Source organism: Suncus etruscus, chromosome 1 (genome assembly GCF_024139225.1).
Source record: "Suncus etruscus isolate mSunEtr1 chromosome 1, mSunEtr1.pri.cur, whole genome shotgun sequence".
Classification (NCBI taxonomy): domain Eukaryota; kingdom Metazoa; phylum Chordata; class Mammalia; order Eulipotyphla; family Soricidae; genus Suncus; species Suncus etruscus.
The window spans coordinates 122,636,519-122,708,607 of NC_064848.1; the positions used below are offsets into that span (position 1 = coordinate 122,636,519).

The 72,089-nt window shown below is 33.1% G+C and overlaps 1 protein-coding gene and 1 non-coding gene across 2 annotated transcripts; both read right to left on the reverse strand.

The window, feature by feature from the left end:
- Window positions 1-7,480: 7,480 nt before the first annotated feature.
- PPP1R3A (protein phosphatase 1 regulatory subunit 3A) lies at window positions 7,481-50,626 on the reverse strand. The gene is given in 5 exon segments (XM_049783131.1): window positions 7,481-8,187; window positions 8,190-9,825; window positions 11,726-11,850; window positions 11,950-12,008; window positions 49,839-50,626. Coding segments are annotated over 5 exon segments (3,315 nt in total).
- A 17,550-nt stretch (window positions 50,627-68,176) lies between these two features.
- On the reverse strand, window positions 68,177-68,309 carry LOC126032451 (small nucleolar RNA SNORA51). The gene has a single exon (XR_007503870.1). It is a non-coding gene; the product is annotated as a small nucleolar RNA SNORA51 (small nucleolar RNA).
- Between the last annotated feature and the right edge of the window lie 3,780 nt (window positions 68,310-72,089).

A 72,089-nucleotide genomic window follows, 5' to 3' on the forward strand; every position in this document is an offset into this window, starting at 1 on the left:
TTGGATAAACTGTTCCTACAAGTTTAAGAAGGGTAGGATATATTGTGACACCTGATTTTAAGACTCATAATCTACAAAAATTGGAGTAATATAAACCTACAAAGGGAATGAACTCGCATATCTGTTACAACTGGGAATTAATGTTAGATATGTCCAATTCACAAATCTACAATTCCCACTTGCACTTTAAGAACTTAGTGGACATTTTCCATCAGCATGTCCTCTAACACATTGCCTTCATAAATATCATACTTCAACTTCAGTTATTGAGATACAATGAATTTCTCCTGAAATAGATATCCAAATGGATCCAATAAATTTTCTCATCCAGAAAATTGGACATGAAGTAAAGAAAATATATCTAACATCCTCTGTTTTAAGAATTCTACTTAAGAGACCACATATCTCAAAGGATTAATTGAAAGAGAGAATTCACTGAAAAAAATAGAAAAATCAAACAGGCACAGGAATAAAAAAGAAAAGCAGATGAGAAACCATTCGCACATCTGTACTCAGTGCTGCCTATTTACATTTTAATTTCAATTGCAGCCCTAAATAACTGTTTTATTTCACTATTATATACTCTCCTCTCCTTTTCTCTTTCCCTCTTCTTTTTTTTAATCTCTCTTCTCTTGCGTCTCCTCTCCTCTCTTCTCCCTCTCTCTTTTTTCTTATCATTTTCTTCTCTCTTCCTTTCTTCCAACTATGTTGAACAGTTTTGGTTATATTTTCACTTGGTTTGGGGCCACATCTCGTAATACTCAGGGGTTACTTTTTGCTCAACACTTAAGAATTACTCTGGGCAGTGCTTGGGGGACCATGTGGGATGCTGGGGAGAGAAGCCAAGTTGGTCACATGCAAGGCAACCACCCTCTCCACTGCACTATCATTCCTGCCCAGTTACAAACAGTGCCATATTTTAAATTAGTTTTCCATTGTTTGGCAATCTTGTCTAATTATTTTAGATTATTTTGTCTAATTCTATTGATAGAAGTGTGTCTATAGGTTACAGGTGACATTCATACTTAAAACTGTCACTTTCCATGAAGTGTTGTTTCAAGTGACAGATTTATGACTATATTTTCTTGTATTTTTAGGTTGAAATTACAGTTTTACATCCACTTATATTGTCTTTGAAAGTTTTAGAAGTATAATTAATAATTATACCAGATCATCAGACATAAGTACTTACTATACTAATCACATCAGGATGCATATTCATTATAATTATTATGAAAATAAAGCTAAATTATAAGACATTTGAATGGTTTATTTTTATTTTCATGATATCTAAATGATTTTAAAAACGTCACGTCTCTGAAATGTACTTACAAGACCAAACAGTTCAATGTGTGTTCCTAAACTTTACCTTCATTATTGAACTGGTCATAAGATCCTGAAATTCTTTATATCTTCATTTCCCTTGCTATATTCAAGTTTTATAAAATCTGGGAATTACACCTAGGTAATGGCCAAAAGGAAGTCAGTGACAATATTTAAATTGAGGTTATTTGAATAAATGAAAGATAATAATATTTAGGACTTTTCTCTTTAGGGATAATAATAAAATAAGTAGTTATCAGTACAATATAAAATATGTTATGTTACTTACTTACATATTAGTAACATATGTACTCAGAGGTCATTTCTGGCAGTGTTCAGAAATATTATGAACCAAGCTCACCACATGCAAAATGTGTGATTTAATACCTGTACTATTGTCCTGGTCCTTGAAAAAAAATTAAAATATCTTGTCTACTCAGTTCCTTTAAGAATTAAAAAAAGTTTATTTAAATGAAATGACAAATAGGTTATCCAACTATCATCATTTAGAGAGTTGATTAATGTGCAGAAAAATATAAGTATTAGAGTATAGGAATTAGATATTATATTTTTATAAATTTTATATGCAGAACTTATAAATTGTACATTAAAGGTTTTACATAGAGCTATTAATTTTATCATGGGAGGGTTTTTTATATATAAATATTTTTAATTTCTTATTAAAATATAAAACACTTTTTTTCAAAATTATATCATGTTTAAAAATGATGTTTTATTTAGAAAATACTTTATTCCACACAGAATCAAGTCAGCCAATACACAAATTTGATGAATTTCAAACAAAAACCTGTACTTAGTTTTCTTTATATCTTAAACTAATTGCTTGTAATCATAAGTTATTTCATGGTAGACAGAACATATACTGCTTTTCTTTAAACTCTGAAATTTCTCTCAAAATAGGCATATCATTATGATATTATAATCATTTAATAAAAAAGATAGAAAGTTTCCTCCAAGGGAATACAAACTATCATTTCTGATGTATTAGTATACTATATTCACTGTCATTAAATATCTATCCTATGTAGAATAATGTGTGCACATATGAATGTTTCTTAAATACTAATTGGGCAATGTTTTTTTTGTTTTTATTTTGTTTGCAGGAGGTGGTCAAACATACCCTTGAGAGTATGCGAAATGTGAATCTTGTAATTGTGCTATATCATAGCGGCAAATGTTCCCTTTTTAAAAATCCAAAAATTATGATTGCTAGCCATTCTATTTACTTATCTTGAAAGTTCACATGTTGAGAAAATGTGAAATTGAGATGTAAACTATTTTTTTTTTTGGGCCACACCCGGTGACGCTCAGGGGTTACTCCTGGCTATTGGCTCAGAAGTCGCTCCTGGCTTGGGGGACCATATGGGACGCTGGGGGATCGAACCGCAGTCCGTCCTAGGCTAGCGCAGGCAAGGCAGGCACCTTACCTCCAGCGCCACTGCCCGGCCCCGTAAACTATTTTTAAAGGAAATGATAATTTCTAGAATATCAAATTTCTTATACTTAATATCTTGTAATATTTAATGGTAATTAAGCTACTGAGTTAATTTATAAATGTTTTAATCTAATTATTTTCACATTAGTTGGTTAATTATGGCATCTTATTATCTTAATGCAAAATATGTATGATATTTACCATAAAATATAATAAAGAATATTTTTCAGATAATGTGAAGTAATCATACATAAGTATAGAACATCAAGTAAATTGTTTATTCTTTTAAAACTCATTCTGCAATAATGCTTGCTCACATTTCCGAAGCAGCTTAGCAATGAAATATCAATTCAATTGATTTTTTTATTTTATCATTGATATCTCATTTGAGGACATTTCAATTCCATATACAAATATTGACTGAAGATTGCTAAAATTAGACCTTGTGAAATAATAGAAATGTAAGGGGAATCATTGTTCCTGATCCAATCAATTAGATAGCATACATGGGAAAATTTTGCTAATTTTGTTAAAAAAATTTGTTAATTTATATTAAGTCATCTAACAAAAAATATAGGAAACTTTCTATATAACCTGAATTTAGGTTCCTATAGAACCTGAATTAGTCTAAGAAGAGAGAAGTATGTACGGATTTGGATAGGAAGATATGAGTAAGAATAACTGAAATTGTCTACTAAGAACAAGGACTTACTTGTATAAAGTCAAAGAGAAAAAGAGCATAGTATGTCTTAAATATAAAAGGACTTGTTTGCAGAGAATTTGAGGAAAAGAGCAGGGGAAACGAAGGCATCATGACTTAGGTGAAGTGAGTAGAAAGAAGGTGCAACAATTCCAACCAAAAACATATTAATAATTAAAAACTGTGGCAGTATCAGGACTTGGAACTATTTCACTCAAATAAAAAGTATTTATAATTTACTGCTGTTCTACACATTTTCTTTTTATGTTGGTTATAAAATATGTGGATATATTTAAAATGAAAGGTTTCTCTCTCTTTTTTGTTTTGTTTTGGGGCTACACCATGATTTATATTTCACTGCTGTTCTACACGTTCCTTCTTTGTTATGTTGATTATAAAATATGTGATATATTTAAAATGAAAAGTTTCACTCTCTTTTTTTGTTTTGTTTTGGGGCTACACCGGTAGTGCTCAGGATTTACTCTGGCAGACATGGGACCCTAGGGTGTCAGGAATTAAGCTGGGATCAGCCACTTGCAAGGCAACCACTACATACTGTATTATCACTTCAGCTCCAAATATTTTTTACTCTTAAATTTTAGCATTGATTTACACTTGAAAAATACATGTAATATCTATGTATTAACAAATAAATTATGCAAATTAGAAATATTTGTTTTTCTCCATTGAACTGCTCAGCCTATAAGACACTGAGAGGGCATGAACTGTGTTAGTTCTACTGTTGTGGAATCATAGTTGAATCTTTTCTTCAGTTCCTTGGAAACTGTCCAAGAGTCAAATAACAATTAAATATTTTTATTTTTAATTCACACCTATTTCTCTGGGGAAAATTTGAAAGTATGGTCAGACAGTTGGTAGGTGACCTTAGATTATAGTCTTCCAGAATACATCCTTCTAGTGATCCTACTAGAGGTTTTTTCCTTGACTTTCTTGACTTTTTTTTTATATGCAATGCTGAATTTTTAGCATCATTTAGTATTTAAGATTACTTTTTATATTATATGGTATGATAAATAATATTCACTGATTAAAATATAGTGCCATTAATTCTATTTAGGAAAAATATTTCATCTATTTATCCAACTATTTTAAATTTTCCATTTAATCAACATTTTGATATAAAATGACCGTTACAAGTTGCCTTTTTTCCTTTGAGCCACACCAAAAAGAGCTCAGGGGTTCTGAGCTCAGAAATCATATGGCTCTGGGGACCCTATGGGATGCCAGAGATTGAATCCAAGTTGGCTCCATGCAAGGCAAACGTCCTACCCATTGTGCTATTGCTCTGGCCCCGAGGTGACTTTCTAACTCAAACAACATAATAACAATTTGTATATGTGTGTGTGATACTTGAAATAATCACAATCACACCACTGTAGCTCAACAGCTGCATTGTTCTTATGTTCTTCTGTATTTTGTGCTGAATGTCATCTCACTCTAAAGATGCAAAATCTAGTGAGATAATAATGACTTACACAAAAGTGATATTTTTAAAAGGTTTATTCCCTATGCTTGCCTTACTTGACATTTTTAGAACTTTGTTTCTATTAATCTGAAGACCAGCAAGATAAAGGGGGATGATTATTATATTGCATTTTTACTTAGTATGAAAAGCCGGTACATAATGAATTTTTTTTGCTTATTTCCATGGCCACACTTTCTTTGGCATTTAACCAATACTTCATGAGGTATGGCAATGGTGCTCCACTTTTAATGATTACTTCACCCGTAAAGATTTAAAACTGAATTTCTATTAATCAGTCACTGCCAGTTCTTCTTGAGACATATTTGTTAACAACATAGATGTGACACAAACATGTTGCAAAACTCTGTTTAGTAGTTTAATAAGTTCTTAAATGTTATTTAAATTCTTAATATTTGGAAAGTCGGTTAAATCACCAATTATTTCTCCATTGCATGCAGAAAAATATATGTTGGGTATTTTAAATCCTTTGAAATTTTTATTGTCATATTACAAATATGCATGACTAGTTTTAGTCAGTTAATATAAAAAGTCAAATAAAAAGATAAAAGAAGTTACATTCTTTTAAGTATAAGGGGAATAATTATAGTTTGGGCACCTGTGTTCATAAAGCAATGTAGTATTCTTTACATCAATAAGAGAGAGCATGTTGACTAAAACTCTTAAGGGTATAATACAAAAATCAAGCTATTAAGAACTAAAGAAATGTTAACCTTAACTCCACTGCAATTTAGATTTGTCAACAAAATTATCAGGATAGCAATTTTAGAGATAATATTCTAGGTACTGCTTGCAGTACTCTGCTTGTACTTAATGAAAATGTAGATTCTCAAACAATCAAATATTTGCCCTAAGTTCTACTTTAGGATGTTTGTATTTGTTCAACTAAAAAGTTAAAGTCAAGTATCCAATCTCAATGGGACTTGAGACAAGCATGCAATTAGGAGATTTGGAAATACCTGTATATCTAATGAAAAATAAGGAAATAATTTACTACTATATAGAAAGTTAGTTTAAAATTCCATTATTTTTCTTTCAAGAATGTTTCTTAAATATGTGCTTTGGTGAATGTACATTTTGTTCACTGAATTTCATTTTTCAGAGAATATTTTTTTCTCTGAAGATCAATGCTACATACACAATAAAAGACATTTCTTTGAAAAAAACTGATAGCCAAAATGTCTTTCTTGAAACAGCTTTTCCTAACCAATTAAAATATATAAAATCTACCCATGTTTCCTCACTGAGGACTAGCTATACATCGTAGCCAAAAAAATGTTGTGCCATAGAACACAGCATATATTAAAATAGTTATTGAATAAATAGTTTAAATGGTTTCAAGAAATTGCATATGAATCTTTATATTATGCGTTGTAACTAAAGTATTAGTTTTTATTTTAATATTAAATATAGATAATACATGCCTAATTATACAGATAATATTCCTATTTACCTACTTAAAATTTCTAGCAACCTAGTCATCAGATAGCCAAGCTGGTGATAATGATTAACTGAGCATAGATTACAGTTTTATAATGAGAAAAAAACTTTACATTTGTTTAAAGACAAAATATACTACTAAATGGAATTGTTGATTTGGAAATTTTCTATCATCACTATCAATGCTTTGTGCTTTCTTTATAGGTACAAATTCATTGTAAAGCAATGCTTGTGAAACTTTTCATTTAAATTTTCAACCGTGAATGCTAGTTGATATTGAAATTGTACAGCTGTGTCACAGTCTATCTTTGTAAGGCAATACAGTTTTTAAAGATAGGCCACCATAAAAATTTTTGTAACTAAGACATCATCTCCCAATTGTTTTAGTCATTGACATAGTTGGTTTATTAAGACCCTTAATTTTTTAGGTATAAAGGAGATAAAGCTGTATGTACGTATAAAGTATTTCTCAAACAACATGTTTTAAGTATATGCATACAAATCCATAATGTATTATTTTTCAAAATATTAAAGAGAAGTTGAAATATTTATTATATAGATTTTACTTTATATCAATTTTAATTTGTACAGTGATAATGAAAATTACATGATCAATACTAAAAGACAAAAAATCAGTCCTCTGCCATTGTCCATGTCTTATCTATTTCTGTAAAGGGTATGGGGGGAATCCTCTCAGAGGGGAAAAATGAAGCTTTAGTGCAAAAGAAATGAATGCAAGAAATGGCACTTTAAGTAGTGAAGAGATGTGAAGCATTGCAACTTCATAGCCTGCTAAGGAGCAACAGCTGTACCTAATTTCAACTTGACGTGCTTCAGATCTCATATTCATATAGGTATTTAATGATCCAAACATAATGGTTCTATATAGAATAATTACTTATATGAAGGAGCAAACTTCATACGCATTCCTTTTTAAATGATCCTTCAAGAGAAAAACTGCACTGGCTCTTTGAACAATGAATAGTCTCTTTCACCAGTCCAAATGTTTGGGGCTAAATAGCTTATCGTTTATGAGAGAAAAGTAATAGTGCTGAGGTTACTTCTTTTTGACAGACTCTTTTTGTCTCCCTCCTTCCCACGATAGCCAGTACAATGAAAATAGGTAGAACGCCAATCCGATCATTAAGTCATAGTGGTAGATGGTTGCAAGAAAGATCAAAAACAAAAGAAAATAAGATATTTTAGAGTGCATGTATTTTGAAAGCAGTGATTCACGGCTTTCAGATTGACTTTCCTGGGCAAAGAGACTTGTAGAGACAGAGCTTTCAGATTCTTTGTCACTTGAAGAGCAGAGTGATTGTCCAGAATTTATTATTTCTTCATTTTCATGCTTTACGTTGTCCATGTTCTCTAAGGCTCCAGTGATTAAAATCTTTGGCCCTGGAGATTGTTCCATATTGCAGACTCCTTGTTGGCAAGTCTTGCCTATGCACCTCTCTCTTCTATTGCTTGATGTCTCTATTTCTGAAATTGTGAACACACCTTCAGATTTTGAACCAGGAGAATGATATTGCTCGATAACTTGCACTTTATTTGCCGGATTGCCGTTATATTCTACCTTTCTAGAACTAGATTGGAGAGTCATGGTTCTAATAATGTTCTCTGTCGCCATTGCCTGTTTATCAGATGGCAATGACATGTTGTTATGGTCGTAAGAATCATTAGGAGAATCTCTACTATTATCTGAGTAAATAGCAGAATGAAGAACAGCAACTCTATCTGTTTTCTTTGGTGATTCTTGGGCTGTTCATAATCTCTATTTTCTGGAAATAATATATTTCTGTCTGTTGGTAACATTCTCAGGTTTAAATCTGGTGTTAAGGTTGCTTTTTGATTATTTGTGCTGTCCTGTAAGGTTGCTTCCATGAATGTTTTATTTCCAATGCAACATTTCTTCCTGTCATACATCGTCCCAGGATGGCACCTGCATATGGTTTCTTCCTTCTCTACTTCATCATCATGTACATTACAAATACCTAAACATGATTCCTTTTTAAAATCATTGTCATAGATTACACGTACTGTATCTCCTTGACAAAGGGTATAATGTGAATCATCATTTCTCCCTTCATGCGGATCAAACACTGTTTCCTTTACCTCCATGAGCCTGTCACTTCGTGCTGTCTCTTGAGGTAGCTTAGCAATTATTGCTTTTTCTCTAGCAGACATGCTTTCTAGAGTAGTTTCTGATGTTGTCTTAATTATATAAGCTGTACCTGCTTCTGCTTCCTCAGTAACTCCATGATCAGCTAGAGGAGACAGTTCACAGATTGCTGTTTCTTGGCAGGTAAACAACTCTTCTGTAGGAGTAGCTTTCAAATCCCTTCTAGTACCTCTTTTTTCCCACATGTCTTCACAATCTGCTGGTTCTTTAAACTGTTCTGTTCTATTTGTCTTACTCATTTTTGTTTTTTCCTGACTTTCCAGGACATTCCAACTCTGAACATGCTGGGTATTCTCACTCTGATCATCAGGCTTAACCCAATTTGATTTTTTCTTTTCAACTTGGGAAAGACCATCATTTCTCAAAACATTTCCATTGCTTGGTGACCAAATTTGATCAGGTGTCTCTTCTAAAGTGCTGCCTTTTTGACTCAAAAGATCACACTGTGAACTTAACAGAGTTTCTTTCCAACTTAAATTTGTCCGTAATGAAGGAAACATATCTGTTGTGATTGCATGGACAGGAATTGTGGTATCTTTCCTTGAAAGAGGTGCTATGTCTTGGTTACTGGCACCAATCCCTTCTATACTTTTTTCAGAGTGACTGGTTATTCTATTTTGCTCTTGGAATTTTTCATTTGGCTTTTCATTAATGACCAAATAAGTTCTTTGTTCCTTCTCCTCCTTACTCTTGCCACAAGCTTTCTCAGAAGAACCATTTCCTATTGAGTCTCTCAAATGGAAATCTCTTCCTAAACATCCCCAGTCCTTGACTTCTGTTTTCTTAGCTTCTCCTTCATGCTTTTTGTTAAAGTTGACCGCCACTGGTTGGTTTGCGGGGAAAAAATGTCTTCCCATGCTACCATTCCCTTCTGCTAGATTAGCATTACCATCCACAATGTCTTCAGTGTTGGTATGTATTTTTGCGTGTTCATCACTACAAGTATCATCCATTAATTGTTTGATTTCTCCCAAATTTGAAGTAATTTTCTCTGAAGGTTGATGACTGCTCTCATTTTCTTTGTGGTTAAAATTTCTCTTTAGTGAATTTTCTTCCAATGAATTTGGTCTTTTAAACAAGTCAATGCATGTTTTCTCAGAGACTTCTTTCTTCTCTAGCTCCTCAGCTTTATTTGGAAAAGTGACTGAATTTGTTGAAAATGTACTCTTTTTATCTCTGGAAGCAGTTCTTCTGGTTCTTATTAAATGTTGATTTATCTTAAGAGATGAAAACAACAACAAATGAGCAAAAATTTTTAAATATATAAAGCAACTTAGATAAATTTCACTAACTTAGTTAATATTCTCTGGTAGATTCCCTAGATTTATTTCATTTGTAAATTTTGCACACATTCTGGAAACTGGATGTTTTGGGGGAAATCCTTGTAGGTTATGATTTAGGGATGAGTTTAATAAGAAAAGGGACCAAAAATTAATTATTCTCCTTCCCAGTCTCCAAATATCACATTGTATTATTCACTATTCTTGCTTGTCATTGCATTTTCTCCTCACTTAGCATATACACATTGATAGCTCCATGCTAATCAATTAGAGAGCAGCTTCCTGGGTGCCCCTTGCTGCATTTACACTTGCTGTAGGTGCCCCTATTACAGTTTCTCTTATTAATATGTTTTCTGCAAAGCCTCTGCAAACTATTAATAGCAAAACGTCACTCAAAGAAAAGTGAGGGAGTTAATGTCTCTGCAAATTCTGTTTTAATGACCCTCTGCCAACTGGTACTCAAATGTATTTGAGCTCTTCAAGTGATGCCAACTGTCAGGATTTAACAGTGAGATGCCTGTGTGTTTTTTTTCTCTTCATAACTGACATTTGCATGATCTCAATAATTATATGCAAATCTTACATTTTCCCCTTCTTCTCACATAAGGCTCATGTTACTTGTCAACTGCACAGCTGTCTTGTAAGCCAATGCCTGTGGGTTCCACAGATTTGGTTGTATTTCCATCTATTATAGAGCTTCATTGTTTTATGCATTAACATCAGCATGGAGCAAATTAGCATCTAAATTACAGCTCCCTGTTCATTTACTGGACATACAATCTCAGTAACTTCTAAACAAACTTTTATATTTGAGCCTGCTCATTGTAATGAGGTGTATTGGAGGAGTATGTGATTTTTCAAGACGCTTTCATTATATGCTATGGTTTGAAAAAAAATGGCAATGTTAACTTTCAGCTGGGGAGAATCCTCACAATGGGTGACAACTTTGTAGTTTCTTAAAGTTGGAGCATAGTAAATTGCATACTTTAGTGGTGCAACTTCCATATATCACTATAGAAAAGGTGGAATGTGTAGGGAGAAAATGAACTATATTTCTTTTCTGTTTCAGCACTGACACTTGAGGAGGAAAATGTCATTTTAATCTTAGATGATTATGAATCCGTGTATCCTAATAATATGTGCTCCAACCAAATACAGCAAAGAATAAATTGCATTATGTGACTCATTTACTCTTATTCTTTCCTTTGTAATAAAAATGCTATCGAAGCCATCCCCCCAAAATTCCAAATAGATTGAATGTTCACCAAGTGTGAAATCCATGATAACAAATTTAATACTAACTTGTACATTACTGAATTTGTTTCCTGTTCAAAAATTTTGGCACGGGTGATTTTCTCCTCATTTTGGTAGCTTTATACTCTCCAATGATATAGAACTTTGAGGTTTTCAGAAAAATGGAAGTAAGTTTTTAAAAAATGCCGCTTAATGTAAAAATCAGACTCGTGTTGGAAAAAACCTAAAAATCACCTAATGCAGCCCTCTCATTTTACAGTTTATGCAAAGTGTACACTTGTCACAAAGATTAGCAATGCACATCAGGATAGAGCCACTTCTGTAATTCCTACAAACTATTACTTGGAGCCTCTGGTAAAATGATAAGAAATGAATGCCATTAATTTACCACCGCAGCGATCAGAAGCAACACACTGAAATCAAAGTATCTTGTTGATCAAGCTACAGACCCAAGGACAGAATAGGTCGTGCTCTCACATTTGTAAATTATATTACTCGATGCCATTTAAAGTCAGGCATTGCAGCATCTTTGAAAGCATAAATGTATTCATCTACTCTAATACCGTGGCAACCAGACACTTACCATCAACTCTAATTCTTTTTCATTATCTTCTTCATGTTCCCTGTTTACATCTTTTACATTTTGATTACTGGCTTCCAAGTCTTCATTGTCTTCATGAGAACAAACAATTGCTGGGATAGAGGTATCTGAAAAGTCAATATAATTGTACCGCTGTGAGATTACTTTAATTGTAGGGGTTAGTGAAAAACAAAGATTTGGTTTAAAATTTTAATGAGAAATATTACCTGTAATATTTGAATTCTCCAAATTATTCTCTTCTGATGCTACTGATGATTCTTCTTTACTGTTAAATATAAAACAAAGCATTATGCATTTTCTGATACTTTATCTTCTAAATATTTTTATGCAGAGGGAAATTTAAGCCAGTAAGTCAAATAAATATTATATAATTTTGATCTTTTTACATTACTCTCATTATTCCAAAAAATAAATTTGATACTTTAAATTTTCTAATAGTAAACATTTGTAGTTTTTAAACTTATGTCGTCATATTTCTAAATAAAAGTGTGCTGATTACAGCTTTTATAACCAAAGTTAAATTACTATGAATATAGATTATTCCATTATTCATAAAGTTAATGTTTGTGGAATAATTGTTTTCAAATAAGTTTTAGAAACTGACAATTCATTTTGGTGAAAATTGCTTTCCAAAGTTTTAACTATTTTGAGGTCTGAGTTTTTTATTATAAAAATTCTTCTATTTTTACTATAATATTAACTATCTGACTACTAAAAGGGGGAAGGAAAAAATCTTAAGAAGAACTAAAAGGTAAATTTTTTTCAGTTCTTAAAACTTTTAATGTGCTATTGCACAGACCACTTTTAGAACCAAAACATCAAGATAACCTTCATAATCATACATACTGCACTCCCTTTTCTTTATATACTAAAAATTTAAAAATACAAATATTTTCTTAGAAATATTGAGTAACATTTGTGAGAACATGAACATTTATTTTTGTAGGTGAAATTAAGGAAGAAAAGTACTAGTGAAAGTGTTTTGTGTAAAGCTTTGTCATGTCAGTCATTCAAGGAACTATTTCTAGTATCTACATTGTCTTATTTTATTGTCACAATGACTGCTATCATAAAAGAAATATGGAGATCTGGCAATGGCTAATCAAAATTTTAATATAATATAGCTTTTCTTGTATGGTAACTTTTATCAAAACCCAAGAAAGATTCATTCTATTACAACTCATAAGAAAAAATGTAATTCTTTCATCCTAATTATGCAAGACAGTCATAAAAATTTTTATACATTTCTGATACTTTTACATTTACTAAAAGTAAATTGGGTCCAGGAGTGATTGCACAGTGGTAAGGTATTTGACCTGCATGTGGCCTGACCTGGGACAGGCCTGGATTTGATACCCAGGATCCCTTATGGTACTCTGAATGTGCCAGGAGCCATTTCTAAGTACAGAGGCAGGAGTAACCCCTGAACACCGCCAAAGCAAAGAAATAAAAATAAATTAAAAATAAAACTTTACAAAAGTTATTAAAATTATTTTTCACTTTCTAGTTGACCACAAGTGAAAATGTTTCTTGTAAGTAAAATTTTATTAGTATATATTTTACATGATTAATTCTCAATCTATAATTTATATACTTTAATAAGATCAATAAATGAATAGATTTTTGTTATGTATTCCAACTGCAAATTTAAGTTTCTTTTCTCTCAAGGTGCATAATGGTTTGTTGTTTTTGTTTGTTTGCTTGTTGTTTGTTTTGTTTTGGGGCCACACTGGTGACACTCAGGGATTACTCCTGGCTATGCGCTCAAAAATTGCTCCTGGCTTGTGGGACCATTTGAGACGCCGGGGATTGAACCTTGGCAGACGTGAACCAAGGCAGACTCCTTATCCCTTGCACCACCACTTCAACCCTGTTTTGTTTTTGTTTGTTTGTTTTAATTTTGTTTGTTTGTTTTAATTTTGTTTGTTTTGGGGCTAAACCCGGAAGCGTTCTGGAGTTACTCCTGGCTCTGTGCTCAGAAATCGCTCCTAGCATTCTCGAGGGACCATATGGGATGTAGGGATTGAACCGGGTCCAAGTCGTCTGCGTGCAATGCAAACACTTTGCCACTGTACTATTGCTCCGGCCCAGTCATAGCCATATAAAATCTTTAAATTTTTTTTATTTAACTTTTTTGAATCACATACAGTGACCTATGATCAATGGTCACTCTTGGTCAGAGATCACATGTAGTTTCCAACATAGAATTGGGTCAAGTTTCAAGGCAAATACCTTAATTCTTCTAATATTTGCCTGTCTCTTACCTAACAAAAACCTAACCAATAATTTAGGTAATTTGTTTAATTAACACTAATTTTTTTTAAATAGCTACATAAATAATAAAAAATAATGCAGGTTTTGGTCTTGGTGTTTTGGGTTTGCTTGTTTTAGTTTTGTGGTCATACCTTGCAGTGCTTAGTGAACACCTTCAGGAATAATTCCTGGAGGGTTTCAATGAACCATTGTGAGGTACCAGGAATTGAACCCAGGTTGGCTGCATGTAAAGCATGATCCCTACCCATTGTATTATGTATCCGTTCAGGAATATGCTTTTGCCTCATTTTGGAGGTCAATAACTATAAATTCTATATATTGATATGTTTTGTCTTATAAGAATGTAACATAATAAAATTTTGTATTCTGAAAAATCCTAAAAAAAAATAAAATAAAGTAGCTAGAAAGATAATTACAAAAGATAGGGCACTTGCTTTGCATGTGGCTGACCTGGGTTCAGTTCCCAGCATCCCATTGGTGCCGAGCACCAATGGGAATAATTCTTGAATGCAAAACCAGAAATATTATATAATCACCACCAGGTGTGACCACAAAATAAAAAAAAGAAAAAAAACCTAAACAACAGGTAATTTTTAAGATTATACAGAAACAATAAAATTATATAATAAAATAATAACTAGTAAAATTATGACCTAGTAAAATTGAATGAACTAGTAAAATTAAAACATATACTATATTCATGGATTGGAAGGAGATATAAAAATGATCATTATCTCCCAAATTGATGTATAGATTCTAATCAAAATTCCAAAGAATTTTTTCACAGATTTTTAAAATAAAATTTAAAAGAGAAAAATAAAGAAATATAAATATTTGAGACATTTTTGAGAAATAACAAGAAAAAGGAACTTGCTCTACACTCAAGAGTCTTTATGAAAATTGAGACTTTTGACATGTTGACTTATGAAAAACATTGAAATTTTAATAATAGATCCATACACATATAAAATCATGGAGATAAAACAGGTGACATTTTCATAATGCAATAAAATAAAGAACCCGAATGTAGCTCATTGGTAGGGTTATTGACTTCTTATTGACTTAAGGTAAGTATACCTTACCCTATTTCAATCCTAGCTTCAATGCTCAGCACCAAAAAAAAAAAAAGTTCCAGTAATTTCCCTTGAGATATTGTCAAGAGAACAGAAAACTAAAGATGCAAAAGAAGGGAGTGGGAAGATAAGAGACTTTGAGACCAGGGTGTAGGTTTGATTTGGCACTCCGGTTTTGGGCTAATAAATTATAAAACAACAATATAGAAACTATTCTTATCAACATTGCTTTAATATATTTAAATTTCACTCTTCTACAAAATAATTTGAGCAGTCATTATAGTTCAAGAAAATATAATAAGCAATGGGAAATAAAAATAAGTTATTTGTAGTCAAACCTTCAAATGTATTGGTGGATGCTAGGTCACACCTTATTACCTCAAACGAAGATCATTCCTGATTCCTTTGTATGGTTGTTTATAACTTGAATTTACTCCAAAACAGAGATTGTCTTGTAAACCTGGGTGGGACTGGCTCAGAATAGCCTCAGCTATCTTTCCTTACTGCCCACTTGAGGGGAGGGGGGTGTCTCTGTACTCAATAAAAACTGTTGTTCTGGCAGGCAGCTGGCTCTCCATATGAGGTAGAAGATGGCCAGACTACACATGTTTCACCCTTAGCCTGGTTTGGATTATTTCATGTGCGACCATTATTCAGACTCATTTACCTGGGTTTGGAGTTAAGGTGCTTGTGGTGAATTTACAGTTGAATATAAACTTGTCAACATAAAAATTTTGTAGACTTACATAATAGATATTTTAATGAAGAATTAACTATAATGAATATTCTTTTTTGTTTTTGTTTTTGGGCCACACCCATTGATGCTCAGGGGTTACTTCTGGTTAGGCGCTCAGAAATCGCTCCTGGCTTGGGGAACCACATGGGAACCACATGGGGAACCACTGGGGGATCTAATCACGGTCTGTCCTAGGCTAGCGCTTGCAAGGCAGATGCCTTATCTCTAGCGCCACGCTTGGCCCCATGAATATTCTTTTTTATTAAAGAAGAACAGAAATGCCCCAAGAGAGATATGGGTAGAGTGTTTGCCTTGCATGTGGCTGACCTAGGTTCAGTCCCTGGCACTTCCCATGGTCCTCAGAGCACATTCACGAGTAACCTCTGAGCACAGAACCAGGACTAAGCCCTGACCACAGTCAGGAGTGGTCCAAAAGCAAACAAATGAAGGCATTTTTGGAATGAAATAGGGAGTTGGTTTTTTTTTGTAACAAAGAAAGTAATAAAAATGTTCAGGGAATTGACGAATTTCCAAATTAGAGAAGAAAGATAAGATCATTTAAGTAGAGGAAACAAATGTCAAGGATTAAGGACAAGAAAATAAAACAAACCAAGAGATATCTCAAATAACTGGGAAACATATACCATATGCTTTGCATGCAAGATCCCTGGGTTCCACCCTGACCATATGCTCCCTGAAAACTTGGAAGATGCACTAAGCACTGCTCTCTGTCAGCATTAAATGAGAGATAAAATGAGAGAGAAAGAAAATTAAAGGAGATTGGAAGGGAAAGGAGAGGAAAAGAAAGGGAAGGATTAAAGAGTATATCACTTTGTTTATCAAAGTGGGTCTTTATGTACTGAGTGGGGTACACTTTGTTTATCAAAGTGGGTCTTTATGTACTGAGTGGGGTACACTAAACATGTCAGAGTTATGTTTATTAACCAATCTCAGGAAGAACATTTAAAGAACTGTCTTAAGAAAGCCTGAGTTTAATGAGCCACAGTAAAATGAGAATGTAGGCTTCATGAGACTCTTATAATTAAGGCACAAAATTATGAGGGTAAAAGATGATAATCGAAGAATCAAATAAGAATTATAGCACTGGGTGTAGAATCAGTATGTTTTATTAGTCTCCAGTACACAGGCTTTTTTTTCATGGAGGGGCACAACCAGTGATGCTCAGGGCTTACTCCTGGCTATGTGCTCAGAAATTGCTCGTGGCTTGGGGGACCAGATGGGACGCGGGGGTGTTGAACCACAGTCTGTCTTAGGTCAGCGAGTGCAAGGCAAATACCCTACCACTTATGCCACCACTCCAGCCCCAGTACATAGGTTTTTAAAAATGATTTTCTCTAAATTTGAATGTTGTGTGTTCATGAGTTTTAGCAATGCTGTATTAGCTCCTACAAGACCTAAACAATAAAGAAGTTAAAGACTCTAGCTTTTACAATCAAATGAGTAAAATTATCAATTTACTGGTACAATCTGGTTTCTGTTATCAGAAACTGAGGCTGGGGTATATATCTCAGTTGCCTATGTTAACACCAGTCTCAATGTTTTCTCCTTAATCTGTTACATGTTCTTGTACTTTCATTCAGTAATTTGGCAAATTATCTCCAGGTTCCTATTTTTTTATTTTAGTTTTTCAGTAGAAAAAAATAAAATGCTAACCAATTCATACTAAATTATCTTAGATTCATAACATTTTAATTATTACTTAGCATATCTATGAGTAATAGCCAACCTACTTTCTTCCATTTGTATATTCCAAACAGATGAAATAGCAAAGAACCATAAAAACAAGATATAAATGACCTTTAAGCTTCCAGTTGTTCCAGAAACTTGATACATCTTTTCTCCCTTCTAGTTTCTCCCTGCTATTTTGAGATTTTAAAAGTCTGAGACTTCTACCACTTTAGATAGAGATTTTTGAAGGAGAAAAAGAGGCTTAAAAATAGTAATATATTGGAATAAAATAGCAATGCTTTTTTTTTATAAAATAAAAGATAGAAAAACGAAACAAAAAAACAGGAATATTATCTTCATTGAATGATGAGTTTTAGATTTGCATAATCTTAGGGATATAAGTCTTTGACCAAATGGAAAATAAAAAATAACTTATTTTGGTTTGGTTTGATTTTTAGGGCTACACCCAATAATGTTCAGCTTCTACCCCTGGCTCTGTGCTAATGACTTACTCCTTGCTCCGTAACTCAGGACTCATTTCTTGCAGTGCTCAGGGAAACACATGAGTAGGAAATAAGACTCAACTACAAAAGGGAAGTAATTTAACTTCTATGTTCTCTTTCTGGCCCTCAAAAAGTGTGTATTGAATTTTAAATATTCTGAATTTTCACCTTTTCTTATATCTAGCACAATACAATTACAAAAAGGATTTAATATAATTGCAGAAGTCTTTAAATTTTGAAATAGTGGGCTGGAAGGATAGTCCAGGATGTATGGTGATTGCTTTGCATGTGTTAGACTTTGGTTCCAGCATCACTTATGGTCTCTGAGAACCTCCAGAGGTCACTCCTAATTACAGAACCAAGAATAATCTCAGTGCAATGTTGGTTTCTACCCCAAATCTACCCTTCCCCAGTAAATAAATGTCAAGGTTTTTATAATAAAATATAGAATAAAATTTAAGTAAATATATCTCTTCTTCAAAGAAATGGGACATATTGAGTTTTTATGTGATAACCTCAAAGATATTGTGTTCTACTACATAAAGGGAATAATTTTCAAATGATTTTGAAACATACATTTACTTGTAGTTTTAAATATATGGCAATCTAATTGATTCATCAGCCATTTAACAAAAATGTTAGTTTCAACAAATTTACAAATATTATACAAAATCGTAAAGCAAGTAGAGAGCTGTCCCCTAATAAGCTTACATGTTAGTGAGAAAAGCACATGATAAAATATGTATGTTTATAACATAGTGTATAAGTTGCTAGTTTATTAAATGTGTGCTCAGAAAAGTATAGAGTGGGGCAGAAAAGATTTCCAGAACCTGACCTCTAAATTGGCATATAAACAAATAATAATATTAGAGAAGAGCAGAATTACAACTCACTCCAAACCAGAGGAATCGAGTACAAATGCCTAATGAAAAATACACTAGTGATTCTTAAAATGTCAACTAATTAAAAGCCTGTTTTAGAAAAAAATAAAAGATGAAAATTTTAATCAATCAGCATAATTGATTATTAATCAATAAGCACATGAGACACAAACCTAAACCAAATCATAAGAACGCTTTTGAAAATGTTGTTCATAGATTTCCAAGTGAAATGACCTGGTTCTATTTAAAAAATATATGAGGAAACTAAAAACTAAAATAACAAAATTGGCATTTCAAGAATGAGGAATGAAAACTTGTATGTTTTATTAGAACTCAAAAGTTTTTCAATGTACTAGCATTTGAAAAAGTTCAATTCTAAATATATGTATATAAAGGAGCTACAGGATGAAGCCAGAAACAATTTATATTGGGCACAATGCTTATCTTGCTTGCAGTTTACCCCGTTTTAATACACACCATCATATATGCCCCCCCCAAGTACCATCAAGATTGATCTCTGAGATCTCTTAGAAGTGGATATGTCACCTCTAGGAGATTATGGAAGTCTCCAAGATTTTCAGCAAGTGTCCTTTAACTATGCAAGTACAGCTGTTATAGACATAGGAAAACAGGGTTCCAGAGTGTTAATACAACAAACAGGGAACTTTCCTTGCACATGTATGACCCAGTTTTATTACTTAGCATCCTGTGTGTTCTGGGTTCTGATAGGAGTGATTCCTAGCAAAGAGTCAGAAGTGAATATCAAGAAGAAGAAGAAGAAGAAGAAGAAGAAGAAGAAGAAGAAGAAGAAGAAGAAGAAGAAGAAGAAGAAGAAGAAGAAGAAGAAGAAGAAGAAGAAGAAGAAGAAGATGATGAGAAAGAAGAAGAAAGAAGAAAGAAAAAGAAAGGAGGAAAAGGAGGAAGAAGGAGGAGAAAGGAGGAGGAGCAAGTGGGGGAGGAAGAAGGAGGAGGAGAAAGGAGGAGGAGCAAGTGGGGGAGGAAGAAGGAGGAGGAGAAAGAAGAAGAAGAAAAGGAAAAAGAAAGGAGAAGTAGGAAGAGAAGTAGGAGGAAGAAGGAGGAGGAAGAAGAAGGAGGAGGAGGAAGAAGAAGAAGGAGGAGGAGAAAGAGGAGGAGGAGAGAAGGAAGGAGGAGGAGAGGAAGAAGAGGAGTAAAGAAGAAGGAAGAAAAAGGAAAAAGGAAACAAAGAAAGGAAAAAAGAAAGAAAGAAAGAAGAAAGAAAGAAAGAAAGAAAGAAAGAAAGAAAGAAAGAAAGAAAGAAAGAAAGAAAGAAAAAAGGAAGAAAGAAGAAAGAAAAAAGAAAAAGAAAGAAAAGGAAGAAAGAAGAAGAAAAAAGAAAAAGAAAGAAAAGGAAAGAAGAAAAAGAAGTCATCATCTATGGATCTATGGATCATGTAGATAACCAGAAAAAAAAGAGAAAATACACTAAATAATCCATTATTTAGTTTATAAACAAAATGATGGAACATTGATTACATAAGAATCGAAAAATATTGGAGTGATGCGCAAGTCGTAAGACATCTGCCTTGTCTGTGCTAGCCTAGGAAGGACCATGGTTTGACTCCCCGGGGTCTCATATGGTTTCCCAAGCCAGGAACAATTTCTGAAAACCTAGCCAGGAGTATCCCCTGAGCATCACCTGGTGTGGCCCAAAAAAACAAACAAAAAATATATTGAAGAATATTTGCAATCTAATTAACAAGGAAACACTAATATATTTTCTGAACTATTAATCATTCAATAATCAAATCTACAAACTCTTAATTATGAAACTCAAAAAACTTACATATCAGGCCAAATTCTACAAATACATAGTACCTCATAATCATTTATCCTATGTAGAATGATTAATGATGTATTTTAATATTACTACTATTATAAATATTAGTAAATTTTATGAATACTAATCATTTGAAATATACTAATCATTCTATCTACAGTCTAATAGAATACACTTCTATAGCCTAATTTTGCCTACAACTATAATATATTTGAATATAATTATCATTGGTATATTCAACAAGGGAAAGATGAGATTATCATAAAAAGTAAATATTTACTCATGTTTTTTCCAAGGTCTTAGTATGTGGCTCAAAGGTAAAGTACTTATTTTTTAACTTTTCATTTTGGATAACAGCCCAGTGGTTTTCAGGGTTTATGCTTAGCTCTACCCTCAAGAATCACCCACGGTAGGCTCAGGGAACTTTGTGCCAGGGATAGAACCTAGGTCAACCATGTGAAAGGCAAGTGCCTTACCTGCTGCACTATATCTTCAATTTAAAATGCATATTTTGCAAATAAAGTTTGAACCCCAACACTATTAAAACAAAACTTTATTATCAACCCTCAGATATATGTACAGTCAAAAAAAATAAAATGCAGCAAATGGGTCATATAAGTTTTTTCAACAAATGAGGCGGGAAAAACATATTAGTCACATGCAAAAATAAAAATGAAACTGTGCTCCAATTTCACTTCATATAAATTATTACTTCAAAACCCAGAAGAAAGATAAGTACAGAGTGATATCAATTATATGTGATATTTTGAATAATGCATGAAGAAATACAATGGTCTAAATGGAATTTTCTCAAACACCCTTGGTCCTCGAGTATAATGAGAAGGAAAGAAACAGAGTGAAGGAGGAGAAACACAAATATGAAAGTATGGGGGCCAGGGGCCAGGCTTTATCATGGTAGAAAATAAATAAAATAAAATAAATAAAAGAACAAAACTAAATATCCAAGCCAAACTTGACAACAATGGAATCAAGAAACTCAAATTCTCAACAATCTATACTTTAAATGGACCTTGTATATTGGCAAACTGGGGAGCAAAGGATGGTGGTTAGGGTACTTTCTGAGAACATCGAAAAGAGAGGTGGACACTCGTAGTAAGATTGGCCCTGATTCATTGTATGTGTGAAACCCAACTATGAAGGAGTTTGTAAATCACAATGGTTTTAATAAAATAAGATTATATTAAAGATTTTAGATACTAGTAAATTCAAAAATTATTTCAAAATAAATTAAAGACTTCAATATTATAAAGAAATCCACAAAATATGTTGATGAAAATTTTAATGGCTATATATGATGATGAGCTCAAAGGAGGCATCTATGATTTGATCCTATTGGCAAACAAGACAAAACCAATCATAAATAAAACTTAATTCATGTAACTGCAGTAATAAAGAACTGAAAATAGCTTTACTGTGAGAGAAACTCTGACAAAAATCAAGTCACACTACTAAACAAGAGAAATTAAGTTATAAATCAGCAAAAATGTCACTTTTTTGAAAGGAATCAAACTGTCATCATTATACAAGATGGCTTTCAAAGTGAGTTGTGGACATTACATTTCTGACTTTTAACACTTTATATGTGCTTAGCACTACCTAAAGTGAATCAAACTTTGCATTCTTATGTATCACTAGCTACTTTTTGCTAAACAGGTATAAAATAATGTTAGACTACACATAATGTTTGACCCTATTCTGTGTTGATAACTTTTGGCCTCATTTATTCACTTTTTCTTTCTCCCCACTTAAAGAAAAGGAAAATAACCTAAGATAGAACTTTTAAATTAGAAATAGTAAGTTATTTATTCAAGGTATTTTACTGCATAAATTTTATAGTATGTTAGCATTGGCACTCACAATTCAATATTACAGATATACTGTTTCCTGTGGTAAATGATTACATATTGTTTACTATCTCTTTTTCATAAACTTATGGGATGTTTCCCTGAAAATTGAATTTCTTGTCCAACTTAAAAATTGGAGTGAGATACACTGAGAACTACCATAACCATGTGAATGAATGAGGGAACTGGAAAGCCTGTCTAGAGTACAGGTGGGGGTGGGGTGGGATGGAGGGAGATTTGGGACATTGGTGGTGGGAATGTGGCACTGATAAAGGGGGTGTTCTTTACATGACTGAAAACTAATCACAATCATATTTGTAATCATGATGCTTAAATAAAGATATTATAAATAAAAAAATTGGAGTGAGAATTCCAAAACTTTTACATAAAGATAAAGTTTATAATTCACTAATGAACTACAAAGTTTATTATCTATTCCTTGAATGTTATAATACAAGAAATCAGCTCTTAAGAAGGAACATAACTAAAAACAGAAGAAATAATAAAATAAAATAAAAATAATAAATAATATAAACAATACATAAAAGAAAAGAAATAATAAAATAAAATAAAACTATAAACAGATGAAAAGATAGACCATTATAAAGATAAATGCTTATGATTAAAGATAACTAAGGAAAAAATGAAAATATGACATACAAGACATTATTGCTGAAGAGATGCTTTAAATCCAGCCCTTGATGACAATGTCATAAAGGAAATCAAAATTGGGACAATTATGATCATTATTAGGGATTAAAATAAGGCACAATTAATCTTAAAGAGATATGCCAAACATTTTAAATTGCTGTATTTTCCGGAGATGCTAAATCTATGTACTTACATATGTAACATGATAAAAAACATGTTTTGTGTGTATCAGCATATGTCTTATCTATAAAGTGAAAGCTGTAGATAAATTAGGGATATAAAACACAATACTGTCATGCTGGCTTTCCCCTTTGTAATTGTCTTCCAAAACAATTACTACTGATAAATCAAAGAATTACCTTACTAACAACAGCCTGAGATAAGTGACCTTCCTCCACTATCAGCCAATCACAATGAATAAATCCCTTCACTAGTCTTAAATCAAAAAAATATTGTTCTCAGTTTTGATATTAATTGGTATTTAGTTATTCTTTAAATCATCCCATTTTAGAGTCCCATATTTATATACATCATAGGATTATTCTATGAATCTAATATTAAAAAGTATAATTATAAATTTCTTTTTAAATAAATATAAATCCTAGTGGCATAAATAGAAATTCAACACAGAGATAGATTTAAATAAAGTATTATAGTCAGCAATATGAATTAAAATTAATAGAAATCCTATCTGTAGAATTTGTGAACTTGTCCCATATTATTTGTAGTCCAAATTACAAAACAATTTATTACACTTTATTATATGTAAAACTTTTCCAATGGTGGAACATTACATATATATATATAAAACTTATTAAAAAAAGCAAAGGCATTAGATGATATATATTACACGACCTAATTTATAAAGTTCAGACAGAATCATAAACCCTATTGCAAACCACAACCCCCCTGAGTAAACTCTAGTGAACTGTTCAAGCATTCAAATAACTAAGAACATACCACATTAGTGACCAGATGGTTTTATTGAGTCATTTTCCTGTTTTTCCATAAAGCTCAATTACTACATTCCTAAAAATCTTCTCTCTTTTTAAATTAGAACACTATCCAATGCTTTGGTACGTGATCTTGAAAATGTATTGAAAGTGATGGATGGTAATATTCCTTTTCTGATGAGGAAAAATGCATTACCAGAGAGAAGAAACTGAAAAAGAAACATGTTGAAGAATTCTTTGGTAAGTGTGTTGTTTTTAATGATTCTTCATTTCCTATTCTTTTATTTCATACAAGGAATTACCTGTTTAGATCTGCTTTGTCATGTCAAAGTTCTAAGTTAATTTTTGTTTTCTTGATTTCCCACTGGAATCACAGAGAAAAGCAATTCAGATTTGATTCTGTGCTTGAATTTGAGCACTACTTGTAATATTTAAAGATGTATATTTTCTTAAGAATCTCTGATGCACAACTAGAATAATAAGTAATGAATGAAGAGTGCATAGATAAAGAGTATCTTGGAAGTTCAAGTGTGAACCCCAAAAAACTGCAGATTGCTCTGAGTGAAAAATGTAATTTCAAGCAGAGTACATAACATTTGAAGTAATCTAGTAGATAAACCAGCCAATGATCTTCTCTACCACAAAGTAATATTGGCATTAGAGAGAAATTAAAATGTTTTTAGTGATGGGTTCTGGAAAAACTGGAGAATATACATTACATAGTACTAGAAAATGTTTTGAATATATTGGCCTGAAGCTCTTATTTTTCTCAAGTTTTTGAAATAGTTCATTATCAACCACAGAAGGAGGTAGGTGACAATACAACAGCACATTGTACTTCTGACTCAGACTTCACCCCTCTCTAAAATTCCTCTACAGTACAGTATTCCTAATAGTTTTAATCTACACTGCCTCCATATTTCAAAATTTAAGAGTTTGAAAATTCTTTATTTTTCATTGCCTATATCTATTTTCAAGAATAAGTTTAGGCATTTTTTTCATGATGCTATCAATTTGTTTGTGACTTTGTAAAGTCATAAATTACATGTTATGACTAATGAGCCATCTAATTGCAATTCAAGAAATCTTGTATGATGTCATTTCTAGAATACACACGTAATAATTTATGAGTTTTGGTTCCTTTGCCTTAGCTATGACATTCAAGCTCTTCTGCATTTGTATTAGATATAGTTCTAAAAACTGTTTTAGAAAAGATCTTTTAACAAGTAAACTATATCTAGTGTACCTTTGGGAAGGTTAGGAGGAGGAGCACATACATAAAAAGGATCTTGAGAGTTCCAGACTTTGAAATCAGATCTTTGACTTCAGAAGCCAAGTGAGATTTTCTAAAGTGAGATTTGTTAGGAAGCTTAGAGAGAAGGAAGGAGACAAGAGATAACAAAAGTGACATTTGCATGTGGTAGTTCATTAGTTATTTTTATAGGAAACAAAATTCCAAATTTCAAATTTTTTCAAGCTTTTTTTTCCCCATTTCTATCTTTTGACAATTTCATATACTCTTCAACTTAATATGGGGATAAATCAGGTAGTATCATAAGTAAAATATTTTACTCAGTAAAAATAGTAGAACAATTCTTTAGTGTTTTTTTTACAGAAGACTAGAGTTTTATGTTTATTAACAATGCCATGTATCTAAAATATAATAATTTGGACAACAAAAATAAAAGCATGTCAAGACAATTTAGAAATGGTAAAATGCGGGCCCGGAGAGATAGCACAGCAGCGGCGTTTGCCTTGCAAGCAGCTGATCCAGGACCAAAGGTGGTTGGTTCGAATCCCGGTGTCCCATATGGTCCCCCGTGCCTGCCAGGAGCTATTTCTGAGCAGACAGCCAGGAGTAACCCCTGAGCACCGCTGGGTGTGGCCCAAAAACCAAAAAAAAAAAAAAAAAAAAAAGAAATGGTAAAATGCTTAGTACCTTTCTATGACTTCTTTTAACTAAGTGCTGTATTTAAAAGTCATAAAGTCATTAATTTAAATTCTGGAACAATTTATAGGTATGTTATTAGAAAATGACTATCCTTTCCTCTATATTTCAATTTTTAGACTTTCAAGTACTGGTTTTTTTTTGTTTTAATAAGTGTTTAGTAACCTCTGTGATATAAAGAAATCTGTTGGAATTAATATTCGTTTTCAAACAATTCCGTTTCACAAACTTATTTTCAAACTAGCTGTTCTACTTATGCTAATAACAGCATAAATTGATATACCAAGAAAAGAAAAATATAGTAAATTGTATTGAATGGTTTCTGTTAAAATCCAAATAAGAACCCATTATCAAAGTGTATTTGTATTTAACTGCATTTAAAAAGTTTTCCAGGTAGATTTCATAAGACTTAAATTATTATTTCTAAATTTAATGCTTTAGTGAACTTAAGTCACACATTAAAATCATCTTAATGCACCTTTTTGTTAATTCTTCACAATAGTATCACAAAAGAAAGGGAGGAGAAGATACATTTAAAAAGCAAATGAAAAAGAACTCAATGAAAGCCTATTAGGCTACCTGTTGAAGAGCATGTAAGAGAGTCATTAATATGCAGATCATTGACATGATAGGCCATAATGACTCCTCCTGGGACGTTTCAGTCTATTGTGTCAGAGACTAGTTAGGGATTCATTAACGTGAAGACTCGTGACTTCTTAATATGCAAATCATTAATGCAATGCACTGAGGCATACCTCATAAAGGTCCACATTCTGTTACATGTTTGCTTTGCCAACCTTCACCCACACTTTTCGTGAACTGTTTTCTTTCTTCCATTGTCTATTGCAGAATCAACCATTTCACATTCGAAGGCCCTCCTTCAATCTATGTATGTGTGCTATTTTTTTTTAATTTTAGGAAGGTTTACATATACAACCTCTTGAACATTCTCATTAAATCGATCAAAATTCAGCACAAAATGGGATTTGCTATTTTTCTCCAATGTCAAATTGGTTTTGGCTGAAGACATGAACACTATGGTTGATTTTGGAAAATGAGACTGAAATATGAATAATGTAAGTAGCAATAAAGACAGCCTGAATAAGGGAGGAAATAGAGTTGAGCAGTAGAAAAAGGAAGGGGGGGGAAGCAGAGCCCAAAAAAGAGGATAGAAGAAAAAAACACTAGTAAGCCAAGTATATATTGATATAATGTAATATATTAATGAGAAAATAGACTTACTACCCTCAGTTTCTGGCATAGAGTAATCGACCACCTTTCTATATTGGCATCATACTTATGCAAAAATATGGGTGTTCATATTCCTCATTGAAACAATAAGAAAAATGTTATAGAGTAAAAGTGGCTCCATCTTCAATATACCATGTAAAGGCTTAGTTTCTATTCATTATTTCTCTAACAAAATTAGCTACAAAATTAATGAAAAAGTAAAGTACATTTTGATTCTTATCATATACTATATAAAACTCATGATATAGCTTTTCTTTTTTGTGTGTGTGTGGTTTTTGGGTCACACCCGGCAGTGCTCAGGGGTTATTCCTGGCTCCAGGCTCAGAAATTGCTCCTGGCAGGCATGGGGGACCATATGGGGCGCCGGGATTCGAACCAATGACCTCCTGCATGAAAGGCAAACGCCTTACCTCCATGCTATCTCTCCGGCCCCATGATATAGCTTTTCAACTCTATTTTATATGCATCTTATATTTATATTACAACTTAATTACTCTACACTCATATAAAATATACTTGAAAGGCTGAGAATGTAGCATGGTGCTGGAAATTGTACTTTGCATGTATGAAGCCTTGGATTGGACCCCTTGTATTCTTTGAAAAATGTTGATTATATAAAAAAAAGCATTATAGGGCCCGGAGAGATAGCACAGAGGTGTCTGCCTTGCAAGCAGCCGATCTAGGACCAAAGGTGGTTGGTTCGAATCCCAGTGTCCCATATGGTCCCCCGTGCCTGCCAGGAGCTATTTCTGAGCAGACAGCCAGGAGTAACCCCTGAGCACTGCCGGGTGTGACCCAAAAACAATACAACAACAACAAAAAAGCATTATATACTAAATTTGGGGAGAAATAAGTCCTTGTTTCTAAATTCACATACTCTAAATGTGTAAATTGTTCAGAGTATATAGTTATAAATATTTCCATTTCTGTACAAAATCAGTTATATCATTATTTTAAATAGAAATATATTTGAGTTAGAAAGCATATAGCACAAAAATCCATCCACTTTAAGTGCAACTTAATTCTTTAAGTAGATTTATAGTTTGCAAACATCACCCAATTTTAATTTGAAATATTCTCATCATCCCACAGAGAAATCTACTTTGTATCAATTTCTCTTCATTCTCACCTTCAATGCAAAGTAGTCATTGATTCTTTATATTTCTGTTTTTGCCTATTCTGCATATTTTATTGCAAGTGAAATTATGTGATATGTTCTTTTTTATCCATACTATATATTTTAAGCTTCACCAACATTATAACATGTATTCTTTATTTTTTTAAATAGTAGTAATTTATCTAGAAACACTACACTTCATCTATTCATAAGTAGTTGACTTTTGACTTGTGATTCCTTTAGCTTTTTTTTTTTTAATAATTTTTATCGAGGGGCCGGCGAGATGATGCTAGAGGTAAGGTGCCTTGCAAGCACTAGCCAAGGAAGGACCATGGTTTGATCCCTGGCGTCCCATATGGTCCCCCCAAGCCAGGGGCAATTTCTGAGCACTTAGGAGTACCCCTGAGCATCAAATGGGTGTGGCCCGAAAACAAAAAAAATTTTTTTTTTATCGAGACCTATGTGAATTACAAATCTTTCACAGTTATAGTTAAGGTATGTAGTGATAGTGATCCTGTGGCTTTTTAAATGATGTTTCTATATTTCTTTAGCAACTATTTATTTGGGCATATATCTTAATTTTAGTATGGATAATAAAATTTTTTCTTTCTATGATAATTTTTCTTTCAATAATTAAAGAAGCTGTTCTACAATTTTTAAAGAATGTTGACACAACATTTTTAATCTCACATTAATGCATAAGAATTTATATCTTCACACCCTCACCAACTGTGAGATTTTTGTGTTGTTTATTATAATTATTCTAGTAGATATGAAGTGGTATCACATTCTGGGTGATTTGCATTTTTCCTAGTGACTAGTGATATACAGTACATGTTTTCTCCAATACCAGCCTGTTCCCAGGGATTATTTCTGGCTCTGCACTCAAAACTCATTTCTTGTGGAGTTGGATTGAATGTTGGAATTAATTTTAGATCTGTTGCATGAAAGCAAAACAATCTACCCACTGTACTATCTCTTTGACCCCTATCTGGTACTTTGTATATGCTTTATGTTGGTGGTAGTTTATATATGTTAAGGGACAGCAGGATAACTCAACAGTGCATACTTTTTATGTTGAAAACTCAGATTTAATTGTGACATCGCATGATCCTTTGTGTACTACAAAACCTAGCACAGAGCCAATAGTAGCCTTTTACCAAACTGAGTATGGCCTCAAACATACACACACCACCACACACACTTTTTTCAGAAAACTTTTATCCAAAATCTTCCTAATATTACTCATTTTAATCAATTTCATTTTCATTTTATTATGCAGTTATTAGCGTCTCTTAACTATGTGATTTATAAGTATACTATCCATTCTCTGAGCTTTATTTTGCCTTTCTTGATTAAGTCTTTTTAAATGAAAAGTTTTTAATTTGTTAATATCCAAATAATATACAGTTTGAATCAACATTCTCTGAGCTTTATTTTGCCTTTCTTGATTAAGTCTTTTAAAATGCAAAAGTTTTTAATTTGTTAATGTCCAAATAATATACAGTTTGAATCAACATTCTCTGAGCTTTATTTTGCCTTTCTTGATTAAGTCTTTTAAAATGCAAAAGTTTTTAATTTGTTAATATCCAAATAATATACAGTTTGAATCAACATTCTCTGAGCTTTATTTTGCCTTTCTTGATTAAGTCTTTTAAAATGCAAAAGTTTTTAATTTGTTAATGTCCAAATAATATACAGTTTGAATCAGCTTTATAAAGGTCTTGAAATTTTGAAAAAAAAAAAAAACTTTTACGTAGCTTTTTTTAATGCAATCTTTTTAAATGGCACATGATATTACTTTAACAAAACAATCTTTCTTTGTATAGTTATCACAAGAAAAGCTAAAAAAAATTTGACTGTTATCTACCAATGCACCAGTAAAAAATAGGTAAAAGCAGATTAAAATATAAATCAAGTAAACTTATAGGTTCAAAATATAATTGATATAGGAAGTTCAAAACTGTAAACTTTTGAAGTCTACAGTTGTGAAAAAGGAAATGCAGTATAAATGAAGGAAACTGACATTTAGCTTTCCTGATTAACAATTTGTAGATCCCTGGTTAAATAGAGCAAAGTCAATTATCAGGGTATTCTAAATTAAACAGAGAGAACTCAGGAAAGATTAACTATAGTTGCATATTATTGGGTCAAGAGCAATATGTTGTTTGGAAAGGTTGAGTTGGAAACCAGATATAAACTGCAGAGCAAGGAATAGGTGATAACCTAAAGAAGCTGGGCAGAGATGAATCAAATCTTGCTGAGGTGGACTTTTCTTACATACTTTTACAATGCAGCATACGAATTTATATAGTAACACTCTGGAAAACATACAGAAGTTTTAGAATAATCCGTACTGCTTTGGGATGTCTTTCTAATTCATAGTAATGTTGGACAAAATTCAGTGTGCATTCATTCAACAAATATGTGTGATGCTTCAGGCTAAACATTAAAACATTAGCATAAGCAGATTTAAAAAACCCTCCAACTTCATAAATCTTGCTGTCTAAAGAAATAAATACAATGTAGAGGTCAAAATAAAAGTGTGCCATTCATAAGTTGCAAAACAACTTAATAAGAGAGTCACTTCAAATTCAGGTGAGGAAGGTGTCAGGGATAGTATTATATTGTATAATTAATAAATCTAAAAAGATCAAATTAAAGGGGGTCAGAGTCTATAATATTATTTTCTATTTTATTTATGTTTGTGGTGGTTGTGATATGCAGAAACTATATAAGACTGTGCATGTAGATATCCTTGTAAGCATTTAATTTTAAAATATTTTTAATTTTGATTTTTGAATTCAAATATATTTATCAGAAAAATGAAAAACTTATGAAAGTTAACTTCATTTTAAATGTAAGTTACCCTTATCATACTATTTAATGTACCTTTAATTTTGTATCTAAAGTCACAGGATTTTCTTGTTTGGGTTTAGGTTTTTGGACCACACGCATTTGTGCTAAAAGCTTACTACTAGGTTTGTGTTCAGGGTTTATTCCTTATGGCCTTGGCTACTAGAGACTTAGATGACTTAGATCAAAATAACGTCACATGAGTGAAAGAAAAGCATTTACTTCTAAGGAAAGCATTTACTTCTTGCATTATCTCTCCAGCTCCAAAAGTTACACAGTTCTTCATGTTACGATGAAATCTTAAAAATTCTCATGTTATAGTTCCAAAAGTGCTATTCCATTTATATTTACTAATTTTCTTTTTTTTTAAATTGTGTTTTTTCTTGGTTACTGAGACAAAATTGTTCTCAAATTAAAAAAATAATTACTCCAGAACATGTACTATGTTTATACTAGTATACTCAACATTGTGAAATATAAAATTACCTAAACATTTCTAAAAGTACCTTTATATGAAACCTATTCCAGACTAAATAAGTTAGCTATTATTGAACTCTTTTTGTCTAGATGCTTTAATCTTCTTTTTCCCAATTTAAGTAAAATTTTAGAAACATTGATTTATATTATTATTCCACATTGGTTTCTTGCTATGAAAAATGTAGGTAGTATATAATTGTGTGTTTAAGTTAATATTCTTGCAACTTAGATTTTCTGTGGGCAGGAAGAGTAGGTAGGAAAGGGTATACATAAACAGGCAAAAATTAATGTAAATTATATAAAAGATAATTCTGCCTCCTATAGGTTTATAATTTCTAAATTCACCCTGGGATTTCCTACCAAATACTTCAGTGTATTTGACTTTCCATACATTTTAAACAGCAAATTTTTCTTAAATATGATTAACACACTAGATATTGTTTAAATTATATTATACTCACTAAAAAGCATCATATTTTTGAATATTTAGACCTAGTTTTCTAAAATGCCCTTAGTTGTATAATGTGACAAATTGTCTAAATAACTATTATAAATAAAAGTGTCATAGGGGTATCATGCATAGAACACTAGGAACCAATAATGAAACTGGAGGTACTGGAGTAGTATTTCAACAGGTAGTGAGTGTGGCTTACAAGTGACAAGATTCAATCTTTTATATGATCCCCAGAAATCCATCAGGAGCACAGAGTCAAGAGTATAAAACCAGGAATAAACCCTGAACACCATTGAGCATGATGGCCAAAAACAAAAAGAAGAAACAAAAATGTACAATTATAGTCTTAAGATGAAAAGAATAGACATAAGGAGAGTTAAATTTCTGTGTGTGTGTGTGTGTGTGTGTGTGTGTGTGTTTTCTTTCTTACTTAAGGGGCCACATACACATGTGCTCATGGCTTACTCCTAGTACTGTTTGCAAGTATCGTTATTAGTCATGCTTTGAGAACAACATGGCATGGAAGGCAAGCACTTTAATTCCTGTATTATTTCTGTAGCACCAAGTGAGAATTTTCTTTAAATATATTTAATTTGTACCTTTAGTATGTCTGTGACTGAGTCTAATAGTTCAATGTATTTGAAATTTATTATATGGAAGACACTATTTCACATAAAATACTATAACCTTGTTATTCCCAATTTTAGGTGTAATGAGGAAATTCTAGTATTATATTGCTATCTTTTAAAAACATTGTTTTACAGTGACTTATTTGACTCACATGTATATGGTATTAATTTTATTAACAATTTTTTCTAACAAATACCAATTTATATAAACACATCTAGTATCTATAATTATAGTAGTGGGAATAATCAAAACATCTTAAAAATGAAATTAATGGCAAATATCTAATGCCTTACAATAATTTAATCATATAGTTTCAAGAAGAAACTATATATTATTGTATACGTTATAACTATATAACATATAGTTATATATACTAACATATTTAATATATAATATATAACTATATGTTATTGTAATATAACTACCTTCACAGAAAAATATTTGCAATTCAGCCACTCAAAAGAAAGGAAAATTAAAAAATCATTCAGGATATAGAAGCAGTTGCACAGCAGGGGTAGATTGTGTCAAGACCCTAGAAGCCCAGAGTCAAAGGCAAATTATTTTTTGGTCCCATATTTTTATCTGTAACTGCTTTGCCTTCATCAATTCTATCAGAAACCTACAGATAAGGGTGTGGTTATGGAAGATAAGGTTGAATTTATAGAAAAATCTATTGAATTTCCACTGATCATTTGCAATGACACGCCCCAGATTTCTTAATGACAGACATTGAATCTCTAATACTTTTGGCAAATTATTTTATTTTATTATTTATTTATTTATTTATTTATTTATTTATTTATTTATTTATTTTGCTTTTGGGGCCACAGCCGGTGACGTTCAAGGATTACTCCTGGCTATGCGCTCAGAAATTGCTCCTGGCTCGGGGAACCATACGGGACACCGGGGATCAAACCCAGGTAAATCCTGGATCAGCCGCATGCAAGGCAAAAGCCCTACTGCTGCCCTATTGCTCTGGCCCCTACTTTATTTTATTTTTTATATTTGTTTGTTTATTTGTTTAAAGATTGCAGCAAAGGTTTCTATTGTCATTTTTTTGGTTTTGGGAACACAGCTGGCCATGTCCAGGAGTTACATGGGCTCCTGTCCCAGACAAATTTTATATATTTATATTTTTATTTTTGAGCTGTACCTGTTTGCATGGCTAATTTTGACTCTCTATTAAGCACTTCTTGAGGCTAGGGGGGACTATATGTGATGCAGGTGATCCAATCCTGTTCCATGACTTGCAAGACATGAACATTACACATTGTATTAGTACTCTGGCCTTTGGCTTTTTTTTTTTTTTTTTTTGGTTTTTGGGCCACACCCGGTAACGCTCAGGGGTTACTCCTAGCTATGTGCTCAGAAGTTGCTCCTGGCTTGGAGGACCATATGGGATGCCGGGGGATCGAAATGTGGTCCGTCCAAGGCTAGCGCAAGCAAGGCAGGCACCTTACCTCTTGCACCACCGCCCGGCCCCGGATTCTTCTTTTTTTATGCTGTATTTTGTATTATCAATTCTAGTTACCATCATCTAACATAACTTCTTTATTTTTATAATTGCTTATTGACGGTCTAGCCATCTGAATGTAAGTTTCATAAAGACAGGTTATCATTTCACCAATGTTGTAAATCTGGTATTTAGAAAAGTGCTTAATACATATTATGTGTTCAATTAGAATTTGTAAATTATTAAGACCCTTCATTCATTTCTTCGGGGTGCTGCATTTTCTTTGTTTTTAATTAATTATCAACACACAAGTTGAAATATAAATAATGAGCTTTGAAACTAATTTAAGATTTTTTCTTTCATGTTACCTCATACCCATCTTTACTCAATCCTTATATCATTGTATCTATAGGATAGTTTTTATATATAATACAAATAACAAAAACAGATGTGTAGGCTGAAATTTTAGGCCAAGGTTATTTCTTTCCATGTCCCTCATATTTTGGTGGGCCTATGCAAACAACGATTGCCACTCTAACACTATTTTTACTGTGCTCCTTTGACTCTAATCCTTAAAAAGAACTCACTTAAAATTTGAGGTTAACTTAAGCTAATATGCATGTATATGGAAATGTAAGAAAATACTATGCCTGTAATGTTTAAGGAGTTACATAAGTTTTATGGCTTTAGATTGCCTTGTGTGATGTTAAGAAATATTATAATGTGTTACAATCTGGGGACTTGAGGGACAAAGTAATTGTACATGGATTCTGTCTTATTTATCTTAATGTTCTTTGGCTGAAATTTCAAAGTTAAAATATCAGCAAGGGGACTTCTGAGAATTATGTTATGGGTGATTGTCCTTCCACTGTAACTTTACCTTGTCCTCTTTCTTTGCATCCTTGTTCTCATAATTAAAAATAAAAATTGCAAAAAAAAAAAAAAAAGTAAAGCTGTATTTTTAAGGAAGATTTGCTATCAAAACTACAAAAAGAAGTTTCCCCTCTAGGAGCATGATCAAATAATGAAAATCTCCTATAAAATAGGTAGGAAATAGATACAAACAAAGGTTATTATACTATGATCTATTTATATTAAATATTACCATTCATAATTAATCTTGACAGTAAAAATGAATGAACTTTGATTTAAGCATTTCAGAAAGACATAGCATGTAAAATGTTTATAAATATAGAAATGATTATATATACAAAATACAATCTTAAGTATTATAAAATTCATAAATTCTGTAAGCATTTTTCAAGGTAATAAAAACATTTCATATAATATTGATAATAGAAAACATCTGGAAAAAACCTGTAAAATTATACTCAACTTTTATATTACAGTCTATATTTCTCTTTACAGTTGACTATTATAGTAGTAGTTTCCTGTACATCATATTTGCATATTCTTCCTCTAGTAACATAATTAAAATATTACTTTGCACTTAAACCTAAGACTTAAGTTCAAATTTCTCAGCCATGCAAGACTATGTATTTCTCTTTCAACTTTTCTGTCTTGTTTTTTAATTTTATTACTACATTGCTTTCCTTTCTAGGCAATCTAAGATTGACCCTAATTTGCCCTTTGGTTATGATTATCACATATTTTTTATTCCATGTTAATGTTCTTCTTTCCATGTGTCTAAGCTCTAACCTTGTAAGGTAAACTCTCTTTTATAATGCCCCTAATCAGGACAAACTGCATATAGTCATCTCACTAATGTTAATTGCTTATCATGTCCTAAGACCTCCTATAATTATGTTTTACTCTATTTGGCACATAATGTGTTGACAGCCAAATTTTTATTTATATAAGTATTATTCTTTAGCTAAGTAAATTATTCTTTAGCTAAGTAAAGGATAGAAACTTCCCCAGTACAGTGCTCTATAGAGACTTGGTGGGGATGAGTTAAGGTGAATATACAACAAAACCATTAAGAGTGATACTATTGTAAATATGTTTAGACTAAAACAAGTAAAGAATTCCAAAATTTTTATGATTAATTGACATCATAAGGAATTAGTTATGAAATCATAAATTAAAAACATCTAGAATAATAATTCTATATAGGATAATAATATATTTCTATAGGACATTAATTAATATCGTGATATTAAATAATAAATGTGTTTATGTTGATTTTATTATATAGGATAAATAAATTTATTTTCAAATGATAATAACTTAAAAAGTTTAATTTTTCCTCTTACGTGTTTCTTGGAGTTGGTAAAAAGAATCCCTTTTGTCTAAATTTCTTTTCAGGTGAAATGAAACTGGCTTTATCAATTGTCTGATACATAAAAATGATCTAATGGGAGGTCAGTTTATCTATTTTATTCTATGCTTATTATTTGGGGCGAGGAGAGCTACCTGGTGTTGCTTAAAGACTGCCTCTGGCTCTATTACAGAAGTTTGTCATTAGAGATACTCAGAAGACAATGAGGTACTAAGGAACAAGCATAGGGCCCCAACATGCAAAAAATATGCTCTAGCCATTATTTTTCTCTGGCCTTTGAAAGAAAATTTTATATGACTTAAATAATAGTAATAAAAATTTAAAACATATTTAATGTATATATTATAAATTATTATAAATAATGTTATAAATATATTTATATTTTATAACTATGTAATTATATATTTGTTTTTTAAATAATCTATCATGATGTGTCACAAAATATCATTGAATTCAAATTGTCACAAGGTTATAATCTATATATATGATAAGAGTTTTATCTGGTATCAGAGCCAAATGCTAAGAATTGTTATAATCATCAGCTATAAAATTTAAAAAACTAGTTCCATATCAAATTGGTTCCAAACAACCACAGATTGTAAAGGAATTCCCCAGTAATTGAAGAAATAGAAGGGGGATAAATGTAAAGTTATTATTATTTTTCTAGCATGATTTTATAGTGTTTCCAAACATAAAATTTTCTCAAATTATAATTCATCACAGACAGGTATATTCTGTCCTTTCATATCCATCATTATGTAGGCCTATCCAGATGTTATTTGATCTAGTTTCACAGGACACATTTTCAATGGAAATTCATTCACATTTTTGTAGTGAAAGTTAATTTTCAGCTAATTTTATTTTAACACATAAGAAAAAAAATATTTACAAAGGACAGTGATTGCCAACTTCAAGAATACATTTGTACTGGCTTAAAGAGTAAGTTGTATACAATAAAAATTTTCAGGATTTTAGAAAAATTACAATAAACCTTCTATTTTCTGGTCGTGAACTGAACCAAGAGCCTCATGTACAGAAAGCATGTGCATTACCACTGACTATAAACCCAGAACTCTGAGAATGTTGATAATAAGATTAATTATATATCAGGGGCTCGAACAATAGGACAGAGTATAGACACTTGTCTTTCATGCAGTCAACTGGGCTCACTCCTCAAAACTCCACATGACTCCTTGAGTGAGAAAGAAGTGATTCCTTAGGTCAGAGTTAGGAACAAACCCTGAGCATCACCAGGTGTGGCCCCAAGCCAAGAAAATAATCGATATCACAGATAACAAAGTGTATTATTGCCATTGTTATAAAATATATAATTATTTCTGGTTACTTTCAAAATATTTTCCAATTCTATCTACTATATTATTTAAATAATTTAAAAAAATTATAGCTGAGGATACCAGTACTACTCACTATTTATGCTCAAATGATTATTTTCATAATCATTTTGTTTTCATAAAAATATCAATAATCACAATCAATAATTAGCTAATTACAAAGCAGGTAGAATTCTGCTTAACAAGACTCCTTTTATATAGTTTTAAAGCATTTCAAATAAGAACCTGATAGTACTTTAGTTTTAGCATGTAGCTTTTCTTTAAAAAACATTCTAAAATTGTATCAAAACATTAAATTTTGCTAAAAATAGAGCAAAATAGCCATCTTGTTTATTAATTTTTATATCAAATTTCAAATGAATTGCAGTATCTTATAGGGTAAGTCCAAGACTCTTATCTCAAGTCAGAAATGACATTGTCATTAACCTTTACTGTGTGTAGGTGTAGGTTCATAGGAGAAATATGGTGGGGGAAAAAGCCAGTCAAAGGAAATCATTAAGATAAAGAAAAGCAGACAGGACAACCAGCATCCCCATAACCCAGATTGTGAGATTCAATGAGAACCACATTTAAAGGGACAACATTAACTAGTAAGATGGATCTCGGTGCTGGCCCTGGCAGAAAGAAACAATGCTGATGTACAGTGGCTATCTTCAGTTTTCAGCATTTAGACTTAGATTTTTCTAGTTTTAGTCTCACTGATATGGATCATAGCAGAAAGAAAGCCAAAGTCTGACCAATACCAATACATATTTATTTAATTTGAGATATAAGTTACTTAATACAAAAAGAATCAGGAAAATAGAAAGGTAATAGTAAGAGATCGTACAGTGTCTTCATTGATACCTTGTTTAAAATAATTTAGATTTAAAGTTCACCAGCAGTTATCATGGTTTATGTATTCTATTCTAATAAATTTTGAATTTTAAATAAGTGACATGATTAATGGAAAAATAAATTTCCTTTTTATTTGTTGCTTTTATAATATGTAGTGTTCAGACATATTAATATTTTATAAAGATAAAATGTTGGTTTTTATTCTACAAGTATCATTAATTGGAAACATGACAAACAACACTTTTGCATTTAAGTTATTCTATTTAGTATTTCAGTAGTAGCAATTTTATGTGAAAATATGGCCAAAAACAACTGTGGTTTACAGGAGGCATACAATAGTAAAAATAAGAAATTCACATCCAAAAAAAAAAAAAAGAAAAGAAAAAAAGAAATTCACATCCTTTGAGTAAATTAACAAAATTAATTGAGGTCCAACTGATATGCAAGACAGGTAAACAAACATGAAATTGGAAAACAAATTTCTTGAATGTTCCTATCTAGATCATTTGCCTAAAAACAACTTGGTTTGCCAGTTTCTCTGTTTCTTTGTTTTTTGGGGGAGGCATAGGGAGAAACACCCAGTGACCCTCAGGGGTTACCCCTGGCTATGTGCTCAGAAATAGCTCCTGGCTTGGGGGACCATACGAGAAGCTGGGGATCAAACTGCAGTCTGTCCTAGGTCAGCCTCGTGCAAGGGAAACACCCTATTGCTGCACCACAGCTTCAGCCCCTCTTTGTTTTTATTATTATGTTTTGTTTTGTCTTATTTTGTGGGCCAAAATAAAAGATGTACAGGTCTTACTCCTGGCTCTATGCCCAGGGATCACATTTGGCAGGGTTTAATAGAGGACTATTTAGGATGTCAAGGATTTAACTCATTTTAACTGTATGCAAGGCAACAAGCACCCTTCCTATATTGTACAATCTTTCCAGCCTCAGGCCTTAACATATAAAATTCTTTCTAATTCTATAAGAAATGTATTTGCAGTATGTACTACACACAGAAAAGAGACAAGATTTAAGTGAAAAACATTTATATCCATATATGTGTCTTATTTTTCAATAGAAATGTCAATGCATCAAAGCATAACTTGAATATAGATGCATTGCATGACATACTCTATGTAATTTTCAAAATAAATTATTAGCTGGATTAGCTATTCCAGTTTTTTGCTCAAATACAATTTTTAAGTACAGATAACTTTTTAGTAAAATACATGCATATAAAGAAAATATAATATATTCAAATGAATCTTGCTTACAGACAATGACATTATTTCTACAAAAGCATGCACTTCCATTAACTTAAAACTCATGTAGTCTGTTTTATGTTTGATTGTTACAAATCTATTCACAATTTATTTCCAGTATCATTTTTCCACTTTGAGTAAAAGAAATTTATTAATTTCAGAGTTTCAAGGAAACCCTGAGGAAGAAATCAGTGAAACTTCACAGATTTAACACAGATTTCAAGTTACTTACAGTGTTGAGAAAACAGGTTATCTTCCTATAAATTTATAAAGAATAATTTTATATTTGAAATAACTTCAGAAGATAGAAAATGTTTGTATATTTTGGTATATATTTGGGTTCTTGGTAATCCCAACTTTTTGGCTATCTAATACTGCTTTTACATCTTGGGGGATCTCAGGCAAATTATTCGATAGCTGTAATCAAACTTAAATGCTTAAAATAAAAAATTTTCTATTTATAAAATATTTTAAGGGATTCTAGGATTCACTTTTCAATATCTTATATAATGGTTTTTCGTTCTTTGGTTTTTTTTTTTTTTGAGGGGAGTGCTAGGGGCTTAATCGTAGCTCTGTATTTTGGTTATAATAATAAAGTTTAGGAAAACTGCCTACCCACAGTCCATCTTTCAAGACCTATACAACTGGTTGTAATGAAATTTCATTAAAATATTATAGAGAAAGAATATAGTCTAACTGTAATTCTAAATTATTCATTATATGTTTGAGAGCTTTAATAATTCTAACAGAATTTTTTAGATAGAATTGAGAAATTGAATAATGTTTTAAAGCACTTTTAATGTTCAATATTATCTTCTTCCAAATTTGGACACTCATGAAGTAAAGGAATAGTGACTATATTAAAGAATAGTGTTTTGAGAGGGAAGAATTGGACTATCTCTTTTTTTTTTTTTTTTTTTTTTTTGGTTTTTGGGCCACACCCAGTGGTGCTCAGGGGTGATTCCTGGCTATCTGCTCAGAAATAGCTCCTGGCAGGCACAGGGGACCATATGGGACACCGGGGCTCAAACCAACCACCTTAGGTCCTGGATCGGCTGCTTGCAAGGCAAATGCCGCTGTGCTATCTCTCCGGCCCCTGAATTGGACTATCTCCTTAGCTAATTTGCTAGTAATCTCTTGAGCTGCCCTTTATATATTAGTGTTGGCTTAGTTGTTGGCAATGCATGATTCTTGTAACAGTAACAGCATTCACTTTTGAGTGAATCCAATTGGGATGAATTTTTCATTTTAGATATTCATTTCAAAATATAACAAATTAGTTATTAGTGTATTAGTTATAACTTTAGATGAGGAGGCAAGAGGTATCTGAAACTATTGAATCTACTCTATTTTGTAAAAATAGAAATAAGCCATGAAAATAATGTAATTCTTAAATAGAAAGCATAATATAGGAATGACAACATTTAATTCAACTGAGATTCAAAATAAACTAGTGACAATATTAAAGACATAGGACAGTATGAATCCCCACAAAAGAAGACATAGGATTTCCTCATAGAATACATTACTGAAGAATAACAATCTTCCCAGGAGAGAATATATAACCATTTGGCTTGGGTAGTTTTCAGAATCATTCTGCCTGAAAGCAAAGGATAAAATTAAATTGTGTTTTCTACAGTACAATTCAATAAAATGTGTTCAGAAATAGAGCTCCATATTAACATTGAAGTGAATATAAGTTTATTTATACTAAACTAAAGTATTACTTCTAACATTATAGTGAAGATTATATATTTTAAAGTGCAGTTTCTCTATTAGCAAATGCTCAAAAGAGTTGAGATATAATAGCATTATTATTTATAAGAATTAATTACCAAAAAAATCTAGGTATGTTTAAAGTGGTAAAATGTTAGAAGTTTACTCAGCTTGATTACATAGATTGCTGATAAATATCTATTTGCCAGAAAATTCTATGTAACTGTGTAAAGACAATTAAAATTGTTTAAATTTTTTTCTGGAGAGCCACACCAAGCAGTTAATTTTGATGTACAAAATTACTGCATCACCACCAATGTATCCAGGACCTTACATCAATGTCCCTATGTTTTAGAATAAATTCATAATAGATTTAATAAGTTTTAAAATGAATGTTTCAGTGTAATTTTATGGTGAATTTAGAGTCAATTGGTTTGGTTTTATCATGGTCTAATTTTTAATAAACTATCACAATATCTTTAGTATAAAATTTTAAATTGTTTCACAAAATTAGGAGAAAAACCTAGTATACTTCACAAAAGATTTGGGAGATATGTTGCATTTAATTTTATTTTATTTTTGGTTTTGGTTTTGGTTTTGGGGCCATACCCAGTGATGCTCAGGAGTTATTTCTGGTTACGCACTCAGAAATCGCTCTGGGTTTGGGGGAACAATATGGGATGCCAGGGGATCAAAGCGCGTGCAAGGCAGATGCCTTACCACTTGCGCCACACTCTGGCCTCGATATGTTGCATTTTAGTATATGTGCTGCCAAAGTGAGCACAATATGTTACTTTTTTTTGTTTTGTTTTGTTTTTTAGGCCACACCCATTTGACGCTCAGGGGTTACTTCTGGCTATGTGCTCAGAAATCGCTCCTGGCTTGGGGGGGACCATATGGGACACCAGGAGATAGAACTACGATCCATCCTATGCTAGCGCTTGCAAGGCTGACACCTTACCTCTAGCACCACCTTCTGGGCCCCAATATGTTACTTTTTATTGCAATGTTCTAAATTGGTAAATAAAGTCTAAGTCTACTTCTGCACATAAGGGATAATATGTCTTAGGAGGTTAGAATTCCATTTCTAATTATGACTTCCATAACTGGCATGTAACATAGACTTGGAGAATTACATGAGAGATAGGGTATAGAGGACGGTCAGATTCCTTAAGAACAATTTGCTTAATATACTAGGTTACGAAAGTGTAAAAATTTTGATTTAGAAATTTTTTTTATTTTCCATAAAAATCTATAAGTAAAAGATGAAGACTAATTTCCATACCAATTATTTATATACTAGATAATAATACTCTAAAATATGTGACTCGAAGAGCCAGAGTGATAGTACATAAGGTAGGGTGATTGCCTTGCTTGCCTTGCTTGCATGCAGTTGACCAAGCTCCAATCCCTGGTATTCTATAGGATACACCAGCCCAGCAAGGAGCGATCCCTAAGCATAGAGCCAGGAGTAAGTCCTGAACACTTCCAGATATGGCCGCAAAACAAACAAAACAAAATGAATGGCCCAAGTAAAGTATTTAGAAATTTAAAAAAATATTTGAAAAGATACAAGAGGTGTATCTGAAGAACATTTTTTAATTAATAGTGACAAGGAACAGATATACTTTAAAACTAAAAAATAGACAGACTTGATTATCTATATGAAAATAATATGCACAATTTAATTTTATATTCTACTATAGTTATAAGGGTACGACATAGTGGAATTGTGGGCACTGAGTTTATTTACTCCAAAAGAACAATTTTACAAGTAACCTTAGGGAAAAAGTCATTAATTGAAATAGACACTGTTCCATGTGCACAAGGCCATGTGTGCGCGCACACACACACATACACATAAACACACAAAACTAGTTCTAGTTTATGAGTAGGTGATGTTCCAAAATTCTTCTGTAATCCAGACATTGCTGCCATTTGGAAGTTATTATTTTCGTAGAAGCAGTGCCATAAATATTAGTTACTATGGTATTCTCCCAAAATTATTCAACCTGTAATATAACTAATTTCAAAACTATTTGTATTAGTCTGGGCCCTGGCAGTCATAATAATAATGAGAAAAACATTATTCCTCCAATAATATGAGGCTGAGAACTAGCACTCTTAAAACTTTTTTAATGTGGGTTTTATCACCAATGCCATTTTGTTGATTGCAAACTGTCAGTAACTGGAATGTGTACTATTGTATGGGAGCTAATATACTTCTCATAATCATTCTGCCAAGTAGAAATTATTATCTTTAATTTATACCTGAATGAAAGGAATTAGAAATACACCTACACAGAGATACATAAATTAAATACATATGTAGTTTTGCAGTTAGGTATCATGCTATTGATGATTTTTTTTTAAATCAAAAGAGCACTAGACCATTGAGCAGGCCCAACCTCAGGTGTCAGTCCTATGCTATTTTTTTTTTTTAGTATGAAAAACTTGGAACAGAAACAAGTCACTGTCACTAGAGTTGGAAGTTGAAAAACTAACTTATCCCACTGTGTAATTCCTTTTTCCTTGGAACTTTACTTGCTCATAGTTCACGGCCTCTGGTGTTTAGTACAGACTGCAGATAGACTTCAAATGAGACAATTGGCTCAGAGAATTCCCAAAAGATCCCTTCCAGGACATGGCACCTGTAATGATTTCCTTTGAACTGGGGATTGAGAGAAATTCTGAATGATAAGACCCTATCTTTCCTTTTCTATCAGAAAAGTTTCACTACTAAGGAAAGTTTAGACTTAGCAGGTTTTGATTTTCACAACACCGGGAAGCCACAAAGCCCTCCTGGTAGAGCTCCAAGGAAACTCTAAACTAGTTGGCTTTTTGCTGTCAACTAGCTGGCAACATCTAAACAGTCATCTTGATGGGTCCTGTGCAGCTGTGTTTTATGTTTCCATATGGCCTTGTCAGAGGGTCCCTCCATTAATAAGACCTGGCTGCCACAATTAGTATGCACTCAAAATAAGTTAGTTGTGGAATACTATAAACCTTAAAGACCTCTTGGGACTATTTACACTTTTGGAATATTTCCAGGATACCAGATTATACTGCAAATTAAGAAAGTCTCACAATCCAAAAGCTTTGACTGGAACCTGCAGCATAATTCTATCTTATGCCCCATTTTCTAGTGCTTTTCTTGGCTGTGTTTTAGCAGTTTTACCACTTTGAAAGATAAATTCTGTTATCTGAAAATCATGTTATAAAATGTATTTTTCTCCTTCCCAATCTTAATATGCCTTCTTTCTTGCCTCAGATACAAAAATTAAAGACATCAATTTAGTTCTTTTTTGGCACTAAAATCTATCAGAAATTTATTTGCGTTCACCTGGCCAAGTTGTAAATCCCACCTAACACCTATATCATGGTGTTTCTTTACATAAAATAACAATATTGGTTTCACTTAATAAAATACAAGATGAGATGAAGTCAGTCAGTGTACCCAACTACTGGGAACATATATTTAGCAGCTGGTGGAGGAAATAATGCAAAAATAATACATTCTTTAGCCCTAAAATGCCAAAAAATACACTTTGTATTGCACAATATTGGTTATGGTTCATATACTAAAACACTAAATAATGTGACGTAAACATTTGTAATCTCATTTTATGTCTTTGACTTTGATACATTCTCAAAGATTCTGACTGTTTTTCTGTTCTCTCTCTCTTCCTCTTCTTTGATCCCTCCTTCCCTGTCCCTCTCTCTTCTTCCTACCTCCCTCCTCCTTCCTCTCTCACTCTCTTGCTCCTATCTTTCTCTTTGAAACTCTCCTTCACTATAGTCTCATTATTTCCAGTCATATTTCTCAGTTGAATACTGGCACCTAATAACATGGCACCTACACATTAGTCCTTATTAAAGACTCATATGTGTTTGGGAATATAAACAAAGAAACCTACAATGTCTAGAGAAAGAACAAAAATTCAATCAACAGAAAATTGTATGTGCAGCATAGTCAATGTTTCTTAAACGTTTCGCTTACTTGTATTAAAATTTGCACTAATAAATGTTTCTGTTTTACAAATTGATAAACAGTTGAGAAATAAAATAATATATCTAAATAGTTATATTACACATAGTGTTATATGTACTATATAATAGCTGTATCAAAATATTGAACATTATTCAGTGCATGTCTATTCAATACAAAATTATTAACTTTTGTAAAAACACCCTCTAATCTGGTCCTTCATTTTTCTTTTACTTTCATTAAGTATGGGAGTTTTTTGTAGGTATTAATACCATTTCCAGCTTTCAGATGTTCTGGATATAAGGTTACATGTATCAAAATTAAAAGTAAGGGGCCAGAGTGATAACACAGCTGTAGAGTGTTTGCTTTGAAGTGGCTCACCCAGGATGGACCTGGGCTCAATCCCATATGGTCCCCTGAGCCTGCAAGGAAGCATATTTGAGTACAGAACCAGGAGTAACCCCTGAGCATCAGCAGTTGTGGCTCCAAAATCAAAAACATAAAAATAAAATTATTTTTGCATGTTGATTAAAAGATATTGAGAGACAGAGATTAACATTTAAAGTTATTGTTAGGGAGTATTAAAGTGCAAAAAAATGACGTTGAGGCAGGTTGAGTCTTGCTAGAGATTTTTAGATTCATTTAAAAATAGAATTATTTTTTCTTCATACAGTTAGAATTTATTGATAACATTATGTGGCAAACACTCTACCAAAAGTTGTATATATATGGTCTAGTGGCAACCTTAGATAACTTTCTATGAGAGAGATCTATGATTCCCAAGCAACAGGTAAGAAAACCAAATGGTGTTGAAGTTTGAACTCAAATTCAGCTATGTTTAATACTAAAGCTCATAGCTAATTTGAGGGTTTTATTTTTCATGAAATTTCAGCTTAAATATCTGTGTATATTTCATGTAATAGCTATCATATCATTTGTACATTTTGGGCACTTATTTTAAAATAAAGTCTAGGGCCAGATCAGAAATCTACTTGATTTGTTTAATAGCACATACTCCTGTGCCACATATGAGGTGACACGTAGAAAATATCTTGTGATGCATGCCTCCACTCTGTGTAATTGAATAACTCACAGTCACATGACAATGAGTTACCAACTCTGTTCCCTTTTCACCTAGATACTAATTTCTTGTTACTCTGTATAGAGTTAAGAATATCAGGGAAATTACCAACCACATTAATGTAGAGATTTTTAAATTCTGACGATAGTGCCTGTGGCAATTGACATAAATTATATTCTAACCCCTTGAATTTATTTCCAACAGTTCATCTGTACTTGGTAGAGGGCTTGTTGATATATTCAGAAAAATAAGCTCTAGGTTCTGATACTAAATTAATTTTGGTATTAAGGGGAATGTAGTTAAATGTTACTCTAAATTAGGAGTCTTAACTCCACTTTAACTCTGACATTTATCATATAGTCATACTAATCTAATTGCATGTAAAAGCAAAATTCATATAAATTTATCTTTTGTATTTATCTTCAGAAATAATTTACTTCTACATTAAGTCAGATAAGACGCAAAATGCTAAAAGTCAAGACAAAATAAAAACAAAATTAATTCTGTAACTCTACAGGGAGAAGAGAATATTTAAAAAGTTATAATTTTTGATCAAATAAGTGTTATTACATTTTTATAAAGCCAAGTCCATGTTTTGTAAAATAACACTGCTAAGGTATTCTATTTTCCCTAACCAAATACTCTGCAATGAAATCCAACTGCAATATTCATTTAGAAATTTGATAATGTTCTCTTGCATGAGTTTTAGGAATATTTGAAACCCCATTGCATATAAATTATATCATGGAAAAGCTGTATAAATATTCTACTATGGCACATGCTGTTCTAAATATCTGTCAGGATTTCCTTTATACACTCTATTTTGAGTGGTATATAAATCAGATGTAGAAACTCATGTTGGACTGAAATGCAGCACAAAAGGCCTCCTCCAGAGGAAAATGTATTTTTTCAAAATATGGTATGAATTATGTTGGTCATTTTAAGTTATAGAAGTGGAGAAAATGTATTTGTGGTTTTGAAGGAGGGAGATTTTTTCCATTTTTATCATTCATTAGGAAACTTAACAGCCTTTAGGCTGGTTTGTGGTTTAGCTCTTCTCAGGTTTTTTCCCAAAGTGGTATTAAAACTTGAAAGGTGTCCACTGTGAAGTCAGTGATTACCACTCTAACACAAATATATATATATATATAATATATATATGCATATATTATACATATCTAAAGAAGAAATTCCAAAAATGCTGTGACCAGTATAGAGCATTGGCCTGTCAGTTTTTCATTTATTGACATCAGGTCACGTTAAGTCTACCAAAAAACTTTCCAATCTATAGCATAATTTGGTATATATTACTTATACTATTTTTGTACATTTCTTGCATATTTTTGTATATTTTTAGCTCCCACTTTATCTTTAAGGTAAATTAACAGTTATATATTGCTTCTTCTATAAATTAATTTTATTCCTTTTCTGAAGCTTATTTTTGCAGTATCTTATATACTGAAGATTATTTCATTTGTAAAATATTTCCTATGCTGTATGTTTAGGTATGTGTTTGTTTAATAATGTTGAACATATTTACTCTAAGGTAATATGTTGCTAACTAATTTTATAAACAAAATATTTGACATATATATTTATTGATAGCAGCAATTAATTCTGTAAAAGTTAATTTTGATTAAGAAAGTTGGCATAATTCACAAGCTAAACATATAAAATCTAATTATAAATAGCTAATAACTAAGCCTTTTAAGTGACTTTATAAGAAAGTGCTAATAAGAATATTTTAATTAATAAATTGCTTCTACTATGCTAGTTCATTGTACATTTGATTAATACATTAATGATAAATATTGATTGGCATTTAAAAATTTGTAGTGGGCTAGAGATATAGTACAGTGGGCAGAGCTCTTGCTTTGTACACAGTAAACCTGGTTCTATTCCCAGCATCCCATGTAGTCCTCCAATCACTGCTAGAAGTAATTGCTGAGTGCAGAGCTAGGTATAACACCTGAGTATTGCCAATATAGTTTAATGAATAAACAAAAGTAAAATAAATCATAATATAAAAGCTCAGAGGTTTAAAAACAAAACCCAATGTTATTTCTTGAGTTTTTCAAAATTCCAGTAAGAATCTGAGTGTTTTGATTAGTAATGGATGAGTTTTATTTTCATCAAATTATACTGTTTACAGTACAATTTTAGGTTTTAGCAATAATATGGACCACTTAGAAATTTTAACATGCCTAGCAGATCAATAATGAACTGCTCTACAGACAGGAGTTTATTTGCTTCCTGGATATTTTATATACTAACCTAGTGTTGTGAAAATTAGCTAACTTTATAGTAGAGAGAACTGAATGACACTTTTCTTTATGTTTTTTTTAATATTAATAGGAGAACAAGATTACTAACGAGAGCCCAGGTCCCAAATCTCTAAAGCTGAAAATTCTTATTTCTATTTGGGTCATTATTTTCATTCTGCTTCATTTAATTTTACTAAATTATACTACTTTGTCTTCCATAATGTTACAGTTGGTTATAATTATAAAATGGCATGTGTAATTCAAATGTCATTTATATATTTATATCTTTTATTCTTTTATCATTAAAGTATAGCTCTTGTCATTTAACTTAACTCCAAGCTTTTTATAAGCATAGTTAGATATTTCAAGAGTTTTATGTTGGTCAGAAATGTTTTTGAGTATAGAAAACATTTAAAAACATCTTTAAATAAACTTACTTTAAATGATATGATAGTTTAACATGTTAATAGTATATTCCCATGTCTTAAACTTAAGACATTTGTAACTCTTTAGCTAGATAATAAACTCATTTACTCAATGTATTACATTACACCTCTATTTTTTCTTTGGAAGAAAAATCCCACAATGATGTTATTTGAATAGTACTGACCTTGCTTGTTAAGGCCTAACACCATTGTTTCACACATAACAAAAAGTATGTTTTGAGTAGAAAGAAAATATCTTGCAAAGTGTAAAATCATGCCATTTTTTAAATCTAAGTTTATGAAGAGTAAAAATATTAAGATATATCCTCACCTTGGTTTTACCTTTAAGCAGCCTTTTATTTGTCTACTAGGAACTTCTTCCTGTGATTTTATGGGCTTCGGCTCTTGCTCTTTCTTTTGACATACCAGTATATAATTTGTGCCTTTATTATTTGACCAAAATGTACCAACAGAAGTTTCATATCGTATACAAAACTCAACTTTATTGCCTTCTTTTTGGTAAGGTGGAACTAATGCAATCTTAAAGAAGAATTGGTCAGTTTCCCCATCACATGAATTTGGAACATATTCTGCTAAAATGTCATAATGTGTCTGCCAGTCATCTAGGGACATGCGCACATATACTAACTTCTCAAAAGAAATATTCAAAACTCTAATAATTCCTTTCATGCATGTAGATCCAGGTAAATACTCCGTCGATTCCAAAATTGCTTTCTGTGTCTGAAGCTGTTGCATAAGATCCTCTTTTGAAGAAGGCAATTCAAATTGTGGAGATAATACATATTCTTCTGTATTGAAAATGTCCCTTTTAAAGTCAAAGTTGGTTGAAGCACTTGGAAATTCCCAGCAATCAAATTCTTTGACAGACACAAGATTGAGTCCAAAGTTGTCAGCAAATGAAACTCTTCTCCTACCTGAAGATGGTGTGTCCAAGTACATATTTTCCAAAGGATCAGAACTTCGCCTAGTAGGCTGAGGGGAGAAACCAAGCTTGAAAGTAGGTGTAACATCTTCATCTTCAGAAAAAGAATCAGATAAATTGGGAACTTCTAAAAAGTTATCTTTGGTAATCTTACTAGGTTCTTTAGTAGGCTCCATTGGGCTTTCTGATATCAAATAAGGGAGAACTGTACAACTAGAAGAGGCTGATATTTGAGATGCTGAAACTTAAAATAGGTATAATGTTACAGTTGACATTGCAAAAGGAGTCAGCTCTATAAATAGGTCTGCTGGTGTGTAAACTATGCGAGCTTGTTGCCAAAGGCCTTTAATATGATAGCATTAGTGCCACTCTCACTAAAATGTTTCAGATTTAACTTTGGGTTCTTAAAGTTGATATAGACAGAGTTATAAGAAGATATTTTAAAAATCTTTGAGTACATGCCCCACATTTTGTAACATTCAAAATAAAATATTATTTAACCAGGTAATAATAAAAATTAAAACTTGAAATTTTCTTTGAAAGGAGTGAAAATGATATAATAATAGATATATAGTTTGAACTGAAAACAAATATTCTGGAGAAAGCAATAACAAAATGGAGGAGATAAGAATGTTTATAGAATTGGAAAGACTCAGTAACTCATGGTTTGGAGAGATTATACAACAGATTAGGTGCTTGCCTTGTACATGGCCAACCTGGGCCCCATACCAGATATCTACTATGGTCCCTGGTCACTACTAGGTGTGCCTCCCCCCCCCCAAATACCTACCTACAATTTATAAGGAACTTGGAAAGCAAATATGAACTAAGAAATTTTTCAAATGGGGTAAGCATACCTAGAAATATTCTGGAATTACTCTTGGCTCTAATCTCAGGAATTGCTTCAGGCAGTTCTCCAGGGACTGTATTAGATGCCAGAGATTGAACCAGGTTTGCAGCATGAAGAGCAGGCATTCTACCCACGGTGCTTTCCTCCACGCCCTGGAATTATGATATTGTAAAGTAGAAATGTGGGTGTTCTGAAGGAAAAGTTAGCATATTTATATAAATAAAACTTTTGAAATAAATCATTTTGGTGAGATATAGAATAAATACTATGCAGGGTTGGAATGAGGTAGATTTAGAATAACTCAAGTAAAAAATTAGTCAAATCAGTTTATTTTAATCAAGTTTCATTCAATTGAACCATTATGAAACTAATACAACAAGATTTGTGCTATTCACAGAAAAATATGAAGCATAGTAGCAATTCATAAAACACATAGAAAAATTTTCATCTTTACTATTTCTTTTTTTCTTTTTATTTAAACACCTTGATTACATACATGATTGTGTTTGGGTTAGTCATAAAAGGAACACCACCCATCACCAGTGCAACATTCCCATCACCCATGTCCCAAATCTCCCTCCTCCCCACCCGACCCCTGCCTGTACTCTAAACAGGCTCTGCATTTCCCTCATACATTCTCAATATTAGGACAGTTCAAAATGTAGTTATTTCTCAAACTAAACTCATCACTCTTTGTGGTGAGCTTCCTGAGGTGAGCTGGAACTTCCAGCTCTTTTCTCTTTTGTGTCTGAAATTTATTATTGCAAGAATGTCTTTCATTTTTCTTAAAACCCATAGATGAGTGAGACCATTCTGCGTTTTTCTCTCTCTCTCTGACTTATTTCACTCAGCATAATAGATTCTGTGTACATCCATGTATAGGAAAATTTCATGACTTCATCTCTCCTGACAGCTGCATAATGTTCCATTGTGTATATGTACCACAGTTTCTTTAGCCATTCGTCTGTTGAAGGGCATCTTGGTTGTTTCCAGAGTCTTGCTATGGTAAATAGTGCTGCAATGAATATAGGTGTAAGGAAGGGATTTTTGTATTGTATTTTTGTGTTCTTAGGGAATATTCCTAGGAGTGGTATAGCTGGATCGTATGGGAGCTCGATTTCCAGTTTTTGGAGGAATCTCCATATTGCTTTCCATAAAGGTTGAACTAGACTGCATTCCCACCAGCAGTGGATAAGGGTTCCTTTCTCTCCACATCCCCGCCAGCACTGTTTGTTCTCATTCTTTGTGATGCGTGCCATTCTCTGTGGTGTGAGGTGGTATCTCATTGTTGTTTTGATTTGCATGTCCCTGATGATTAGTGATGTGGAGCATGTCTTCATGTGTCTTTTGGCCATTTGTATTTCTTCTTTGTCAAAGTGTCTGTTCATTTCTTCTCCCCATTTTTTGATGGGATTAGATGTTTTTTTCTTGTAAATTTCTGTCAGTGCCTTGTATATTTTAGAGATTAGCCCCTTATCTGATGGTATTGGGTGAATAGTTTCTCCCACTCAGTGGGTGGCTCTTGTATCCTGAGCACTATTTCCTTTGAGGTGCAGAAGCTTCTCAACTTAATATATTCCCATCTGTTAATCTCTGCTTTCAGTTGCTTGGAGAGTGCAGTTTCCTCCTTGAAGATGCCTGTAGTCTCAATGTCCTGGAGAGTTTTGCCTATGTGTTGTTCTATATATCTTATGGTTTGGGGTCTGATATCGAGGTCTTTAATCCATTTGGATTTTACCTTCATACATGATGTTAGCTGGGGGTCTAAGTTTAATTTTTTGCAAGTGGCTAGCCAGTTGTGCCAACACCACTTGTTGAAGAGGCTTTCTTTGCTCCATTTAGGATTTCCTGCTCCTTTATCAAAAATTAGGTGATTGTATGTCTGGGGAACATTTTCTGAGTATTCAAGCCTATTCCACTGATCTGAGGGTCTGTCCTTATTCCAATATCATGCTGTTTTGATAACTATTGCTTTGTAGTAAAGTTTAAAGTTGGGGAAAGTAATTTCTTCCATATTCTTTTTCCCAATGACTGCTTTAGCTATTTTAGGGTGTTTATTGTTCTAAACAAATTTCAAAAGTGCCTGATCCACTTCTTTGAAGAATGTCATGGGTATCTTTAGAGGGATAGCGTTGAATCTGTATAATGCCTTGGGGAGTATTGCCATTTTGATGATGTTAATCCTGCCAATCCATGAGCAGGGTATGTGTTTCCATTTCCGCGTGTCCTCTCTTATTTCTTGGAGCAGAGTTTTATAGTTTTCTTTGTATAGGTCCTTCACATTTTTAGTCAAGTTGATTCCAAGATATTTGAGTTTGTGTGGCACTATTGTGAATGGGGTTGTTTTCTTAATGTCCATTTCTTCCTTATTACTATTGGTGTATAGAAAGGCCATTGATTTTTGTGCGTTGATTTTGTAGCCTGCCACCTTGCTATATGAGTCTATTGTTTCTAGAAGCTTTTTGGTAGAGTCTTTAGGGTTTTCTAAGTAGAGCATCATGTCATCTGCAAACAGTGAGAGCTTGACTTCTTCCTTTCCTATCTGGATTCCCTTGATATCTTTTTCTTGCCTAATCGCTATAGCAAGTACTTCCAGTGCTATGTTAAATAGGAGTGGTGAGAGAGGACAGCCTTGTCTTCTGCCAGAATTTAGAGGGAAGGCTTTTAGTTTTTCTCCATTGAGGATAATATTTGCCACTGGCTTGTGGTAGATGGCCTTAACTATATTGAGAAAGGTTCCTTCCATTCCCTTCTTGCTGAGAGTTTTGATCAAGAATGGGTGTTGGACCTTATCAAATGCTTTCTCTGCATCTATTGATATGATCATGTGGTTTTTATTTTTCTTGTTGTTGATGTTGTGTATTATGTTGATAGACTTATGGATGTTAAACCATCCTTGTATTCCTGGGATGAAACCTACTTGATCGTAGTGGATGATCTTCTTAATGAGGTATTGAATCCTATTTGCCAGGATTTTGTTGAGGATCTTTGCATCTGCATTCATCAGCGATATTGGTCTGTAATTTTCTTTTTTCATAGCATCTCTGTCTGGTTTAGGTATCAAGGTGATGTTGGCTTCATAAAAGATATTTGGGAGTGTTTCCACTTGTCCAATTTCATGAAAGAGTCTTGCCAGGATTGGTAGTAGTTCCTCTTGGAAAGTTTGATAGAATTCATTAGTGAATCCATCTGGGCCTGGGCTTTTGTTTTTGGGCAGACTTTTGATTACCATTTTTATTTCATCAATGGTGATGGGGGTGTTTAGATATGCTACATCCTCTTCTTTCAACCGTGGAAGATTATAAGAGTCCAAGAAATTATCCATTTCTTCCAGGTTCTCATTTTTAGTGGCGTAGAGTTTTTCAAAGTAGTTTCTGATTACCCTTTGAATCTCTGTCATATCAGTAGTTATCTCTCCTTTTTCATTCCTAATACGAGTTATCAAGTTTCTCTCTCTCTCTTTCTTTGTTAGGTTTGCCAGTGGTCTATCAATCTTGTTTATTTTTTCAATGAACCAACTTCTGCTTTCGTTGATATTTTGGACTGTTTTTTGGGTTTCCACTGCGTTGATTTCTGCTCTCAGCTTTGTTATTTCCTTCTGTCTTCCTATTTTTGGGTCCTTTTGTTGAGTACTTTCTAGTTCTATTAGCTGTGTCATTAAGCTACTCAGGTAAGCTCCTTCTTCCTTCCTGATGTGTGCTTGCAAAGCTATAAATTTTCCTCTCAGTACTGCTTTTGCTGTGTCCCATAAGTTCTGATAGTTTGTGTCTTTTTTGTCATTTGTTTCCAGGAACCTTTTGATTTCCTTCTTGATTTCATCTCGGACCCACTGGTTATTGAGTATGAGGTTGTTTAACTTCCAGGTGTTAAAGTTTTTCTTCTGAGTCCCTTTGGAATTCACAAATAATTTCAGAGCCTTGTGGTCAGTGAAGGTAGTCTGCAAAATTTCTATCCTCTTGATCTTATGGAGGTATGTTTTATGTGCCAGCATGTAGTCTATCCTGGAGAATGTCCCATGTACATTGGAGAAGAATGTGTATCCAGGTTTCTGGGGATGGAGTGTCCTATATATATATATATATCCACTAGGCCTCTTTCTTCCATTTCTCTCCTCAGGTCTAGTATATTCTTGTTGGGTTTCAGTCTGGTTAACCTATCCAATGTTGACAAAGCAGTGTTAAATTCCCCCACAATTATTGTGTTGTTATTGATATTGTTTTTCAGATTTGTCAACAGTTGTTTTAAATATTTTGCTGGCCCCTCATTTGGTGCATATATATTTAGGAGAGTTATTTCTTCCTGCTCTACATACCCCTTGATTAATATAAAATGTCCATCTTTGTCCCTTACAACCTTCCTGAGTATAAAGTTTGCATTATCTGATATTAGTATGGCCACTCCAGCTTTTTTATGGGTGTTGTTTGCTTGGATAATTTTTCTCCAGCCTTTTATTTTGAGTCTATGTTTGTTCTGACTATTCAGGTGCGTTTCTTGTAGGCAGCGGAAGGTTGGATTGAGTTTATTGATCCATTTAGCCACTCTGTGTCTCTTAACTGGTGCATTTAGTCCATTGACGTTGAGAGAAAGAATTGTCCTAGGATTTAATGCCATCTTTATATCGAAATTTGGTGTGTCTTTTGGTTAGTCTTGTTTTAAATTAGGTCTTTCAGTTTTTCTCTTAAGACTGGTTTTGAGTCTATAAAGTTTCTGAGCTGTTTTTGTCTGTGAAACCATGTATTCTTCCGTCAAACCGGAAAGTGAGTTTTGCTGGGTACAGTATTCTAGGTGAAGCATTCATTTCATTCAGTCTTGTCACAATATCCCACCACTGCTTTCTGGCATTGAGTGTTTCTGGTGACAGGTCTGCTGTAAATCTCAAGGATGCTTGCTTGAATGTAATTTCCCCTTTTGATCTTGCTGTTTTCAGAATTCTGTCTCTAACTGTGGGATTCATCATTGTGACTAGGATGTGTCTTGGGGTGGTTTTTCTGGGGTCTCTTTTGGTTGGTAGTCTTCGGGCATGCAGGATTTGATCACATATATTCTTTAGCTCTGGAAGTTTCTCTTTAATGATTTCTTGACCGTTGATTCTTCCTGGAAATTTTCTTCCTGGGTCTCTGGGACTCCAATGATTCTTAAGTTGTTTCTGTTGATCTTATCATAGACTTCTATTTTCATCTGTTCCCATTCTTTGACTAATTTTTCCATTGTCTGTTCATTTGCTTTAAGTTTTTTTTCCAATCTCTCCTGCTGTATGGAATTGTTATGTATCTCATCTTCCACAGCACCAAGTCTATTCTCAGCTTCTGATACCCTGTCCCAGAGCTTATCCATTTTGTCATTCACTTCGTTTACTGATTTTTTTTAGGCCTGTTAGTTGACATGTTATTTCAGTTTGGAGTTTTGTGATTTCTGTCTTCATATTTTCTTGATTATTATTAGTGTTCTGTTCCACTCTATCCATGGTTTTTTGGAGGTCTTCGAGCATCTTCCATATTGCTACTCTAAAGTCCTTATCTGAGAGGTTGATTAGTTGGTTGGTCATTAACTGGTCATCAGAATTGTCATCTTCATTCTCTATGTCTGATGCTGGCCTGCATTGTTTCCCCATTGTCACACTTGTATTGTGGGTTTTTCTACGTGTTGTGGTGGTATTCATTGGTTATATGATGCAGGCAGCACACTTCTCTGGCTCCGCCCTTTCTAGATGGGCCTGCTTGCCTCCAAGGTAGGGGAGTCCTCCGTGGATGAAGCCTCACACAGGATCAAATCTTAGGCCCAAGCACGCAGCAGAGAAGATAGTCTGGAGAGAAGTTCTTGCTTCTGTGATCCAACACAGTTCTTAGTGTTTTTTTTTTTCTTCTTGTGATGGTGTTATTTTTTTAGAAAGAGCGCACGGCTGCGTAGCGAAGTGGAGCTAAGTGCCTTCTGGAACCTCTTTTCAGCCCACTCTCAGGAGGTTCACACAGCAGGATAGTAGAGAGACACACACATGCAGCACTCACAGTTTTTCACAGTCGGGCCCCACTGGACAGGCGTAGTTTTCACTCGCTTGCTTGGCAGCTTCAGAATGCTGTATTTTTGGGGTCGCTTCCCAAGATTCTGAGGAGAGTTGCTGGGTAGCTTCAGTTTTTGGGGGTTTGCTTCCCAGGGCTCTGAGGTGAGCTTCCAGAGTTCAGGAAAGACAGAGAAGAGTAGGACAGGGCTCCCTTCAGGTCCTCAGTTTCCTCAGAAGGAGCACAGCCGGGTGGAGACTCTGCAGGTAGAGCAATCAGCACTCTGCCTGGAAACCCCCACATCCAGCCATTTCTTACTCACTCACTTGCTGGGTAGCTTCAGTTTTTTTGGAGTTCGCTTCCCAGGGCTCTGAGGAGAGCTTCCAGAGTTCAGGAAAGACAGAGAAGAGTAGGACAGGGCTCCCTTCAGGTCCTCAGTTTCCTCAGAAGAAGCACAGCCGGGTGGAGACTCTGCAGGTAGAGCAATCAGCACTCCGCCTGGAAACCCCCACATGCAGCCATTTCTTACTCACTCACTGGCTCGCTGGCTAGCTTCCGAATGTAGTTTTTTTGGGGTTCGCTTCCCAGGGCTCTGAGGAGAGCTTCCAGAGTTCAGGAAAGACAGAGAAGAGTAGGACAGGGCTCCCTTCAGGTCCTCAGTTTCCTCAGAAGGAGCACAGCCGGGTGGAGACTCTGCAGGTAGAGCAATCAGCACTCTGCCTGGAAACCCCCACATGCAGCCATTTCTTACTCCATCTTTACTATTTCAATTCCACAAAGCAGTTTTAATACCATAGCATATTGGAGTTCATAAGAGTGAGTCATTTGTTTATACTAATATGTTCATGTTAATATAAAGCTCTTTGCAGAGAGTAATTGGGTGAAACCGATAAAATTTCAGATATATTTCTATTCATAAATGTTCCAGCAGAAAAGTTCCCTATAGCGTTGGAATACAAAGATACATATAGATATGTGTTCGTAAAAGAATTATAAATTTTGGGGGCCACACCTGGTGATACACAGGGGTTACTCCTGCCTGTGCACTCAGAAATTGCTCCTGGATTGGGGACCACATGGGACATCAGGGAATCGAACCACGGTTCGTCCTAGGTCAGCCGCGTGCAAGGCAAACTTCCTACTGCTGTGCCACCACTCTGGTCCCAGAATTATACATATTTTTTTGGAAAGGCCACACTTGGCGGCGTTCAGGGGTTATTCAGAAATCGCTCCTGGCAGGCTTGGGGGACCATATAAGATGCCAAGAAATGAACCAGGTCCATCCTTTTTTTGCCATTTGCAAGGCAAGCACCCTACTGCTGTGCTATGTTTCTGGTTCCAGGATTATAAATTTTAAAACTCTAAAAACTAAATAAGTGTGTAAATTATTCTAAAAACATATACAGGAATGTTTCATAGTGGCTAAAAAGGATGATATTATATACTAATATTAAAAGAAAACTAATAAAAAGTTAAGTGGGGAAAAAAGTCACATAGAATGGTCATAGAAAATTCGAAGAAAGACATAAAAGAAACTGTTAACAGTGGCAATCTTTAACCACAGAGGTTAAGGATTATAAAGATTCATCAATTTTACTTTATGGTCTTTGTGCTATATTAGCCATGACCAAGATTTGCTTTTAGGGGCGGAGGGGTAGCACAGTGGTAGGGCTACCGCCTTGCCGACCCAGGGCAGACAATGGTTAGAATCCCTGCATCCCATATGGTCTCCAGAGCCTGCCAGAAGCAATTTCTGAGCACAGAGCCAGGAGTAACCGCTGAGTGCAGCTAGATGTGACCCAAAAATCAAATAAATAAATAGACTTACTTTTTATATATTTCAACTGGACTAAAATATAAAAGGTAATTGTTTAAAAAAAATTGAAGAGGTTTATTAAAATAGCAATTTATAAATATGACTTATTAGAGAATTTTAATTTTATACAGAGTTGGTTTCAAAATTAAAAATGAGGATTGTATATGATAACTAAATAGAATTATCAATCCTTTGCCTCATCCACATAATTGAATTCATGGTGACCAGGTGAATTATTCAAGAAGTGGCTATCTTTTGCGATCTTAATGATCATAAATCATGAGTAATGAGTAGCCAAATACCAGGGTGTATAAATTATGTCATTGGATATTCAAAGACATTAGTAATGAAACACTTCTTATAATTAGCACTCTAGTCCATTCAATCATACAAATATAACAAAAATTATAATTCTTAAGTACAATGGTATATAAAAGTAGTTTATATAAAGAGGGATTACTGTTGGAATCTCTCCACTATTATCTCTACTATCATAAGAAGTGGGAAGATTTTTTTTAATTTTTATTGAACCACTGTGAATTACAAGTCTTTCACAGTTATATATATTTAAGGTATATAGTGAGAGTGAATTTGGGCAATTCCCACCACCAGTGTTGTCCTGCCTCTGCCACTGTTCCCAGCATGCATCCTATAATTTTACACTTAGCCCCCTGAACTGCTATTCTAACAGGTCTCTTTTGTGTATAGCTTGTTGTAGTTTGGGTCTCTTGATTCTATTGTCTTTGACTTTGGGTTGGGGAAGTAGAAAGATTTAAAACAAAGATACCTAGATTGGTATCCTGATTCTGCCAATAATTATTGGGTAGTAGACTTTTTACAAACTATAGAATTTGGAAAACTACCTTTATATGTTATTGTTGCTCAGTTCCTAACCCGCAGTTCCTTAATTGTTTAATAAATGTTAACAGTTAAATGATATGCGTTTGTCTACCAACTAGCAGAAACCCTCTGGTGATAGTTGTAATAATTACTTGTGAATAGCTAAGATAGAATTGGATAGATAAATAGGCAGATATACTCTCCAGATTTCATGCATAAAATATTAAGCTATGCTTTGTAATCTGAATCATTTTTGTCTTTTCCAAAGGCTGTAGAATGTTACACTTCATTTTGTGAGACAGAAAATAGACCTACATTAGAAATTGATTCTGTTATTTGAGATAAACTTTTCCCATTTTAATTTGTCTCTTTACACAGAGCACTACTCCCTTAATTTGCAGTAATCACAGTCTTCTGAAGTTTATAACCTGCACATAATTGTAGCCGGTTGACATGCTCCCCCTTAGTCACGACTTAACTGAAGCAGAGTGATTTCATCTTTAATCTTGACTCACATGTCAATCCTCCAGTGCTTTTTATCATTTTGTTACTCTTCTAAGAACTTTTTCCAACTTGGCTACATTATTCTGTTAATGAGTTGGCCCCAGATGAATGTGATATAACAGATCAGGTCTCCTGAGCATGTAAAGAAACATTACCAGACTCAGTATTATGATTAGTGTTTGTGTTCACTTAAAATTCACATTGCTTTGTTTCTTCCCCCATATCATAGATTGAATCAACATTCCTTTTTCTCATAATATCTACTGCTAACTCAATTTTAACATTGCATTTACAATATTTTACCTTTTATTTTGGTATATTCAATATGACTTTTTAAAAGCAGATGTAGAACTCTTACAAAGTGCAACTTATTTCCTCACATTAGATTTTCTTTTATTGATCAAAAGTTCCTCCCCAATTCCCAGAGTCATATCTTAAATATGAGAAACTACATCACTTAGGATTTCCATTCACAGTAAAAGATGAAATGCCCCAAATATGACAATTTAGGAGGCCTTATTAACAGGTCTATAATAAAGTATAGCTGCATAAAAAAACCTCAAGTTAGTGCAATAAACTGAACTGAAGATAATTTACATCAGAGATAATATGTATCATTATTTACCAAGAGATAAGGGACAGAAGCAGTCATGACTTGAAAATAAAGTGTGTTGTAGAATGTTTGCTGGTTGCACAGGGAACAATGATCTATCATTAACAGGCATAGTCCAATTAAAAATGACCCTTCCAAAAAGTGCCAAAACTCAAAGAATTTACTCTTTTTTTCATTTGCCCAACAAGGACTATTACAATTCTTTCTGGTTAGACTCCTAGAGCATGGAGTAAGCTATATACAGCAGGAAAAAAAGAGAACAGATAGATTGTAAAAAGACAAAAAAGATAGCAGAGATGAAAACTTTAATATTTACTTATCCTTATGTGCATTTACACCTTATTCAGAGACTATATGTGAATTTACAAAACGCATGTTTTTTCATATATATTTCATTTAAGTGCCCACTATATTTATATTACATAAATTTTATTGTTAAAGGGTCAATCAAAAATATTAAATTAGGGGCCGGGCGGTGGCGCTAAAGGTAAGGTGCCTGCCTTGCCTGTGCTAGCCTTGGACGGACCGCGGTTCGATCCCCCAGTGTGTCCCATATGGTCCCCCAAGCCAGGAGCAACTTCTGAGCACATAGCCAGGAGTAACCCCTGAGCGTTACCGGGTGTGGCCCAAAAACCAAAAATAAATAAATAAATAAATTAAAATATCTAAGCATTTAAATCTCTGCTGCAATGTAAATAACAAGTTAAAATTATTTTTATACAGGTAAAGAAACAAATCAATTTTTAAAAGTTAATTACAATTGCATGTTTCTCATTAGCATAGGGGGTATTTTATCTGTAATAAAAATTTAGAAAATATTATTTTAAATAGCCTGAATTCCCTAAAACTAAAATCCAGGCCCAGATGTATTCACTATTGAATTCTTTAAAATTTTTAGAGTACCCACTGCCAATCCTTTTTAAGCCTTGAAATTAAAATTGAAGAAACAGAAACTCTCTCAAACAATTATAGTAAGTTAACATCACCTTAATACCAAAAGGATAAAGAGACACCACAAAAGAAAAGTAATTATAGGCTGTTATACTTGATAAACACAGTTGCAAAGCTCCTCAACAAAATACTAGAAAATAGAACCTAATAACTCATCAAGAAGTTTTACACCATGACCAAGTAGGATTCTTTCCAGAGATGTAAGGGTGGTTTAACATACATAAATAAAACAATATAATATACCATATAAGCAAAAAAAAAAAAAAAACATATGAGAATATCAATAGATATAGGAAAAGCATTTGACCTGTTCATGATGAAAACTCTCAACAAGATGAGAATTGAAGGAACTTTTCTTAATATTTTCAAAACTGTTTACCACAAACCCATTGCAAGCATTATACTAAGTAGGGAATACTAAAGCCTTTCCTCTAAGATCTTGAACATGACAAGATTGCCCCTTCACACCACTACTATTCTTATAGTACTGGAAGTACTTGCCATAGCAATTAAGCAAGAAAAAAAAATCAAGTGCATCCATAGAAAAAGAAGAAGTCAAACTCTCACTGTTGGGAGATGACATGAAACTGTATCTACAATATCCTAAAGTTTCTACAAAAAAGTTTATAGAAACAATCAAATTGTATAATAAAGTGACAGGCTACAAAATTAATACACAAAATTCAGACCATTGCTATATACAAATAACAAAAGAGAGAAAAATATATTAAAAAAATTTCATTAATAGTCATGCAACTAAACTTCAAAAACCTTGGAGCCAATTTAACTAAAGAGGTTAAGTAGCTATACAAAGAAAACTATGAAATGCTACTTCAAGAAATAAAAAAGCACACAAAGAAATGGAGAAATATACATTTTTCTTGGATTGGGATGATAAACACAATTAAAATGGTAATAAATCTTAAAGCATTTTATAGATTTAATGCAATCCCTATGAGAATATCTATGACATTTTTCAAAGAAATGAATCAAACACTCTTGAAATTCATTTGAAACAATATAGTCTACAAATAGCTAAAGCAATCCTTAATAACAACAAAAAAGGGGAGGAATCAATGTTCCCAACTTTAAACAGTGCTAGAAGGAGTAGTCATTAAAACAGCATGGTATTGGAATAAGACAAATTCTCAGATCAATAGAATAGACTTAAATAGTGAGACATGGATCATAGGTTTAATTAATTAATATAAATTAATTTGTGATAATTCTTGATAAAAAATGTTTGATAAATGAGCAAGAAATAAAAAGTGTAGCAGGAAATCTTCAACATTTGATTCTGGGAAAACTGGTCAACTACAGGCAAAAAAAAAATGAATTCAGACTTCTATTTAATACCATGCACAAAGGTCAAATTAAAATGAATATCTTGATATCAAATCTGAAACCATAAGATACATAGAAGAAAACTTAAGCAGAACACTTCACGATACTGAGACTAAAAGCACCTTTAGTACAGCCAAGCATGTGGAAACAAAGACAAACAAATGAGACTAATTAAACTGAGAAGCTTCTGCATCTCAAAGGACTAAGATACAAAGGCTGTCCACAAATAGAAAAAACTTATTTACCCATCACCTATCAAGGGGTTAATATGTAAAATATACAAATTCTGATAAAACTTACCAAAAAAAAAAATTTAACCCCATTCAACAATGGGCAGAAGAAACAAACAGACATTTCCTCAAAGAAGAAATACAGATGGCCAAAACGCAAAGAAAAATATGCTCCACAGCTCTAGTAATCAGGGAGATGCAAATCAAAACAAAGATGAGATATCATCTCACACTAGAGAAACTGGCACACTTCACAAAGAACAATAATAACCAGTGGTGGCATAGGTGTGGGAAGAAACGGAACTCTCATTAACTGCAGAAGGGAATATAGACTGGGTCAAACTTTTGAAAAAACATTATGGATATTCTGAAAAAAGACTAGAAATTGAACTTCCGTATAACCCAGAAATATCATTCCTAGGGACTCTAGGAACCTTAGAATATCATGCAATAAAGCACTCTGCATTTCTATTTCATTGCTGCATTATTTATAATAACCAGAATCTGAATGCAACCTAAGTACCTGGGAATAGATAAGTAACTAAGAAACTGTGATACAATTAAACAATGGAATTCTATGCAGCTGATAGTAAAAATGAAATAATAAAATTTGCTTGGATATATGTGTAGATTATAATACTGAGTGGAATGAGTGAATGGAGTGGGATAGACATAGAATAATTTCAGTCATTTGTGGGATAAAAGAAAACATATATGGTAATAGGGGCCAGAGCGATAGCACAGCGGTAGGGCATTTGCCTTACACGAGGCAGATCCAGGACGGACCCTGGTTCTATCCCTAGAGTCCCATATGGTTCACTGAGCAGGAAGCGATTTCTGAGCACATAGCCAGGAGTAATCCCTGAGTGTCACAGGGTGTGGCCCAAAAAACAAACAAACAAAAAAAGATCTATGGCAATAATAGCCAGAGACAATAGAAATGAGGGTCAGGTCGTGGTAGAAAGCTTGACACACACAAATAGGGGATCAATGCACTTAGGGTAGAGAAGGTACCACTCGGACAATGAAAGTTGGAACTGATCACTTTGAACAAAACCAGGGTGCTAAAAAGAGGTAAAATGATATACATGATACATACCGCTTTGTTGACAGTAGTGCATGCCACAGTGTTTAAAAGGGAAGAATGAAAAGAGAGAGAGAGAGAGAGAGAGAGAGAGAGAGAGAGAGAGAGAGAGAGAGAGAGAGAGAGAGAGAGAGAGAGAGAGAGAGAGAGAGAGAGAGAGAGAGAGAAGTAAAATGTCTGCCAAGAGGCAAGCAGGGAGGGAAGAGAGGAGTGTGGGAAGTAATCTGGGAATATTGGTGGTGGGAAACATGCACAGTGAAGTGACTGAAACTCAATCATAAAGTATTTTGTAATCACAGTATTTAAATAAAGTAATTATTATTATTAAAAAAATAAAATTTACACTTTAAACACATCAAAAAATACCCTCAAATAAGGTCTTAGAAATAATATAGCAGGTAGAACAGGGAATTGCCTTTTATACAGCTAGAACTTGGATTGGACCCCAGTATTGAATATGCCCCCGTCCCAGTAATGCAAAGAGTGGTTCTTGAGCATAGAGCTAGAAGTAAATTAAACGTTACCAGTGTGGACCCCCCCCCAAATAAATAAAAATAAGTAGCCTGCAATAGTCTATCTTAAACAAGGATACAGATGAAAGTCTTGATGAGATGATCAAACTAGGATATACTGTCAGATCTACTGACTAAGCATTTCCATGTTGATTATGTTCCAAAAGTGACTCTATTATTATATCATTACTTATATTATTACTATATTATTTATGTTGCAAAAGTCATTATATCAATATAGTGACAATATCCTTTAATCTGTCAGCCATAGACTCAAGTACTTATACTCCAGTTAAAAAGAATCACAGTCACCATTCTTTATATTTCATGGATTTTTTTCTAGAGATTAGAAACATTTTTAACAAAAAATGACAGAAAATTTAGTAGCATTATAGAGTAATATCACTTTAGGATATTTAGCAACCATCTACATTAGTTTCCTCAATTTATACCTAAGCATACTACAACCTAAATAATGAGGTAATCTATCATTTAGTAAGAGCTAAGTCTTGAGCTCAACTCTCTTATATTCAGTTCAATATTATTCATATATCATATAGCAGCTTTTAGTTGTAGCATTCTTTGTTGATTTATTTTGTTGTACAAATTATTGTTAGTAAAAATGGGTATTATTTTTGTGTTTTTTGATGTTTTGGTTTTTTTTGTTTGTTTCTTTTTGTTTGTTTTTTCAGCTACACCCGGTGACACTCAGGGGTTACTCCTGGCTATGCACTCAGAAATTGCTCCTGGCCTGGGTGACCATATGGGATGCTGGGGCATAGAACCGTGGTTCCTCCGGGTCCAAATGGGTCTTATTTTATTTGATGAATTTTAGGGGCAGGTTAAGAATTGCTTTATTTCAGATTTACTCCTTTAATCATCCTTTATCTGTTTGATAAACATCGTAGAAATGTCTAGGTAATTTCCAATAAGTCTTCTAAAAGTCTTTTAATAGGGATCTTTTAGTAACACACTTAATGTTTTCTTTGTATAAAAAAAGATTATCTTACTCTGCCCTCTTTGTCCCTAAGAAATTTTACCATACTCTTTTTTCGGAACTGTGAGAACTTATTATGTCATTTCTTTTCTTCTTCTTCTTCTTCTTCTTCTTCTTCTTCTTCTTCTTCTTCTTCTTCTTCTTCTTCTTCTTCTTCTTCCTCCTCCTCCTCCTCCTCCTCCTTCTTCTTCTTCTTCTTCTCCTCCTCCTCCTCCTCCATCTTCTCCTCCTTCTTCTTCTTCCCCTTCTTCTTCCTCTTCTTCTTCTTATTCCTCTTCTTCCTCCTCTTCTTCTTGTTCCTCTTCTTCTTCCTCTTCTTCCTCCTCTTCTTCCTCCTCTCCTTCTTGTTCTTGTTCTTCTTGTTCTTGTTCTTCTTCTTGTTCTTCTTCTTGTTGTTCTTCTTCTTCTTGCTCTTCTTCTTGTTCTTGTTCTTGTTCTTCTTCTTCTTCTTCTTCTTCTTCTTCTTCTTCTTCTTCTTCTTCTTCTTCTTCTTCTTCTTCTTCTTCTTCTTCTGTTTTTGGGCCACACCCTATGACGCTCAGAGATTACTCCTGCTACGCACTCAGAAATCACTCCTGGCTTGGGAGACCATCTGGGACTCCAGGTTTAGAACCCAGGTCTGTCCTGGGTTAACAGTGTGCAAGGCAAAGGCCCTACCACTGTACTATAACTCAGCCCCTTATTATGTCATTTCTTTTAGACTAATATCAATACTTAGTACTTAAAAAAAAAAGCTATTTATATTTCTTTTTTCAGATACAGGTCTTTAGAAGACACCCTTTAAAAAGGTTTTTCTTCTTAAAATTAACGGGTCCTGAAGTGATATATAGTACAGTGGGTAAGGTGATCCAAATAGCATCCACTCCTCAAAAAAGAGAAAAATGTTCAAATTTACCAATAGAACAATAGCACATACATGGTTAAATCAGTGAAAATAGAAACTTTGCAGATAAAAGAAATTTTGGGGCTGTAGAGATAGCAAGGAAGTAAGGCATTTGCCTTTCATGCAGAAGGACAGCAGTTTGAATCCCGGCATCCCATATGGTCCCCTGTGCCTGTCAGGAGCGATTTCTGAGTATAGAGCCAGGAGTAACCCCTGAGCACAGCCGGGTGTGACCCAAAAACCAAAAAATAAAGAGAAAAAAAGGAATTTTAAATTTGGGATAAGGCATTTGGAATATACGAAGCAGTGTCCAGGGTTTACTCTTGACTGTGTTCAAGGTTCACCCTAGCTTCTTTGAAAAACTTATATGGGCTCTAAAGATCAAACCAAGGTCAGCACTGTGCAACACCATACCTACCATATTTACTATTTTTTTGGCCCCTGAAGGAAAAATTTTAAGATACGTGTCGTGTATTCCATGGAAAGTAGAATGATCAGTTTCTAAAATTATGTACATGACTTTTACAGTGCTTGACAAAGTTCAAAATACTATGATAAATACGTAAGGCCTTTTCAACAATATAAGACTCTTGATCTAAATTTGTCATGCAAGGTAGAACACTTTATAATATTTAATATAATGACAAAGCCAAAAGCATTGTTATATTATTTAGTAGACTCAATTGTATCTTATATTAATGTTTATCATCAGAAGCTCCTTACTTGTGATAAAAAACATAGGATTTACAGATGGGAGCAAAGGATATGTAAATTACCTAAATTTTTATGTTAAATGTGAGAATGTCATCATTCTACTTTGAATATATAAAAATTTTATCTTAGGTCCCTGAACCAAAATTTTGAGAATTTTCAATAAATAATTATAAATGTCCTAGACCTAGAGAATAATGAGGTATTAAATGAAAGAATTAAAAGTAGAATATGCTCCACCCTCCTCTTTCCTTTATTGGGAGGGTCACAATGTGGTTCTCAGGGGGTTAATCCTGGCTCTCCCCTCAGAAATAGCTCCTGGAAGGCTCAGGGGACCAGGGATCTTGGGGATTCATCCTACCCACTGTGCTTTCTTTTTTGCCCATTGCCCTACATTTTTTCTCCAAATTCATAATACAGAACAGGCAAAGGGCCTGGGTTGAGGTATATATGGGCTGCATTTACTGTACCTCCTCTTTCAATACAGTCAATGTAAAGAACAGAGTTTGTGGTAAGAATTGGGAGGCCTTATCTTTTCTTTTCTTTTTTTTTTATTTTTTTAATTTTATAAAATCCTTCACCAGTGCAACATTCCAATGACCATTTTCATGAAAGTTTAATCTAACCTGAGGTAGTATTCATATTAAAAATTTATTTTCTGTGTAATATGAAAAATGCATCATATTTATAGTAACACATACACATTATGTATCTTTAATCTTGCTATTGAGGTGATAAATAAATAATATTTGCTTCACTTTTCATTTTTACTGATACAATTAATAGTATCTATTAAGTATTCTCCTAAATTTTCCCATGACATGCCACATTCTCTCAATAAAATGTTCAATTGTATTTGGATTATTTCATATTTTCTTAATAATAGAAAAATACATGTAGGCATAATCTCTCATTCTATTTTAGTAATATTTTAAATCACATTGTTAAAATATTGAGGAAATTTGAAATCTGTATGTTTCCCAAACAGAATTATTTTGAATGTTTAAATGATTTGCTTACTTTACTGATAAAATTAGAGAATTAGTAACAACTTTGGAAGTTCATGAGGTTTTTTTATTATAAATTTAACATAAATCGTCTTATATTTGGAAAGCTACTTAGAAACTATTGTTGTGTATGTAAATATTTTAGGGGATTACTATGTTACTCACCCTAAACTGATTGGTGATTGTGTCTTACCCTAGGGTGTGACCTGGCATTCTGCCCCCACCCTAGGGTAGTACCTGATTCTGCTTCCACCATTGGTTGGTATCTGATCCCACCATTGGGTGGTACCTGATTCTGGTGGATAAAAACAAGAGTCTGTGGAAGGCCAGGGCTTTTTGGCTGGAACTGAAGCTGAGTCTTTGGACTTCAGCTTAGGGTCCTCCGAATAAAGCGAATATTTCCACGAGCCTGACTGTCTGCGAGCTGTTTACCCGCCGTTTCACCTCAGAACCATGGGCTAGACAGGGTGGCAGACGCGTGCTCCGAGCTGGAAGAAAAAGGCCTCATCCTCCATCCCACCATCAGTCAACCTCTTCAGGGGCTGACTTGCTACAACTATTTTGTCTAACCTCTATCTTTAAACAACCTCTTTGAAAAGTTGTTAATAAAAACATTTCTATTTTTACCTTGGAAATAAGAGATATACTCACTGCTTCATAAAGTTTCACAATGGCAACAAAATCCCACCTTAAAAATAATGAAATTCACAGGTCTGAAGTGATAGCACAGTGGCAGGTTGTTTGTCTTGCATGCAACTGACCCAGAAAGGACCTATGTTCGAACCCCGGCATCCCATGTGGTCCCCCCAAGCCAGGAGAGATTTTGCAGAGACAGGAGTAACTGTGAGCGCCACAGGCTGTGCCCCCTCCCCCAATGAAACTATTACTTTGTGCCACAATATAATATTTGTTACTTTTGGTTTTGTTTATTGTCAGAAGCCCTATTTGATATCATTATAAGGTTATCTTGTGTTAAGCAAAATATTCATGAATGTTTGTGTCAACTGAAATAAAATTCTATATACAGAAGGTTCACAAATAATAACTATATCTCATTGATTTTTTTTCCCAAAGAAAACTTAGTCATTTGATCACACATTATTTCAAAATTTAAAAAAATACCAGTACACATCAAAAATTCATTTCCATACTATTTCCCAATAGTTTTCAAAGGTCATTATCTTGCATTTTATAACACTGACTAAATTGGCTGGCTTTTAGACTTAATTTTTTATAACCGCATTATCTTTGGGGTTCTAGTGGCTACTCTGTTCAATAGTTTGAGAGAGAAATTTGTGTGTGTAAGACATGTGATCCAACTCTGAATTAATTCTCTTACTCTAGAGGTAATTTAAATAGAACCAAGTTAACTTCTGAACTCTGTTCAATATTTGTAAGATTAGTACATTCTCTTAGCTGAACTGTATTTTACTTTATGAATAAGTTATAATTTTTACTCTACTTTTAGAAAGACACTTTTTTCTCAATAACAAACATTAAAAACAATTTAACTTTGGAAACTCATGGGTATGTTATTTGATGCACATCTTTAATAGATGATATCAGTTTTCCAAAGTGTAAAAAACATGTACTTTCTAAAGTGAAAGTTTAAGTTGCTTCACATCTGCATATTTCTAATATTGCTAATAGACTTATTTATCACTGTAGTAGTTGGATGTAGCAATTTATTGTGGTTATATCTTGAAATTTTCTGACATCTTATACAGCTAAGCATATATTTCTTTTTCCATTGAGATATGTCTTTCTAAAATGATTACTCAGTAGTAGATAGACTTTTGTAATAATCAAAAGTGTTTTTCCCTGTATGTACTGTTTTTCTATTATTATGTGGCATGTGTTTTCAAAACATAAGTTGCCTTTTGATAAATAGAATTTATTTTAATTAAATCCATTAGCTAGCTTCTCAGGTAAATTCTTTATGTTTTCTATGTTTTGATCTACAGTACACTTAGAATTGATTTATGTCTAGGATATAGGTCAGATAATCAATATTTATTATTTTTCATAATAATTTCTCTTTTATCCCACATCATTTATTGAAAATATTATTCTTTTCTCTTTACACCGTGGTGTTACCATAGCAATAAAATTAATGAGTGTCTTTTTCTGTACTCTAACTGTACAGTAGGTCATTTTTTCTATTTGTTTTTGTTAATATCACATTTTAAACCTATAACTTTATAATAAGTTTTCATGTCATCTAAATAAATACCAACTTCTTTTCAAATTTATTTTTCAAATTCATTTGAATTTAGAACTGGTTTGTTAATTCCTACCAAAAACACCTGCTTTGATTTTATTTGGAATGCATAGTGTGATAGGTTATCTGAAGATAATTAATAGGTATATTACATTGAGTTTTCTTATCTGTAACATGTCATATTTTTCAATTCTTTTTAAATTTCTTTCAATAATAATTTCTAGTTTACAGTGAGGAACTCTTGCACATGTATCATTATTAGGTATACTTCTGGGTATCTGATGCCTTGTGCTATTTTAGTAATATTTTAAATATTTAATTTTATATTTCCTGTAAAGTATATAGAAATAAAATAAATCTTGTATACTGACCTTAACTGAATATTTATAAATTTTATTAACTTTAGTAATTTACTTATAATTCAATTTGCTTTTTATGTGTATAATATCAAATCATCTATTAATCCCAAGTTTAGACTGGAGAGATATAACAGTGGAATCAGACCTTGCACACCCAAATGTATATTTAATTCTGAAGACCCTTATGGTTTCCCCAAGTCCTGCCAAGAGCAATCACTGATCATAGAGACAGGAATTAACCAAAACTACTTTGTTTTTTATTGTTTTTTTGTTTGTTTTGTTTTTGCTGTTGTTGCACTTTCATTTTTGGTCATACTAAGGGATTTCCAACTTTACTTGTCACTTTTCACTCAGAGATGAATCTTAGCAGGTCTTGATGAACCACTTGTAGCACCAGGCAGTAAACATAATATGGCTGCACTCAAGGTAAATGCTATACCTAGTATCCATTGTATTATCTCTCTGATCACTTACCTTACCCCCTGGGCAGCCACATCTGGTGGTGCTCAAGGTTTATCTCTGGGTAACAAATGGGATGCTGGTTATTAAAACCCTTTGGTCTTCCTGCAAGGGAAACTCCTACCTGCTATACTATATTCCTCCAGCCCCTATTTACATATTTTAGGATTAATCTCTATAGTATTTATTGATACTCTTATCTTAAGCTAGGATCTTGTTTTCAGGTAGACAATAACATATAATTTCTTTATTGTTATTGAAT